Source organism: Aythya fuligula, chromosome 7, assembly GCF_009819795.1.
Source record: "Aythya fuligula isolate bAytFul2 chromosome 7, bAytFul2.pri, whole genome shotgun sequence".
Taxonomy (NCBI): Eukaryota; Metazoa; Chordata; class Aves; order Anseriformes; family Anatidae; genus Aythya; species Aythya fuligula.
In genome coordinates this window covers 21,773,527-21,834,474 of record NC_045565.1, presented here as the reverse complement: position 1 = coordinate 21,834,474, position 60,948 = coordinate 21,773,527, and the positions used below count along the sequence as shown (strand labels likewise).

The following is a 60,948-nucleotide window of genomic DNA, read 5'->3' as shown; positions in this document are numbered from 1 at the left end:
TAGGGTGAGGGGAGGGGGGCGGCGGGAGGGAGGGAGGGAGGCAGGGGGGCGGCAGCAGCGCCGCCGGCCTTTGTTGGGGGCGCGATCGCCCGGCGCCGTGCCCGCCTTAACGAGCCGCAGTTGTTACCCGCATGCCGGCCAGCTGGGCCGGGGGGCCGCGGGGCCCCGCGGCGGGAGCGGCAGCGGCGGCCGATTGCGTTTAATTAGGGGCCAGCGCGGAAAGGGCGAGGGTGGCGCCGCCCGCCCCGCTCCCGTCGCCGTCCCGTCCCGTCCCCAGCGAGCGCCGCTTCCTCCCCTCCCCTCCGCCCAGGCCCCGGCCGCCGCCCCCCGATGGAGCTGGAGGCGCAGTGGTGGACAGGACAGCTGGCGGCCGACATCCACCAGGCGCTGCGCTACAAGGTACCGGGGGCTGGGGGGCTCCGGGGGTGGGGGCTGCCCGGTCAGGGGCTCGCCGGGGTTTTGTTGGGGTCCGGCCGTGCCGTTGGAGGGGGCCGAAGGGCATCTCCCGGCCCGCTGCCCCCGTCCTGACAGCTCGGAGCAGCCCGGCCGTCCTCCCCCCGCGCTTTGAAAGGGGTCAGGGTGCGCTTGGCTCCTCCGCAAGGGTGCCCGGGCAGAGCCGCATTCAGGTAAAGTGTTGTGCTACGGGCGGGATGACAGCAAAACGCGCGGAGCGCAGCAGAACAGCAGAGTTTCAGGTTCTTTGAAGTTGCTTCAGCTCTGACTTGAAGTTGCTCGCGGGGGGTGGCTGGGTACCCAACACTGCCTCAGCTTGAAAGTTTGTTTGCAGCAACCGAGCCTGCTACAAACGTGCTCCCGCTGCCTTACAGCAGTGAGCGGATTGTCCTCCTTGAAGGTGTGTGACTGCCACAGCAACTCCTTTTTTTTTTTTTTGGAAGGGGGTGAGGAAGGAGGAACACAAGAAAAACAGGATGATCTGTGTGCTTCCAAGGGAACGATTACTAAAACTAAGTCAGTCCTTTGAGACGCAAATTCCGCAGTTTAGTAGGTACAGGTGGCTGTTTTGTCAGTTCTTTCCCCCACTTCAATAACATGCTCCAGACCCTTGCATTGATGTTAAAACTTCAAAAAATTTGAGGTAACTGACTTCTAACTGGATGTCACCAGCCTGTTCCGATGGAGATTTAATTGCACTCAAAATCCTGCTTAGTCCAAGCTCCACAACATAACTGATATGGTAAGAGGTGACAGCAGCGCTGCTTTGCTGGATGCAGGAGAGGAGAGTAGCTGCTAGGCAGGAGCCTGGGGAACGCTCTTTGTGCCAGACCAAGTTTTGTATTCAGAACAGATCATGCCAAAGACTTCTCATCTGTGGTGTTGGTAGGGCTTTTGTGTCTTTCAATTTGCAGACGGTGTGAGGTTTGTATAAGTTCAACTAAATGTCTGAGAGCACACAGCAATCAGCATCAGTGCAACACCGGTGAGATCAGATTGTCAGGGTTAGACATGTGCATGTTGCAAGCAATGACACCCCTGCACGCCCCTTTCCTCTTAATGTTTCTACCTTCAGCGAGCTGTTAGTGTCCTTCTCCTGGAGGCATCTGCAGGAGATTCAGCAGCACTGGGGCACGCAAACACTTCAGTACAAAGTCTGGTTGCTCAGATTAAACTGTAGCAGGAGGGGGCTGAGTTAAGCTGTTGGACTTTGCATTGAAGCATCTGAGGGGTACTTGGATACCGTTGCTGCTTCCCTGCTGGGAGGTACACGCGCTTTGCAGTAGAGGTGGTATAACAGGTGGTAAAAATGAAAGTCACTCTAACTGATTGCACGAAAGTCACTCTAATTGATTGCATAATGGAAAATATGTTAAGTTATACTGATGTTATGCAGAACCAAGTTATTTATCAGTTTTATACTACAATAAACAAGTTTTGCTCTGTAAAAGGAATGCTGAAACTATGGGAACAAAAAGAAGGGGAGGAGAAACTCTGAAAATTCCATGATAAGTGTGGGAATATCAGCTGTATTGGCTTGCTAGCAATACAAACTAAATGGTGGTTGTAATAAAATTACATGCTACTGTCCATCTAGGAGCTGAAGCTGCCCTCCTACAAAGGCCAATCTCCCCAGTTACATCTGAGAAGATACTTTGCAGATCTGATTGCCATCGTGAGCAATCGGTTCAGACTCTGTCCTGCTGCACGACATCTAGCTGTGTATCTGTTGGACCTCTTTATGGATCGTTATGACATATCTGTACAGCAGCTGCATGTGGTTGCTCTTTCCTGTTTACTTTTAGCAAGTAAGTATGTGGCACCATACTTTAACCAGAGCAATATAGGTTCTACTGCCAAATGCAAGGAGTGACTTGATGGGATACAGCAGGTAGAAGGGGAAGCATAGTGGCTACAAAAGGTAGACAGATTAGTGTACATAAATTTGGCCCACTTGGTAGGGCATTTCTTTTAGACTCTTGGTTTGATATCTGTTGGCACCTGATAAAACATTGAAGAAAAAATGAACTGCAATTAAAAAGATGTTTATGCTTGGAAACGTAAATTATTCTACGATGAAATTTAGCAGGAGACTAGAGGAATAGAAAGGCTGCCTTTCTAAGGACATGTCAAGATAGGCAGAACCAGTGCTGAAAGCAAGAAGTTAAGATACCTATGACAAAGGAAGAAACTAAATAAGCCGTAGGTAGACTGTACTGAACCCTGCTGATTGTCCTGGATGTGTCTGGCATACTTTAGATTTCATAAATTGAAGTGTTCTTTATGCAAGCTAAGGCTAATGTAAATCCTGTATTGTGTAAGATACAAAATGCAATCACCAGTGTATTCACCTGTGTTACATGGTATTCTGAAGAGGGAATTAATTACAAACATTCGTTATGAACTGTGCTGCTTATATTGACCTCAGCTAGGTTCCTGTGGTGTGTATCCACCTTTCTGTTTCTGGAGTCCTTTCAGAAATCCCCAAAGAGATTTGGATGTAGTTTGCAGCATACCTGCTGGTAATTGTTTTTAAACCTAGTGCCCAAGCTTTGTTCTGGTAGCAGAATTAACTGTTGGTTCAGTTTCTGCTAGTCCATTTCTCTGAATCTATTTTCATTTTCTCAAACAAGGTGAGATCATTGTGTTGTAGCTCTAGGCCTTCTCTGCCAGTCAACACCTCAGCACTCTGTTTTTCTATTTTTGGTATACAGCTTCCTTTCATTGCACTTTGTCTCCACCAATAACTGTTCTGTTGAATAGTTGTAAAGTAGAAGAGAGTTACTTTATATTCTTCTGGGAGGTAGATTTTGGCTGGATGTCACCAGACACCTTTCCCAAAGGATGGGGCTCTGGTTATAAAAAACAGACCTCAGAAACCAGTCTGATCCATTTAAGAAAGTGTATTGTCTTTGAAATAATGCCAGATTTTCAAGTGAAATTCATGTTTTGAAGAGTATTATTATTAAAAAAAAAAAAAATCAGATCTGCCATCTTTTGTAACAAGCAGCAAGTAGAGCTTATGAGAGCCTTGAGTCCTTGTCCTAAGAAGTAGCGTGTGAATTAGTTTAGAAAGCACAAACCAAAATGCTCACTTAAACTTTTGTCCTTTATGGCTCAAACAAGCAATTTAGTCAGCCATACAGTGAGTTAGATAAATCATATATCTATTTAGGTTGTAGAAATAAGAAGAGAAATGATTGTGACCCCTGAAACTTCTATTTCTGTAATTGCTACTAGAGTGTGGGAAACAGAAACTAACTCACTGGGGTTGGTGTTGGATTATGTCCTGATGTAAGTAGCTCCCAACACTGGGGTGGCGTGGGGGAAAGCAAATGATCAGTACGTTCAGTCCTGTGAAAGTCTCCAAAAACGTGCATTTACAACATATGTAGAACTGAATAGAGGGTGTAAGATGGAAAAAATTTGCAATGAAATTGAAATAGCACAAGCATATGGCAAACTGTATGGAAATGTGACACTTGTTTCCCTTATTAATGGGTTTTCTACATATACAATTTTGCTTCAGGCTCAAACCATACAGGCCTGACAAGTTAAAGTCCAGGGAAAGCTGAAGCTACTAGCAGTTGAAACAGTGTGTATAAGGCTCTGTGGGTTTTCAGATATACACTGCTGAAATCCACTTGTTTGAAATGCTGGAGCAACTTACCAGTTATATCCAAAAGCGTGCCTACCATAACAAGCAATAAAAGGAGCCGCACTGGCTAGAGATGGAGCTGTACTCTAAAAACAAAAAGGGTGTGCAGCAGTAGGAGGATGATTAAAGTCGCATGCTGTGGTGTTATGTATGCCAAGTCACATCACAGTGGTATTTCACTGATAATAGGGACACGTTATACAACAATTTGGTGACAAAAACTTAAACATATACTGTACCAGAGATAGCATAATACAGCCCACTTCTGCTCTTGGCAAACAGCATCTGTGTGCGTGGGCAGAAGAACCAACAGGAAATATGCCACTGCACAATATCCAACACAAAGTTTGACATTATCTGCTGAAATTTAGCCCGTTATAGTATGTGCTCCTTTTTGTCTCCAGTGAAGTCCTTGCACCTGTGGGAAAGTCTCAAACTTGTTTGACATAGTAGAATTGAAATATGACCAATGCAGACATCAGATGCAATCTGTTCACTCGTGCTGAACCTTTTTTTCCCTCCTCTTTCTGTTCATCTGAAGGTAAATTTGAAGAAAAGGAAGACAGTGTTCCCAAACTTGAGCAGTTGAACAGCTTGGGTTGTATGACTAACATGAATTTGGTACTAACAAAACAGAATTTGCTTCATATGGAGTTATTGTTGCTAGAAACATTTCAGTGGAATTTGTGCCTCCCAACTGCTGCTCATTTCATCGACTATTATCTTTCTATTGCTGTCCATGAAACTGATCTTCATGATGGCTGGCCAATGGTTTGCTTAGAGAAGACTAAGTTATATATGGCAAAATATGCTGATTACTTTCTGGAAGTATCACTGCAAGGTGAGTTACAAATTTCAGGTAACAATTCCTTTGTTCTTTTAGCTGACCACGTCCAACTTACACAAATCTTTTTCTCTTCCCTTCATTTTAGATCACGCATTTTTAAATTATGCCCCTTCTTTAGTTGCTACTGCATGCGTAGCTTCTTCAAGGATTATCTTGCGTCTCTCTCCAACGTGGCCTACTCGACTGCATCATCTCACTGCATATTCCTGGGACTTCCTGGTGCCATGTATTGAACGACTATTAATGTAAGTTAATAGCTGCTTTTTTTTTTTTTTTTTTAAGCCTGTGTACTGATCTATTGGTATGCTTAATTGCTGTAAACTGCTTGCAATGTTAATTTTTATTTCAATTTGTCTATATGCAGGTATTAGGTAATAACTTTTTTTTCTTGGAAAGAACAAACTAAACACCACCCTCTGATCTAACCTCTGTTCTATTCCTTCAACAAACCCCAGGCTTGCAGCTGATGTATGTAATGAAAGGCATAGTACCTAAAGCATGCCCATGCTGTTGTAGAAGTGTTTTCAGTATCACACTGGCACACTTTGATGTGGGAGGGCAGGGAAGCCTTACAGTCATCTTATAGTGCAACGTAAAAAGTTAGCAGTCCCTTTGGGGGAAAAAAAAAAAAAACTGGTGATGGTTGACCTGTGTTCCAGAGATCAGCCCCATATGGTACCAGAACTGTAGCTGATTTTAGGCCTGTGCAGCTGGCACCTGCTTGACCTCAGCATAAAAGCAAATGAAAGAGTATGTCTAGATACATCTGAGGCAGGTATAAATCAAAGGGAATTGGGGTGAATTAGACTATTTTAAGCTAAACATGGAATAAGCCAAAATATCATGTCTTTTGAAAACCATATACCCAATTTAAATGAGGCAAAAGCAGCAAGCAAGCTTAAAGTTCAGGTTCTGGTAATCAGTGCAATGAAGCGCCAGATATTTTTAGATACTGCTGTATTGCTTGTATTGCACTTAGCTTTAAATGAGTTTTTGTATTGCTACAAAATTCAGTGAAATCCTGAAAAGAAACAAGTTCTAAAACTATATGAGTTTAAAGGGTATGCTAAAATGGTTTTCTGTTTTTTAAATTGTTTTTTTAAATGTTTTTTAAAGTGTTTGGATGCTTTCATATAACTGCACCATTTGTTAGTGCTCTTAAATTAATCCAAAGGAATTTAAAATGACTTTCATATCCATTTTAATGTATTCTGTCTTCTCATTTTGTTTCAGTGCGCATGATAACGATGTGAAAGAAGCAAACAAGCAAAAAGGACAACATGCTCAGTCTGCTCAACATACTGTATTTCAGTCCCCAGCTCCAACTCCCCAGCAGGCCAGCGTTCAGCAGCACATACCCCAGTATCTCCAAGCTCATCAGCCTTCATTACAGTATCACCATCAGACATCGCAACAGCAGAACTGTCAACAGATACTATCAGCTAATCACACAGCATCTTACCCACTTCAGACTTGCCCTGCTGCCTTACAGTCTAGTGTTCAGGCTAGAGGCCATGGACAGACTGGTGCTGCTATGTCACTAGCTGTTCCGCTAGAAGTGAAGCCATGTGTAAGCGTCTCCTACAACCGGAGTTACCAGGTGAATGGACGATATTCCTGTGTTACTCCCTGCTTTGAGAGGTGATAAGTACAAAACTTATTTTGTGCTTCTTTATTTGGGGCAGGAAGTTGCATTGTGGGGAATTGTTTTTTTCATTTTTTTGTTGTTGTTTTTGTTTAACCTCAAATAAGTTTGAGGGCAACAAATTGAATTTAAAAAAGTGTCTTTCCAGAGAAAAAGCAACTGGATTGGCAATCAGTACCATAGCTCAAGTAGAGACTGCAAAAAATAAGCACACAGAACATCTGAAAGAATGCACATAACTGGGAGTAATAACTTCTTCCTCAGGCACTCGGAATACTGTGTGCTTCGAATGCACATTTTGAAATATCAGCCAAAAGAAAAATGGCTGTGGACTAACTACATACTTAAGTTTTAATGAAGGAGATATGCAGTATTACTTTGAAGACGTTTGTATAATACCACCATACAGTATTAACATTTACATTAAATTTACTGAAATTTAAGAATATATAGAATGCCAGACTTCTCCAGATACATGGGGACCACAGGAAGAAACAAACTTAATTTACATAACTCCATAACTCTTGCCCCTTTTTCAGCACTTGTATTGGACATTTGCTTTAGACTAAGGCATTTGAGTTAAGTGGTATTTTGATAGTTTCTAAAGTTTTGTACCTCACAGGATAGACACTATGTTTTTCCTTTTCTTCTTCCCTATCCTTTTTATGTTTAAAGTAATTCTTTCATACTAACTCAGGGAATTTTCTACTCATTACTTTGTGCTGCTGGTTTATACACTTAATTGGGTATAGCCTGAGGGAGAAGGGTAGAAAGGGAAGAGCCTATAGCAAATAGAGGGGCTTTTCTTCAGGGCGTCTGTATCCAGAGTACCAAAGGGCTGTGTTAGGGTTCACAGAATGTAGATGTGAACTACTGCCCAGCAGTGTGGTAGTGAGTAATTGAAGTAAAGAGAAAGTTTCAGCTGAACTTGTACTGTACCAGAACTACTACAGTGGCTGTGATTTTTCCATGTAAGTGCACACACAATAATAACCAACACAAAGCATCCTCCAGTTGTACTGTCAACATGTATTGTGCAAAAAAAAAAAAAAGTAAATGCTTCTACAAATCCAGCTCTGTGTCAGGCTTACAATGGAGGAAAATTCTCAGGTAATACAGGGGCAACTTCTTATTCTACTATTTGGGAGTTCCAGAAGAAAATGCAGAGATTTACTCTTTTAAATGGGTGGATCAAAATATATTGCAGAGTGAACTGCTTTATCACAATTAAGGTGCTAATTATGTAACTTAATGAAATTACACTATCTCCTGTGGAGTGGATAGTCTGAGGGTAGAAAGCTTCACTCATCCAACTCTTTGATGAAAATGGTGGTGAAGATATTACTGGAGATTTTTTTTTTTTTCTTTAAACACCTGCCTCTCCTGTAGTAAAATATGGGAGGAGATATGGATGACAGAATTTCTACTACTTCAAAATTTCTTTATAGTAGGTGGGCTTAAGGCTTTTTTGTTATTTTGTCTTTTACCACCTTCTCACCTGTCTTAGTGTGTACCACCTAATGAAACCGAAGTATTGTGAATCTTACTGCTTTCAAAGTAGGGGCAATTAAGATATGTTACCAGCGTTAAGATGAATGCTCTATCACAGGAGAGGGGGCCTTACCATAATGTTCAGAATGGAGGAAGGATGGCTGTGCTCTTTCTTCCTGGAGCTGAGTGATGAAGTGCTACAAACCCTATTTATCGTGGAGGAGAAGAAATCCTGTTTCACTTTTTTTTTCATAAATCCCAGTTTTTGTTGTGGGCTTTTGTAGCATACATGTGCAAGTCAAGAGGGGATAGGTGGGTGAATAAAAGAGATAATCCTCTCTGTTTTATTCTAGAGAATCAACTTTGAAATAGGCATAGTGTGTTCAATTCTTACTTCCTTTAAGTGCAAATTTTTTTTCCTCACCTCTCTGTCTCTTAATGAATATTTCCCCAGGTCTGCGAGTAGTGTTAAGTAGAGATTTTCCACCTCATAAGATGCCATGCTTTTTATTCAGAATTGTTACCCATTTGAGAGAGAAATAGACTTCCTTCTGCAGGTTTCATTTTGTTTCAGTGCTATATATCAAAGTCCTCAGTGCTCTAACTACCTCTGATAACTATGAATGTACAGTCTTGTAATAGACCATGACTTGAAATAACAGCAGATGCCTGTAGCAAACTTTTCTGTAAAATCTTTGTCAGCTAACTTGTCATCTTTATTTGTAATGCAGCAGTATAGGCTTTTCTTTTTTGGAGTATTACTAAAGTTATCCCATAGGCATTTGATATATAAAAGTTTAACTAATACTTAACACTGGAATTATAATGGGCAGGGGGATTATTCAGTTAGTTAATACTGCAAATTTACATTTATTAGGGTATTTTTGACTATTTTTAAGACATTAGATCAACTGTAAAAAGATCCACTACATGCTGTCTGTTTTTAATTTATTACTTAGTCTGAGTTTTTTTCTTACACTACAGCTTCACCATGACTACAGAAAATGTACACTGAACAGTTTCAATGTATTATTTAAAAGGGCTTTAGCAGTGTACATTAAAAATACTGTTCTTACTATTAGAACCAAAATGTGTTTTTTATGGCATAAAGAAAAATGGTGCTCCTAAATGCAAAATGTCCAAAACAATGGAATCTTTGTGAGTGCTATGCATTCAATTTATTTTTAAAAAATAAACTAGTTTTGAGTAAGAAGACTACGTGGTGTATTATTTAAAAAACTGTTCCTAATCTGTCTTCCACCATCCCTGTGTAGGGGCTGGAGACGTAAGAACTCCTCTGCTCCCTCACGCCCCTATTTCTGTGATGCTATAATAACCTTCAGGAACTCTGACTCTACCACAAAAATGGGGGGGGAGGAAATCATGCAGGAAGGCACTGTAGAACTCAGTGCACCCACAGCAAATGCTCAACATTGTACATTTCAGCAGCCTTGTATCTAGTGCACAGCTCTAAAAACTATACTGAATTCATTCTATTCTCATTCAAAAAAAGTGATACGTGTAATCCTTTCAATGCTAGAAATCAATAAGGACACCACTGGGCTTGTGGCAAAAGGCTATTGCCATGAGCTCTCAGGCTATTATGATAGCCATGAGAGCAGAAGGTAATATAATTTTTAATTGATAATTAATTTACTAATACTGTACACACTTGAAACAAGACACAGACCTCCAGAAATTAAGTAGGCCACTCCATCTCATTCCTATAAAATTAGGAAGTTAGGTAGCATATATACTACATCAGTGCTTCAATCCACAAAGTTTTGTCCTTAACCTTAAAATGGCAAAAATAAATTCTATCTAGATCTTTTTTCCTTGAAATCTCAATTTTTCTCCATGCAATTACAAAACAGTAACTACCACCTGACCTTTATAAAGCTCTAACAACTCTAAGGACTGCCAGCTACATTTTGCTTAGGTTTTTCAGGAGATTCTAAATAGCAGTTCTGGGGATTTGTTTGTATATAAAATGAAGTTTTGTCTTTGCTTCCCATGATCCAGATTCATTATCTGCATCAAATAGTCCTCCTTCCTGAACTAAATTTTGCATTGCTGGCAGAAGTTGATGTTGTTTTCATTAAAGTTTTAGTGACTAGCACATCCCCCAGAAATATTTGTTTTGCAACTGTAACACCACTGTCAAGTATGTATAAGCCAGAAAGTAATGTGGCATCCTTCCTCAATAATTTCTTAGTTCTACATTCTGAATGCTCAGAGGAGCATTAGCTTCTTGAGCTGATAAGTCCTTATCTGACCGGACACAAGAGCCCAGTTAGCAGTCTTCTATTTCAATCAGCAGCAGCATTTTTTTTAAACATCAAGTTAAGGAGCAATAACAAAATATTGCTATTTTTAATTTCTATTCCAGTGATATTTTAGGAGGCACAGCCCAAGCACATACATTGGCTAGTTTACATTTACACATTTTGATCTTTCCCTGCAATTAGATGTATACAACTTCAATAAACAAGACATATATTCTGACAAGGAAAGCCACTTTCCACTACACATCAAAAAAAATTTCCTCTGCTTACAACTGAATAATTACAAACTATCTATATAGATATCTATATAGAAAATAGCTCCAGGTTTTAAAAAATTCTCAGTGCAACAATAGATGCAGACTCCTGCCCCCAGCCTCCTACCAAGAGGAAGGAGGCTTAAGCAAGACTTACAGGTACTGAAACTGCAAGCTTGAGATTCAGTATGAGTACTCATACGTAACGGTTGTATTTACCATGCAAGTTGATTGAATAATTATTTTATGTGCTAGCTAGTACATGCTTTCTACAGTTGTTTGAAAATGCTGCTTCCTGTTCTTGAAACACCTGAATTTACTCTCCTGAAACAGCAAGATAACACTTTCATAGAACAACCTGTTAAAGCTCTCATGAAAGTAAAGATGCATTTTCTATATTCTACAAATCATTTAAACGACCGCTCTCAGCACTGACTGTACGTTCTGTAGGAAAATTGTAACCTTGTAATTAATTACCATAACCAGTAATTAATTACAAGAAGATTAACAGCCATTAGAATGCCAATTTGTAGTATAATCATAGGAAAGACCAGGTTGGAAAGGACCTCAGATATTACTGGGTCCAGCCATTCACAGTAAAAGCAGGGCCTAGACAAGACTGTCCAACATCTTATCTAGCCAAACCCTGAAAGTCTGAAGTGGTGGAGTCAGTGGAAAACGTACAGTTCTAATCTTCCTACAATAAAGTTTAACAACATATAACCCTGACTTATTTCTTGTGGTACTGAAAAGACACATTACACGGTGACTACAGCCCATCAGACCAGTATTTGAAGACTTGTCCTCCTTTCAACCTCCAGATCCTCAGATGTATTAACGGAACTCCACTAGAGTAGAGGGCAAACTGTGAATCTGCCTATGGTCAGCACAGCATAGTGAAAGCTTTTGCTGGATGGTGTTCTACTTCAACTTTTTTTTTTTTTTTTTTCCACAAAGGTCATCCATACGCACATCTGGATTTCAAGCCCTTACCAATTATGTTGCTTAGAAGAGAGCTTTGTAGGCTCCTTTGTTTTTATAACAGCAACTACAGCAATGTTTTGTTAAGTGTAACTGCTGAAACTGTACGTTTAGACACATAAATCTTGTGGAAGGGTAAACAGTACTCTGGATGGCCTCTTTGCAGACCTTGGGAGATACAGAATTTCTTCAGAAATGCCACAGAGACAGTTTCCAGGGAAAGCGCCCATATCATGGAGAGTGGCTCCATGCTTCTGGTACTGCATTACATCTTGGTGCTCACATCATATCTTAATGCATGTTCACTGTGCAGCAATAAGAACAATCATCTGTAAAGACTTGGCTGTTCCATACCCTTCTAGCAAAGATTATGAATACCAAGAAGACTATCTTCATCGACAGATGAAGAAGTGGGTGTGTATCCACACATCCAAAAGATTGTCCAATGACAGATGTGAAAATAGGATAAGATCCTACTGGGCAACAGGTTCTCTACTAGGAAAGAAGTCCTTATCAGACTTCTGTACCTGGCTTCAGGGATGTTCTCTTTAGAGCCATAATCTCAACACTGAGATCGTTGTAAATCAGTTCTAGGAATCTCACGTTAAGTCTCCTAAGACACAGGCAAACTAGTTGGTAAAAAGGTAACAAGCATGCAACACTACTACGAGGACAGACCACAAAGGCTAAAGATACATCAAGAATTTTTTTTCACTTCTTGGATCAACCACATTGCCGGAGCACAGAGGTAGCATAGAGGAACTTTCATTGCCACTTTCTCTGTTTTGTTTGTTTCTGTAAGCCATTCCCTGCTTATATATTCCTGTTTATATTTTAGTACATTGATTTGTTTATATTTAATGGGAAGCCATCCTATCTCCCTATTGATTTCACCTTGCTTTCTCATATTCTCCTCATTGATGAAGCAGCCAACGTTCTGGAAGGGACAAAATATATTGAACTGCTTGCATTGTATTCCCTTGCAATATAGCCCCAGTAAGAGACTCCAAAAAAAATAGACAGCATTTTCCAGAGCTGGTACAAATAGCATTTTCCCCCATATAGCGATACAAAATAGGTAATCAGCAAGGATATACATTTCAAGTGAAAAAAAAATATATATATATATATATTTTAAGCTTTCTCACATATTTGCAGTAAGAATATAAAACATTAATTTAAAGTTGTGTTTCCTTCTGCAACCTTTTATAAACTACTCTATGTTCATTCTATTCTGTGTTCTATATTCAATTGAAAAAGGTCTTTCATATGTCAAAAGAATAGTTACAGCACAAATTATTCAGATATACTGGTATGTTAGTAGAAAAACAGGATTAAACACAAACTTCCATAAGTATTTAATTTTACCTTACATACAGTTGCAGTGACTGCAGCTGTAAAAAAAAATGTAAAAAAACTGTAAAAAAAAATAATGGTATGGCTTAAAGAAGAAACTAGTAGGAGCAAACAGCAGAAAGCTGTAAAATAACATGACAGAAGGGATCAAATTAGTATTTATTCATCTCTCCATTATTAAAAAGGAAAAACAAGGAACATTTAGTGGAACCAAAAGGTAATATATTTAAATACAAAATTAACTACAACAAATTATCAGAGCTTTCAGCGAAGGCAAGAGTTTAGCAGGATTTTCAAGAGATTAAGCATTTACTTAGATAATGAAATCATTCAGGATTTAAGCCAATATTAGCAGAGGTAAAAAAGAAATGCCTCTTAATGCAAATCAGTCAAAAAAAAGATTTCTTCTACCTTCCACTTAGCAAATGGGTCTGACTAAATGCGGAAAACAAAGGACTTTTCTAGATTTGACACAATAAAGCAGTTACTTTTAATTATTTTTATTTTTTATTTTTTGGTGACACAGACGTATATTTGATTCTGTTAAGCATTTAATGTGCTGTATGTTTTTGTTAGGTAAATAGGAAAAAAAATCTTATTTTGTGTCAGTAGTTCATAACTCATTTTTAATGTTTGTGTCAGTTGTTTATATCAGCGATTAATAACACAGGCTTCATTTCCATTTGAATTTACTGTATGATTCAGGAGTCCACACCTTTTTTTTCCTGACTCTCAGGGCAACAGTAAAGAAAAATATATGTGCTGTCAGGAGGCTCTCCAGAAAGTCACCATAAAAATGGACTACAAAAAGCTAGTAATTCCTAAATTACACCCATCTTCAGTATAAAAGTTTAGTAACTGAGAAATTCACCACTGATCTCGGCATAAAGAAAAAGTACAATGAAAATACTTAATGTATTACAAAAATGTCTCTAATTTATGAATCTAAGGAATATAAAAGATTCAAAAAGTTGCAAGAAACATTATAAAGACAGACTGAAGAAACTCAATTTAACTTCATAAAGAACTGTTACCAACAGTGTCTGCACAAGAACATAACTAAAATAGGGTCTTAAGCAAGCAGATATGGGCATTAAAAACAACAATTCCAGGAAGTTGAATCTCGATAAATTTAAACTGGATATACATAGCAGAAACAAAGCACAGAGTAAATAATTATTGGGACAACTCCTGTAGGGTTGTGATACATATTCCATCATGATATCTCATTTTTAAAATGACTTTATCTGAAAGACATATATATTTTATATATACATATTTTATGAAGGAAGAGACAAGTTCATATCTGATGTCTTATTAAAAGATAGTCAACCCAGATTTTCAACACCAAAAGTATTTACACAAGGTCAGGTTTCTTTGTAAACTTCTAATAGCAGCTGAAAAGCTGAATACTTAGAAGAACCCAGATTTTTTCCTAAACCAGAACTATTTAAATGGAATAAAGTCAGTACTTCCCTAGTGGGTGCTACTGCCTATGCTGACTCTTGCTCTGCCTCAGAATTTCATCTTTCACGACAAATTTTGAGAGTTCAGCATGAGGACTCGCAATGTTTCATATAGTCTGATCCATAAATAATATGTGAGATAAGTCTTCTAGTCTACAAAAATCAGCATACCATATGCAGTTTTTAATATAAATCTTACCTTTTAACTGCACTGTAAAGTTTTATCCTATAGCTTCACTTTGAGGACAAAAGAAGCAGAAAACAGCTTTATTTTGCTTAAACTATGATAATATCTAGCCCTAATACCTTTGAGTAAAATTTCAAAAGGCAGAATAAGTTCTTAAAGTATTTGGATCACATCATTTCTAGATACGAAATAGCTAGCGTCAGTTCAAACAGCTTTCAAAATTATACCTTTGGGTGCCTTTAGTTAGCTCATATGAAAATCTCCCTCTTCATTAACAGCAGACTTACACTATTGGGGTGCAAAACAAGGACTAAAGCTCTTACTGTAAATCCACAGCCTAGGCACAGGTGACTCAAGACCTAATGAAGTAATACCACCTGAGTACCTTGGAAAATTTGACTCATACATGATTGAACTGGAATTTAAGAAATTTGGATTTTAAGTTACATTATTTGCTTTTCCTTATTCGGGCTTAGAAAACTGAGGGCTGATCAAACTGGAATTCCACCTGAGTCCTGCTTAAGCCTGTGATGTAGGCTGAGGGTTGAAGGCAGGTCAGAGAAAAGTTCAGTGAGCATTTTGAACTGAGATCTCCCATCACTCTAAGGTCACATTTCAGCTTCAATCAAACTATCAAGTCTGTGGATTAAAGAGAAAAAAGTAGCACAAAACTTAAGAAACAACTGATTATAGAAGACACCAAATGTCCGTCCCCCCCCCAAAAAAAAAAAAAAAAAAAGGGCAGGCAATGTGAGAGTCAAGCTTTCTAGGAGGTGCACTGCTCATTGCCCTCTCTGACTGTACCCAAAATCCAGAAGACATACAGGGAACCAAAGGATTCACTCCAGTGAAGTTACTCTGCTTGCAAATGTGAGCAGACAGGCAATCAGGAGAAGGACCCAGAACTGTCAGGATCCCTCTTCCCCCTCACTGAGTTTCTTCTTCCTGCTGGTATGGATGGTAAGAGCCAGGAGGACTGCAACTTGGTAGGGCCTCAGAGAAGGAAGGATTAAATGAAGAAGCATAGGAAGAAGTACATCCAGAAACTCAGAAGAAGGTTCAGAAGGAGCCATGAATGGGACCACTATGTGGTGCACTCAGTGAAAACATACACTGGGGTCTCTGTCTCACCCACAAAACAGGGCAAGAAACAGGGAGCCCCAGGATCAGTGCCAGGAGTATGTTGTGTCCAGCACTCCATATGTTACCATAAAAAAGAAAAAAAATCCAACTGTTTCTTTTTGGAGCCAGATATAGCAAGTGAGGCTGATCTGTCTCGACTGGTTGCAACAACCAGCTTCAAAACAATTCCCTGCATATAAGGGTGTTCCTTTATTTGCTGAGATGATTTTAATCCCTTATCTGATCCATGATGTGACCATATGACCAGAAGTGACAGCATGAGGGAGTGTGAGGTATGGTGAAATTAGCAGCTGAGAAGCCACTTCTTTCAGCAGCAGTGCCATTTTATACAAACTTAACATAACCACAAAATTACAGCAGGATAGCTAAAATTAAGACACTGTTAATACCATCCATCTCCAACTCTTTAGCAGCATAAATATGGCTGATAACAGATGCTTTTTAAAGTTTATGTCACTACCTGAATTTCAAGCACTAGTGTATACAGACTGAAAATCAGCACTCGTCAAATAAATACGAAGCATCCGTGAAACTAGCAGCTAGTTTACTTTCTCACTGATTTGCTCTTTAAAATCTCAAATTACAAAGTTAAAAATCAAGGGCTAAATCGTCACATAATATATTATTACCTTTCTCATTAAGCTGGCTGAACTCATTCTCTTTGCTGTAATAGAATCCACCTCTATCATTGATAGCTCCTTTTCTAATTGACTTTCATACTGCTGGAGAAAACAAAAACAAAAAACAAACAAAACAAACAAACAAAACTAAAAATCAGTACATAAGTCACGCAAATATTTACTTTTATTTTTTTTCCCCAGAAAAAAACACAGCTATTTCACTAACTCGTAAAAAGTTAGGCACTTCTACATGAATATTAAAATTGATTGGACAAGTAGAGAAATTTGAAAGGAATGATATGTACTTGATGCAGATGAGAAAATGAAGAGCAGCATATATCTGGAGAGCCTTAATTTGAGGCCATAAGGAATAGAAAACGTAAAAGCATCCAAAAAGTATATCAACAGAAATTATTTTTATGGTGTTACTTTAATTTAGTTTGATTACCGAGTTTGTCCCTAGATTGAATCTCCTGTGTAAGAGGAAGGAGAGCCTGCAGAATCAAAAAAAAAAAAAAAAAAAAGTATTAAAAAATTAGATAAATGGGATATCTGCATGTGGAAGGAAAACAGAACACACAGAGACACTTGAGGATTTTTCTCAGAAGTATTTCAGCTGGAGACAATACAAGTGAAGCCATAAGTTTAGTGTAATTTAACAAAAGTGAAAACCGGGGGCAGGGGGGAAACATTGGAGATGCAGATAAATACAACAACATTTATTAGGAAACAATGTTCATTGAAACACTTTAGAGCTTTCTACAGACAACTTCCCTTCATAGTACTCTTACTGTCTCCTCATGCTAACTTTATCTTTGCAATAGTCCTGCAGAGACCTCACAGCTTCTTATCTTGAGGCTCATGTCTTCAGTATTTTTCCCTCTCTATGTTATGCTTAATTTCAAATGAATTTAAACAATAACAAAAAGACTAAAAATCAAAACTAGGAAACGAAATGAAGACACTAGGTACTATTAAAGGAAAACACAAACACTATGTTGTGATCAAGTGCAAAGAGAAAAATAATCAGAAGAACGTTTCCTGGGGTTGAAGCAATATTTTAAGACATCAGTAGCAATGCTGTCCAAAACATTACAAACTTCTGCTTCACTTAAGGGAAATTCATTTCCTTTGCTAGAACTACATAAGCAATAAGGTACTCTTTTGAATCAGCCAGGGCATCTGCCTGGCTTTCAGTATTATCTTGTGATAATGAACTAGATTCTGTTACATAAGCATATGAAGGAACAGGAAAGTTGGACTCAGACACTGAAAAAAAATAGTTACAGATTAAAGTTAATACAATTTGTCACACACAAGTTAAAACAAAGATTGTATCTGAAATATCAAATGTGTGAAATATTGTATGTGGTATCTTCTAACAAATGCAGGTACTTGTTGAAAACAGAAGTTTAACTACCTAATACTCCTAAATCACAACAGCTGGAAGCGTTTATACAGTTTTTAATCTTTTCTTCAGAAACAAAGATAAATCCTACTTGCAAGCATTTCAAGACAGAAGTATTTTAGAATTGTTTGTTCCTTGAACCCTGCATACCAATTTCAAAATACCTTTTTTATTTTTTTTTTTTAATTAACTTCTAGAACCTTTACATAATCAGAAATCTTGAGGGAATTTGTGTATCTTCCTGACTAGCACCAATAGCATAAGCCTATGCTAAGTTTGTGGCTTATCTGAACATAGATTACTTATCAGGCCAAATTATAATGGTTTCTAGTTGTAAACAAATCCATACTTTTTTACTGGAATGAATTTTTAAAACTAAAAGGATACATTAACGCTTGTTCTACTTCCTTTCTTCTTGCTTATTTTCTAAAATTTATATAAATATTTTTTTCTGCATCACATTAATTCAACTGCACTTTCCTGAGTAGTATCATAAATTGAAGATGATTCTTGCAAAAAGTATTTTCTTATTTTTTCCCCCTTTTCACTGGATTATCAGATATCTACTGACCCAGTTGGAATTACTAGATGCATCGGACGTGTGGAGCACAGCTAATGAACCCTGCAGGATACATTGCACAAGACCAACACATCTCTCACATATCAGAATTCCAGCCAGTATTCTTGGGAGTTAATCTGCATGCAGCAATGAAGCAAATGTGTCCACATCATCCCAGAGTTAGAGCATGCATGAGCCATCTGTGCATCCTGGAAAGGAAGGGATCTTTATTCCAGTCACAGAAGTGACCTTTATACAACCACAGAAAAAGATACAGCTTGCTTCTTTTCATTTTAGGTCTCGTACCAGAATAATGATCTCAGACAACAGTTTGGCATTAGGATTTTAAATAACTATGATAACTATTTAAGTTTTATTCTCATGCTTTGCTCTTATCTATTTTTTAAAACATAATTAGCCTTAACTCTGTTGCTGTTATTTATAACCTTGAAGCCAAAGAACTTAAAAATAACTTAAGAAGAACTTAAAAATACTAAAATATTAAAACTATACTATTAAACAGTATAATATTAATATTATTAATATAACATAAACTTAAAATATAAATAATTATAAATTAAAATACAACTAATATTAATAATAGTATAATATCAATATACTATTAAATATTAATACTATTAAAAATACTAATACTATTAAAATATTAATAGTATCGACAAGTATCCTGTCTCCTAACACTGTGCAGACAGCGTATATTTTCTTCTAGAAAACATGTCAAAATGCTCTGTCAAAAAATGCTAGATATTACCATAATCAATCCCATCATACATGAATATTCAGGATATTTGGGATCAAGATGAATTTCTTTGGCCCATTCAGTAAGTCTGGGCGTCACTGAACCATCCAACTCCAGTAGCTATTTCTGCATTTATATTTCTCAGCACGCTAAAATAAAACCATCTAGCATTAACTGCAGAGCATTTAAGGAAACAGATGTTTATTGTATCAGAAATCTCAGAAAGTGTATACAATATTCAGAATGAATTTCTAATTCTGACAGATAAACCAGATTGTCTGATTTAATCTTATAGCTGTAAAAAATAACTAGAAAGCACCAAAAAACATTAAGTTATCACGCTGTTTCCCACAGTTCTGAACATGAAATGCTAACCGATGAGAATTCTGATAAACTTAAAAAATATATGATTCATTACCACCTGCATCAAGCAGAATTTACTGGCTGAGAAACAGGTGCAACAGGAAAATGCTTCCTTCATCAGCTGCCCAGAATAAAGCATGCATGAGTTTGCCTAACATCAAAGGATAGAAGTTTCTCCTTTTCATCAAGGAAGAAAGGTCCATGTAAGTCAAAATTTGTTGATGGAAGAGAAAAAGCCATTCAATCTTGTTTTGAAACATATTTGAAAGTTTAAGATTTGAAACGTCAGCTCCCCCTTTATCCCCAGCCCCCCCCCCAAAAAAAAAAAAAAACAAAAAACACAGCCATGCATCCACTTAATTTTAATTGGCCAAGGCAACTACACATCTTTCAAACAAAATTTATACTTCTCTACCTCACAAGCACCTCACCCATATTCTAACATCTGAACGGCTGATAAGCATGTGCCTAAGTATCTTCCTGAAGGAGGGTGCTTTCTTGAATTACAGGTAGCAGAGGAGAAACATTCAGTTCTCCAAAACCTTCTGAAAATATACATGTAATTCAAGTAAAAAAAATCACCAGACAAGGACATGTACATATCAGTATCAACAGCCTGTCCCTTCACTCCAGCAAATCAGTTTGTCTTTTGTTTTGTTTTCCCTAGAAAAGAGACATATCCCTTGTTATCAATTGGTGTTCAGATCCCAAAGCAGACTTCACCCACTTCTTTTAAGCTATCACCTGCTGTAACTTACTATATGACGTATTACTTATGACTTACTTCAAAAATAGTACCTTCAGGACTTGGACACCTCTACTACAAAATTATGTTGCTTTCACTCCAAATAATTCTCTTTAAAATGTTAAGGAAAAAAAAAATCAGCGATCTCAATCCATAGAGGTCTCTGGAAGAACCCCTAGAGGAAAAAACAGATTTAACTACCGCAGACTACTGCAGAACTCCATGAACCAAGGAAAATGACTTGGATCGAAATCTTTAAAAAAAATTTCAAAGAACTTCCTCATAGATGAAAGCTTTCATAAAAGACATTAGGCTGGAGGAGATATCCAGGTCATTAAATCCAATACCTTATTATCAAAGGCAAATATGTCACAAACCCTTTCATTATATTACTCTGAAACCTTCTGAGTTCTGAGATTTTAAGCTCACAGAAGTCATGTTTGTCAGCTTTAACACATTTGTGGACATTTGTTCTTGCACCAGTGTTGTCTTAATTTAAATTAGTCTTTCCTTCTCTGGGTTTCTCTTCCTGTTGCACTTAAATTAAGCAACTGTGGAAGAGCTGCATAGCTATGCCCCCATCACATGTTAGGAGCATGTGCTTCAATAAGCGATGCTAAAGAAGGGAAGGGGAAATCACAGCCATCTCAACCCCTTCAGTAAAATGTTCTCTCAACACAAATGCTCTCAGATTTTAGATTCTCATAGATGAAGATAAAAAAATAAATAAATTTTCAAGCAAAAGCCTTACACTACGAAAAATTAGTCATCCAACAAAATAACTGTTACTAACACAGGGCTGGATAACATTTAATATTGCTTTGGATTCCTAAGTTTTCAATAAGTAAATCAAAGGAGGTTGCACACATCTTAGAAACCAATCAACTTGTTCCAGGCTACAAATTTCTTCACAGCTTTGGATTGCTTTTTAAGAATACAGGCAAACTGATGTTGTGTAACACCATTGGACACTTTCAAAAGTGTAGTCCTATTAACTTCAGCATGTATCCTTCAGCACAACCTGTAAAAGCATGAAGTGACCTAGTAACTACTAAGGCAGGTAATATCCATGGGATTCTATACTACAAGGGCTCTTGCTTGCAATACTGGGGCTACAGAGTTCAAAACGTGTTTAATAGGCCAAAGCTACAGATCATATCTCCAGATTACAACATAAACACAATGAATTCAGACAACATGCATGTCAGGAACTTCATACTGCCTGTTTCAACATTTAACTTGCAAGTAAAAGCGAAACTATGCCTCTTTCAATACATCTTTGCTGTTAACATCCTTACAGGGAAGGGCTAAGAATTTTGAACAGTTTATCTGGTGACAATTTTCATAGCATCTGGACACTTCACAACCTTACATGTGATTATTCCAATAATAGCCCAGAAGCACTACGAAGTCATTTCAGTACCAGAGAACAGAAAAAGGAAGTACCATTAACAGCATTAGCCACTTCTACTGTCACGTTCAAGTTGGAACTCATGTTAATTTGATCTCCAAATTCATTTCAAAATACCTGCAAAAGTTACATTTTGTAAATGCACCCCCTATATTTTTTTAAGCATTAATGAATGTTTTTAATTGCAGTAAATGCACATTTTCATAACTAAGTCATGAAAAGATCTACATCATTATGTACAGGTGCTGTTATCCAGCAGCAGATGCTCTCAGCAATGATTATATATTGCTTTCAAATCCCTGAGGAGAAATTTAAGATTAAATTTAACATTACCAAAAAATATTCAGGATTATTGATTTCACTGAAAATGTTTCTATATGGTAATGTTCTATCTACTTTCTGACAGTTTTTTCAAGTCTAAATTTTATCCAAATATTAATATATTTAATGTATGGTTACTGATACTGTAACACTGTTTTTTTCTGAGCTGTTATCTGATATTGATGTATTAGTACTCTGAAAATATGTTTAATGGATCTTATCAACCAAGTTTGTGATTCAAGTGATTTTTTTCAAGCCACAATTCTATCATTTGAACCAGTCACATTCCTCTCCTTCAGTTATTCACTGAATTTGTTATGCTTAAAAATTGGGGATTGATCCAATTTTTCTGAACCTTACAGAGTTATAACAGGGCCATGCATAGCAGAGAGATTCACAGTGGAAATAAACTAGATTATTTCAATCATCCTTCAATCACCTTCAATCTAAAAGATTCATTTTGGTACCCCAATGCGGATAGTATCTGAAATTTGTATCAGGTACTACTTTAAAACCTAGCTATTAGAAAGACATCAATGTGCTGGAGACTTGCTTTTTATTTTAAATTATCTTTGTAAAAATACTTCTTCCTTCTGTACTTTATTACTTCTCTTTTCACATCTCTTGTTGTAGATAACAAAAGGCAAAAGGCAGAAAAACTAACAAGAACAAGTACAGGAATCCTTTGCCACGGTATTTCCTTTTGCCCACAAATTTCTGTGCAATAAACCTAATCAGAATCACACACTTTAGGATGGCTCTGGGATGAATCCAAACATTCCTTTTGCTTTTCATTCATAATTTGATGGACATAATTAATTTGATGGACAAATTAACCCTTTCTCTAACATGAGAGCTAGTTAAATTAACTTACACATGGTTTTACTTCCTTTTCATAAAAATGAACAAAGACATGATACTTTACATTGATTGCCAAGAGAACCTGAGAAGGCGTTTTCCTGAATTATTTGTTAATCCCTGTGACATTAAGATTCTCTGGTTTGTCACATGTAAACGTAAAGTACGCAAAGTCAAGACTAAATTCTACTCTGAAGGATTTGGGGCTGCCTAGTAACCATAATATCAGATGATTACTTTGTTTACTGCTACATATTAATTCCAGACAGAGTAAACATGCAGAAAAACGAACAAGAAGGTAACTACAACGGTCCTCTTCACCAATACAGAAAGAACAAGGCATAAGACAAACTGTGGAGTTCATTTCCAGTTATTCTGTGCTCAAGCACAGGGTTTATAATCCACAGGAGCTAGAGAGGAAGCAAGAGGAAGAGCTTTAGTCAGGAAACAGAAACAAATAGCTGCAGAATGGATGGAAACCTCTGAGCAGTGGGGGAAAGTCAACCAGAAGTTGCTGAAGATTAAACTTAAAAAAGCTTATCTGAGCCGCTATTTATTACTGGTCCCTGCTTCTAGGTAAAACAGTGGCAAGTATCTGTATCTAGCTTGACCCAAGATTAAAAACAAAACAAACAAACAAAAAAAGAAAGAAAAAGCACAGAGTTGCTGTAGGGGGCACTGTAATCCTTGACTTGCTCTAAGAGTAGAGGAATTGTGAAGACGGATCAACTCGTGTGTGAATGTGCAGTTGGAGAAACTAAAATGAGGTCACATTGCAGCTACAACAGAACCAGGTCACCTAGTTGTCTAACTGACATCCACTACTGACAATACAAGTAACTAACTACTCATATACTTCCCCAGCCCTCCCCAATTATATATCTAATAATATTCTTAAATATATAAACAATTTATTTTACTGAGATCAGTTAGGAAACAAATTATATATTCTAAAGAAACTTTAGTTTTTCCATGTTAGTCAAAAGCTTACAGCAATGTATAGAAATCTCACTACATGCAAATCATAAACACTAGACTGGCTTTTCCAGTTAACAGAAGACCAATTTGTCTTATGATACAGCATAAGGGGCAGATGAGCCACACACACACACAAAAAAAAATAATAAAACCCATAATGGGTCAGACTACAGGTCTAAGTTCTAGGTACTATTCTATTTCTGATATAACCAACAAAATAGATCTGTAAAGCAAATAAATAAAACTTTCCCTGAGTACTCTTTCAGCATTAGTCTATTTCTCACACCTGTTATAAGTTAGTACCTTTATGTGTAACAGTTTATAACAGACTTGTTCCATTCATTAATTCAGTCCCTTTTTGAACCTGTGCAAGTTTTTAGTCCTAACCCTTCTTCGTCTCAACAATGTGCCCTGGGAGGGACTGACTCCTTTTGGTCAGTACAAACTTGGCCCTGACAGTTCCTGTAACAAAGTCTGCACAACCTTTCTGTCTGAAGAGGACGCGAACAATTGGGCACTGTTCATCTTGTGCATTCAGCTGAAGTTTAATAGACATCCATTGTGTTCCTTCCCCTCCTAAGCCATCTCCTTTCCAGGTTAGTGTGTACTGGGCACAATCAAGGGTAATTCCTCATACATGAGCATGCCCTTCAGTTCATCTTACTGCCCTTCTCTGTACATTGCTTAGTTTTGAAGAAAATTTTCCATTGATGAGATGGGGTAGAGGACAGAACTGCAACACTTTAAAAAAGTGGAGCAGTCCAGGTTTATAAAGTGGCATAACAAATTATTCTTCTGTTCCATATTCCTTTCCTAGTTATTCATAGCACTCGTTCTTTTCTGATCACCACTGAGCAGATGCTGTAACATCTAATGTAGTTGCAAAGTTTCAAAACCTGAGAAACTTTCACTAGCTCATGGACTAACACGGTGTACAAGGAGCTAGAATTATCATTTCCCTACTTGCACTTGTCCACACCATCAGCCATTTTCTTTCTTAGACACAAAAACCTTCTACATGTAATGTTCACATTGGATCTTTGACTTCTATCCCTCTGCACCAGTTAGGCTGGTGAGCAAACGTTGCCTCATGTTCCCCAATCACTGGCTCACCAGTAACTGCTCCCTAGCTCACTCTCTCGAGCTGTTATAATAATGATGGGAACTGAGCTTCCTGCTTTTTCTGAGTTTCCTATTCATCCAAGGAAAGGAAGTGCCAAGGAAGAGAAACATTTCTAGTCAATACACATCAACTACATTTACTAAAATGACACATTATTTTGAGTAATATAAACTCAGGCACCTGAAACTGTATCTGAACAAGTGATAACACCTCACAGAAGTCCATTTGTAGAGATGTTGTGTCTGATCTCACAATCACAAGCATCTGCAGAGACTTCATGCTAACGATTGTTTGAATAACTGCATATTTTACAGTGAATTTGTATTCCATAGAAGAGTTGTGCTTCAAGCATGTATTTCTGAGATACATACTTGAGATTGCTTCCATGTGAACACTTCTCTGCAAGCTTGCATGAATACCTATTGCACGGCTGTATATTCAAGTCACACCACATGATCACTTAAGAAATTACTCTTCTTGGGTAGATGAGTATATTGTCCAGTTTCATATTAAGCAAACTATCATCAATTGTCAAAGTTAAAACAATTACCTCATGACCCTAAGAGGTACAACATCCAATAGTCAGACTAGCATAGGAGTTGTTACTTCTTCGCATTTTTCTTTATTAGGTAAAAAAAATTATACTGTACATACAGCAAGTGCTTATAAAATGAAAGGATACATGGGTAATGTCACACAAAATTTAGGAATTTCATTATTAATTCTCATTATTTTTCATTTTAAATTAAGCCAAGAAAACCTACAATCTTTTATAACCTCTGTATTTTTAGTCATAAGTACTTATATGAAAACAAATAATGTCTTACAAGAAAAATCAAAGCAGAAAGCAATATTTTCTAGATATAGTAAACTTGATTATTTTCAAAGTTATGCTACCTGATGTGCCACTCTTCTACAGTTTTTCTTCTTACTTGGGTTGTTTCGAAGTTTTCTCCTATTTTTTGTAGCATTCAGTGTTTTGTTAGAACATTCACTTCTAAAAACGACTTTCACTTAAGACAGTTGTAAGACAACTGAGCATGTCTACCATATAAATTTGTCAAAAAAAAAAATCAGGTACATTTAAATGCAGTCATAACAAGGGTTAGACTTCTAGCATGAACACATCTTTATCGGTTTTAAATGGGCAAAAGACAAGTCTAAGTACAACAGCATGGAAATCAGTGCAGTGGAAGATGTTCTCAACTCCTCTTACTCAGATATAACTTTGGCAGACATCGTTTGAAAAACAACTGTATGAAAAGGATGGGAACAACTCTTCCTCACTATATTGACTCAAAATTCAATGCAACATCAGAAAGTTTTAGAGAAGTTACCTCAGCTGGATTTTGACTTGAGTTCAAATGATTTTAAATTTTTCTTTACAAACCAGGGAGTCTAAAAACTACCCTCTCCAACACATCATCAATTATTGTCTATTATTATACTCCTAACAAAAAACACTCGCCTGGGAAATAGCTGCAGGAACAATCAGTTTCAGGCATTAGCTGAAAAGATGTATGTACTGTAAACCTTGCCCTGCTTTTATCATAACCTGCTAGTTCCCTATCTAAACAATGATATACTATTTAAAGAGGCTAAACTAGCAGATGACTTTCACGCATCTGAAGTAACCATTCACTTAAAACATAAATCAAGATTTGTATCACTGAAACATGTCTACGCTTTAGATTGTATATGGTCAACTTCAGAGTCAAGTACTATATTAACAGCCCTTTCCCCACAACAACAATGAAACCAAATCAACACACCCTTGAAACAGTACTTGGGTTTACATTCTAAACTAACTACTGGCCCCTGTACTTAGGTGCTTAAGTATTGCTGGGAGCAGGGTACAGAAATACATCATTCTTAGCCTGTCTGCAACAGTTGCATTTGTGATACACAAACCACTTCAAAGCGGCATGTCTATGCAACTCAATCCTACTTGAACCTCACCAATTCGGTAAGTTTCTCCAAAAGCCACTTCTGCCACATCATGCTTCATGGCAGTTTCTTTCTGTAGACAGCAACAGACCTTGTGTCCAGCCAGTAATCCCCAGTTACTGAACTGACACTGCTTAGGAAGGTGCAGAACTGAGGCTGAGGTGATGGGGACAGGAAGAGCAGCATGGCCTTATGTAAGGGCGTGAAAGTATTTACAGAGGTTTGGGGGCATCCCTCCTCACACACAAGACCTCATATATCATCTGGCACTGGTATCACGGCCAGTAAGTGAATACAAGGAAATTAAATGCAGGAACCTCTACCTTAAACCATGGGAACTGCCACAGAGTTCAATGGGACTATTCAATGTAAGCATGTAAAAATACAAATTAACAGACTTCTAGCTGACTGCTTAAGTTTTGCTGCACAATAGCAGGAAGTATGTAAATAAGTATTTTTATTGTACTACCTTCCTGTAGGATCTGATTTACAAGTTCTTCTATTTGTGGTCTACCAACACATGCAATGTCTTCAGTAAACTATGAAAAACAATTCAGGAAAGCCTTTTAATGTTTTAAAATGAAAAGTAAATCCTGCTCCTCCCCCGTATGTTAACTGGTTGACCGACTGCTGTCACATTTTTGTATTATGAAATACAAATACTAAAAAGCTAAAGTGAAGTAAATATATGAATTTTCTAATATCCGAGATATAACATTGATCATTCATTCCCAGACAGACTCTTTCCTAATGCAAAAAGAAAAAAAAAAAAAAAGTAAATGCAAATCAATCTGTTAGTAGTCTCTAGTCCATCATTTTTGTCAAAGACATTTTTAGTGAAGTCCTGACCATACAATTTGCTCCCCCTGGTGGTTACAGGTCAAGTTCATGCTTCACAGCATACATACGATAAAGCCTGTTTCTCAGTTCTTTCTTTCCAAATAGAGACTAGCACCTTATAAAATTAAATTAATATTTTAGTTGTTCCACACTATTTCAGATTCACGATTACATTTTAAAAAATACTGAAGATCAGAAGAACGAATAACATCAGACTAAAGCATAAGCTTGTAGGTTTATTGAAATAACAGTACCTGAAAGGAAGAGAGATTTATAATCACTAAACTTCTGTAAAAAATACAACACATTCAAATCAGTATTTAACATTACATAAAACAGGGATATTGGATAGTAGCACACTGTACCATTAAAAAGAGAACACAGCTGTTGCTCAGAGGTCTGTTTCCAACTTGTTCCAAATGTCAAAGCTACCTGTTGAAAATTTACAGCATGCCTTAGCTGTTGGTTATTTGATTTTCCTTCAGTCTTAGCAATAAATAAAATTGCATAGAAACATCCCACAAAAATACATAAATATTCCTTTGAAAAAATCCAGGCCAAATCACAGGATGCAAATTTTCTCTTTTCAAGAGAGAATAAATTTTGACTGCTCTCATCACCTATGCTGATGCAAATCCACACTACTTACATTCAAAAACAAAGCACTAACTATTCCAGATTTGTATCACCATAGCTATTAACAGAATTATTAATAGAATGTATTCATAGTACATTTTGTATGATACATTTTTCAATTCTTTTTCGTGCTTGATTAAGAATAAAGCCTCCACAACTTCGAAGAATGATTCAGTTGAAAATTTAAGGACCCAACTGAGGTTTAATAATTATGAATGAAATCAAGTAAGCTATAGTAACAGAAATATATAACAGAATTAGCAGGCACTGTTTTTAATAATAAAATTGATTAGCAGATTGTATTGAAATCCAAGAATAATTCAATATAAAATGCATTTGACAGTAAACAAGACGTGTAGTTTTACATTTCATAAACGAGGCATCTCAAAACTGCAGCAAGAAAGCACTTACTAGGACAAGAATGAAGAACATCTCTGAGGAAAGAAAATCTGACAACACAAACAGCAAACTCAAAATATTTGCTTAAAATATTTAAAGTACATGCTCCATGATCAATGCTATACAATACAGCATCAATTGAATATCAAAATATATTAATAAGAAGATTATAAAGACCAACATTACAACAGCTGTTTCAGTGTAAATCACAGTTTAAATTTTCAGAACACACTTCTAGCAGCAACAGCCATTCTGGCTGTCATCCACTGACTACAACTCATAGTAGTGTGGGGTAGCACACAGGAATAATTAAGTAAACCAAACAGCACCACCCAATGAAATTTCAAAAACATTAAGAACAACAACAACAAAATTGGCTTCAGCAAGCAAGATGATTAGCTGATTTTTAGATCTGTGTTACTCACACATCCTTGATTAAGCAAGTGGTCTATTTTGAAATAGCTAGTTAGAGCTAATGCCAAATTCATTCCTAACTGTGAAGGAGATATTCTATTTAATCTATGCTGCTATTGCATCTGACACTGTAACTCAAGTGACGGCAAAGAAAAGCACAAGCTTTGGGAATGCACCATAATTTCGAAGTCTATTTAGTGCTACTACCAGAAAACTGCATCTGAATAGGGCTGTAATAACAAGAATTTGATCTGAACTGCGTGACCTACACATAAAAAAGGCTTACTGCACAGACTAATGCCTTTTACTTTTTTTTTTTTTTGAATTAAGGACAGAAAATATGAAATCTCAAAGAAAATTGTACAGATAACAGAACAAAACTGAAGCCAGAAAGGTAATACCTAGCAGAAAAAAAAGTAATACATATTTTACAAACCACGTATGCTGTTATAAGATATGCTTTAATAAAGCTGCACTATGCAAGGAATATATGTCATACCTACAAAAGTTATCCTGAAAAAATAATCACTGAAACAATCATTGTAAAAAAAAAAAAAATTATCAAGAAGTTAACAAAAATGAGACTGCAAATGAAATTCCACGTAAATGTACAACAAGAAGAGCAGGCATAATCTGTGGTTGTATTAACAGTGACAACATAAGCTTGCAGAGGGACTGTAGATCTATACAGTACTGACCTGGCCAACATTGTAACACATTTTGGGTGTCCATATTCTAAAACATCACAAAGAAAACCAAGAAACAGTACATTATAAAGCTCCACGGTAATTATTACAAGGTTGGAGAGTTTCTTAGAAAGGGATCTGAGAACTGTAATAAATTATGCCACATTTCAATTTTCTTTGGTACACTGAAAGGATTTACCATGTCCAGAATGACTCTTCCGGTAGAGAAAAATAAAAAGAGCCAAGAAACTGAATAAAAACTACATGTGAAATACGCTAAGGTAGTAGTAATTAAATATGGGTATAAACGGTAAGAGGAAGATGTGCATTCTCTATCTCCTGAGAGATGCAAATAGAGACTATAAGACTCAAAACTGAAAATTTCGTACGAACGATTAAACAAAGTTTGTTTACAACAAGAATACGACTTTCACTTTTGATAAGTTATTTCTAAAAGCGTCCAAAAGTATTTTCTTGTGGCACGTAATTTCTAATCTTCAGTTCCTTAAGAGGACAGTTCTGCTAACAGTCATAATTTCTACTTTTAGCACACATTTCTACACTTTGTTGAGAAACTGGCAACATTATGATGTTTCTGGTAAATTTTAACTGACAGTTCAAAACTTGGTATAAAACCACCATGATTAAATTTTATACAAATGTATTAAAGTTGCATAGCTACTAGAGAAGAGCATTGCTGCTTATTAGTACTGTTTATGTAACCGCTGTCATTCACACTGATGTGTAAGGCTTTCTGAAACTACATATATGAAACACAGCATCTTAATTACCTGAGGAATGCAAAAAAAAAAAAAAAAAAGTATTTTTGCCTTTTCACACAGCAAAATTCTGCTATACCATATTAAAAAGTAACCATAGCAGAACACCTTTCTAACTGTCCCAAAGATTTTTTTTTCCCCAAGATTCTTTATTCTTTCTAGCTAATTAGTTTTGCAGAGATGCAGATATGCTTACTGTCTATAGGATGCACACCAATATTAGAAGACTACAGTAAAGTTGTTACCACACTGCCATAACACACAAGCATATGAGCTTAGAAGTCCCCACAAACCTACCAGTGCCTTGACGCACTCTCTCAGAACTGTGTAGCTGAGTGCTCATTACTGTCTTTGCTGTTCCTTGGTTGCACAGCCTGGCTGAATGACTGCTAATTAGTTTGCCTCCTGGATTTGCTCTCTAATTTCAAGTGGCAACCCCTGGAAGCATCCTATGCAAAATATTCAGAAGGGCCAGAAACTAGAACAGAAATTTCTTTGTTAAAAATTACTTGCTAGACCAAATACATCAGCCTTTTTATTCTATGGCTCTGAAGATTATCTCTCTTAAAATTTAACTATACGTTGTCAATCTTTTTCCTTTCATCTTGGCTTTGCAACCTATTAGGCAATGAACTGATTGCATTCACTAAGTCAGGCCTTGCTTATGAGTGAGGCATTCGCATCTTACTGAGGAGCGTATTTGTTTTCTAGTAAATTAAAGAGGACGCTAAACAACTGATATAAATTATCATTTAAAGCACTAGGTTTAAGCAGAACGCTTGATACTAAAGTGTAAAAATTTCAAAATTCAACTGTTTCTCAACGATGAAGCATGAAAATTTCATGAATTCATGGCTTTCTCAACAAAAGCACCTTGTGATTCCACACGATTCTTTTAAACAACTGTGACTTGCACAACGGTCTTAGGATTTGCCTCAAATTAAAAAATTTTAGGACTATAAGTTGTATGTTTCCTTTATTGAAGACATGGGATTTTTTCTCCCTATTTCTGGGACTAAAAGAGACAACACAGTACTATCCAGAGTTGCAACAACTCTTGATAATGTTGCCATGAAACCTGGATGGCTACAGGCCATTTGATGGCTAAAATGTGAGCTGCATTTATAACACTCACAAACCTGAAGAAAATCCAAAATATAACCTGCATTCTACTATTCTCAGGACATAAATAAAAGTTTTGTACTAAAAATTAAAAACAATAATTTATGAAGAAAACCTTTTGTACTCCCACTACAATAAACATTTCTACAATCATGTTATGGTAAGCATGTAAATCATCATAATGGTCTCTGAGAAACATATGCTTTACACAACCCATCAATGATCCAACTAATTAAAAGATACAATGCCAATTTAGTTTCCTAAAAACAATTTTCCTCTCAGCAGATACAACTTCTTCTTGTTTTCTTGCAATGTAGTTGCAACTCAAATGACTTCATAAAAACAGTTCGACCCATTTCCCTATATCCTTTCCTCTAAAAGAAAAAAAAGGCCCCCTATAGCCCGCTCCACTCTGTACAGAAAATTTCTGTTAGCTTAGGAGCCAAATGCTAAGACAGCATTACACAGCAGTGCAGAAAACTGCCTCAGTGGTAGTGAAGAATTATTTCCCTGCATACATAAGTTAGATTTAGTTAAGACTAACCATTCAATAGGGGATAATGCCACAGCCTCTCAGTTCCATATTGAATTTTAGGGAGTTGGAGGTGGGACTGCTTCTGGTTTCAAAAATATGAAACCATTTCTATTCTTGTGTGTAACAAGAAGATTACTGCCATGTTTCTAACCTGAACTCTTATTTCTAAAGCATTAACTGGAGACTTTCTCCACTAATTTAGCAAAATCTGAAGTGAAACCTTTCCTGTGTGCATTTAGAAAAAAGTGAGAAAGTTAAAATGCCTTGCAAAACAAAACACCTGTGGAACTCATGGTTTCCTATATACTCTTCTAGTTCTTATTTATACTAGTACAAACAAAAATATGGAATCGGAGAGTTTCTTTTCAAGTTACTCCACTTAATTATTTTACCCCATAACTTTTCATTTTTCTGATCACAAGCCATTGTTTTAGGCGTCTGCATTAAAAAACAAAGTTAGTTTAACACGTGCAGTCTGAAAAGGGCCATTGCTTATGAGCAGATTCAATCCAGCTGCGTAAGCAAACCAGAAGCTATATAAGCAATGCTTTAGTATCTGCAATAAAGGAGTTAAAGTGACAATAAGAAACTAACATGTACGTTTCAGAAAGAAAGATGGCTTTTTCTTCAGTACACTAACCTTTTACAAGAAGACTGCTAACATACACCATGTACCAGCCTTAAAAATATTGTACTGTCTTGATTAACTCAGCGCAATGATTTGCAATGATTTCATTCAACATTGCGACTCTGCAATTAAATGGGCTCATCAAACGAATGGTAAGGAACTCCACGAGGAGACTTAACTTCTCTTATTAAGAAGCAAACAGAAAGCGCACGAAACCCTGAAATCGCTTCGCAGCACTTGTACGCTAACAGCCCCAGGCTACCAAGCACCTACGCGTTTTAAACCAGGCATTTGGAGGGAGCTGAAGAGCTGCAAGGCTGCAGGCTGCCTGCAAGGTGGACGGTCCTGCAGGGGGTCACTGGAAAAACGAGGGGAGAACGAACAGGAGACGAAGCAGTCACTGTAGGAGCGAAGACCACAGCCCCGCGTTCCCTCAGAGTCCCCACGCAGCTGCGACACCCCCGACACACGACTCCCCGGGACCCCACACCCACCTCCCCTCAGCCGCGCCCCCTCTACGCGGCGCGCATGCGTCCCGCGGCTCCCCCCGTGTGCCGCCGCGCACGCGCAGCAGCTCGCGATTGGCCGCCCCGGCTGCGGCGGAGCCGGCGCCATTTTCCTCCTCCCCGCGCCGAAGCCGGGCCGGGCGGCGCGCAGGCGCAGTGGCGCCCCGTTGGGGAAGGTGCGGCGCGGCCCGGCTCGGCCCAGCCTTCGTGCGCCGGGGGGATCCTGTCAGGGTACGGGCCGCCCGCAGCCCCGCTCCTCCCCGGCGCCCGGGCCCTCCCCGGCAGCGAGTCGTACCCCTCTCCTCACAGCCCACCCCCTGGCCACAGCCTGTCCCCCCCACCCCCCCGCCGGGCCGCGACCTCCCCTTTGCCCTCGTCTCGCTTTTTTTTAAAATTTTTTTCTTTCTTTCTTTTCCCTTCCCCTCGACTCAGCCGTCTCCGAACTGTCCCAAGCCGGGGCTCCCCGCCTCGCTGGCGGCTCTGAGGAGGGAGCCGCGGCCGCCCTGGAGCGGCGGGCATGGGCCCCTCTGCCGCAGGGGGGGCTCCTGGCGCCGGCGGGTGCTGGCGGTGCCCAGGACCCGGCGGTGCCGGACCCGCAGGGGTTAGAGCGGGGCAGGCGCCCGCCCTTCTCTCGCTGAGGTGCTGGCCTCGCCTCTTGCAGCTGCCCGGAGTTTCTGCTCGTTGAGGCGAGAGGTCTCGCTCCGGGAGCGCAGGGGCAGAGCGGGCTGCTCCGAGCCGCCGCAGCGGGGCTGCCAGCAAGATCTCCGTCCCTGCAGCGCTGCTGCTAGAGTTAGCAACCCGCCGCCTCTCCTCTCCGGTTCTTTTGGGCTCCTGGAGAGGAGAGGTGAGTTGTTGTCTTTCCCTCTTGTTGTACCGTAACAGTGGAGAAAGTAGGCTAGCTTGCAGGCGGCAGAACTCGTTCAGGATGGCTTCGAGCTGACAGCTGCGTTTATTTTACCTTGAGAGTCAGCTCTGTGAAAAGGCCCATTGATGCAGAAAGAGATTAGCACCGTGTTAACTGCGCGGTTCTCTCTCCTTTGCTGCAGTGCGCACTTTCACCGTTGTCTCCTGCTCTGCCTGCTCCTGCTTTCAGCATGGTAAAGAAGAATACTATCCCCGATGGGTAAGTATCCCTCACACTAAGAGAGGCAGGAGTGGGCATAGTCCTGCCCACAAAGAAGGGGCACTCGCTGCCCCAGGCGCTTGCTTGCCACAAGCATCTTCACCACTTACTGCCAGGTAAGGTAGGAACCTTCTCCAAGACAGCCCAGCCCTTCATCCCCTAGGTGAGTATAATGCTCAAACCTGTCTGTGAGCACATCTCCTTCATCAGCCAGAGTCCCTTCTTCCTAACCTTAACCTCAGGTGCATACTTCTCTGGGGTACTGGAGTGTGGTCCATCCTTACTCACATTTGCTACGAAGAGTTGGGGAAGAACAAATAAGATGGGAGCAGGTGATTGCATGCACGTGAAGAGCATTCAGGTCCAGAAAGACGATCCAGTAGTTGTGTTTTGTTATGCAAGAAGACAACCAAAACGTTTTATCAATGAAAATAACAATAAAAAAAGCACTATTCTACTGGCTTTCTGATGACTTGAATGGGAGTGCATATGGGGACCACAAACTAGTCTCAGTTAAAATAAACACAGTTCTATTCTTCAATTCTATTAAGAAAATGTCCAGGTTCTATTAAAAAGAAGTCCAAGTTTAAGAGTTGAACCCGTGTGTTACTGCATTACAAACTTATTGGGTAAAAGTATGTGCAGAGATAGAAAGGCACATTGTAATGGAAAAATAACTTAAAATTAATATTTCCTTTTTTTTTTTTTTTTCTCTAAGGAAAGGTGGACATTATCCGGGTTTCAGGGAAAGTTTATTAATATGCTTAGGAGGAGCAATAAAATACAAAAAGCATAATTTCCTCTAAAACACGGTGGTCTAAAACCAACGAATAGAAACAAAAGTTATGCAAAATTAAAAAAAAAAAAAAGAAAAAAAAGCAAAGCTTCAAGAAACTGATTTTTTTCGTAGCAGGCAAACTCAGGGATTAAAATTAGAATAAAATTTAAGGAAGTGCTACTTAAGCTTCTATGAAAATTCAGTTAGAAAATGGACACAAAAGATTGAACTCTGGAGTGGGTTAGGCTTGCAAGCAGTAACAGAGAAAGCCTGAATAATAACTGTCAGGCTTGTTTTCTTCATACACAGAAATTATTATGAAAACATTTCTCATGCATCAGGTGCTTATTTATCCCTTATTTTTCCCCCATTGTTTTTGAGCTGGAGCTGCTTTTAGGCTGTATGCATTTCATCTGTAAGTATGGAAGAAGCAATGGACTCTTCTTTTGGCTTCTGTGCTTAGAAACTAACACCTGTGCCTCTTTCAAGGAGAGGAACATCTGCTGTAGAGTAATTGGTTGTAAAACTAGAATTAACTGATGATACTCCTGTTAGTCATGATACTGAAGTGTTTTCAACTTACTCAGATACTTATTTTTTGATACTATTAACAAATCAGGCCAGACTTCCTGTACTCCTTCATAGTAAAAATTATTTCTCCCTTTTCCCAATAAAGTCTCGGAGCAGAGATAAGGTGTGCAGTATCCATTGCAGTCTTAGTCCTATAAAGTCACACTAGGGAGATAATTTTATAACATAAGAGAGTACTATAAGAGAGGGATTCAAGTGGTCTGTTCAGCTGCAGTTTCCACCAGGGTGTCTGAAACAGTGTTGTCCATAAGTAGTTGTGTATGATGGTGTTTTAGGGGAGAGCTAGCCAGTAGAGGGAGTTCAAGCTATCTAAAGAGCTACCACAGTGCTGTGATGGTTTTACTGCTTTATATATGTGTGCGCATCAGCATCCCAAGTCCTACTGTGAGTATAATTGAATAAAGTCAGATTTCAGTTTTGAAAAGCATCTGCAGAAATACCACCTTATTGTGTGTTTTCCTTAAAGGGTCTAAATAAAATCCCAGGAGTGGGGTCTTTTTATTATAAAGACAAAACTGAATTATTTTTACCTATACACTGTGAACATACTTTTTTATTCTAGTGCAGACTTCAAAACATCAGCATTTCATTTACAACAGTGTTAAAGACTGGCATAACTGATTCTGTATTTTGGTCTATGAAATGCATGTTCAAGGGTGGATGGAAGATAAAGATTACAGTAATGCGAGAGTTTAATTGTAAAGTAAAAGTGCTTCATACTGTCAGGCATAGAATGTTTTCATTTAAAAAATGTGGTATCAGAAGAAACTACTTATAATACCTGAGTAATGATTGTATCATTGCCATACAGCTCTTAAGGCACGGCTTTAGTGTTTCAATACACCACCACAAGTGCAAAGCTATGCAATTACTTATCGATATGGGAAGGAGACTTTTTCTCCTGTGCTTTACACATTCACTGTTTTTTTTGCAAGCTATGACACAGGCTGAAGTAAAGGAAAGGGAGAGATCTGTTTTAACAGATGATTAACAGCTCTCTATATTCTCTTCCATCTGCTTTTGACCAGTGCATTGTGTTCTATCTTGAAAACATGTATAGACCTTTTAGGGGTGTCTTTTCTTCAACAATTATCAGTTATGGTATCTACAGAAGCTACTTGGAAAATAGAGCTGTGTGTATATCATGTAGTAGCAGTAGCCAAAAAGGAAGAGAGATTGCAACTAGTATTTTCTAAATGGTCTTGCTGCAGCTCCCAGTATTTCATACTCAAGTTTCTCTACAGCTACTATATTATCCTTTTTGAATGATTGGGAATTCACTTTCCAAGGTAGGTTCATAACCATAAGATGTTCATAATAGGCTTCAGAATTGTAGAAACACCTGAATTGTTAAGCAAACAATTGTATGGGCAAAATTCTGCCTCAGTTCTGTGATAGTTGATGGTAGTTGGGAAGTGACAAAGACAAAACATGATCCTGAACTGGGAAAGGCAAATAATTAAATAATTTACATTTTGTTGCCTTTCAGATCTTGATCTGCAAGTAGTCCATGGATTGTTTACCTATTTGAAAACATAGAGAAATAATACTCTAATTAGAAGTGCATTGTATGTGTACAGTATGTAACTGTTATGTGATTCCATCTTAGACTCTTATCACAACATCTTTATAATGTGAATACCATCAGTTCTATGGTATTCACTATAGAGGGCATAGCTCTGCCCTCTATAATGGCAAACGCCTAGATCTGTTTCAAGACACATCTATTTCTGTGTCTGCATCTCAGTGAGACACCACTGCCTTGTTCAGGAAACTCTTACTGCCATGTTTCAGCTACTTCATGTCCAGCTTGTTTTTTAACTCAAGCCTCTGTTACTTTTTAATAACTGCTACAGGAATGATGATTGTGTCAAGTCTTCTGAATAACACCTTTGACTCACAGGTTTCTTTCCATCCAAGCAGGACACAAATTGTGTGTCATGATTCTCATTTGTACTTGTTAAAATACTATTTGTCTTTGTTTCTGTAACTGCTGTTTCAAAGATATGTAACTCATCCATCTTTTGTCCTTTCAGCCTTTATCCAGACTTCAGGAGTTTTACTTAAGCCCTGCCACCTTTACTTCCCAACTATATTCCTTCATCAACCACAAAAATAATTGAGTTGATTTCCTTAGGCATTTTTTGCTTAATTTTGATCTGCTTCTTTTTTTTTTTTTTTTTGATGATTTTTAGTTCTGCATCAGTATGCTGAATTTTATTATTATTATTTTAAAGGTAACATGCAACATATACCCTTTACATTTTCTGATAAAGAATGTTTTCTGCTTATTTTCTACTATAGAGCTGCCAGGTTTTGCTGATTTTTGCAGAAGTCTTGAGAGGATTGATGAAAAGTTCAGAATTTTCCAAAGTCTTTGTTACATTGCTAATGACAGCAAATAAGATTTTTAAGCAATCTTTAATAACTTCTTGCTGGCTTCTAGTTGCTTGGAATTTACAATAATCATGGTAGATTTCCATTCATAGTTTTCCAAGAGAAAGCTGATTAAAGAAGACCTGATTTTCTAACCTATGATATCCAGCTGTCTTCCTGCATAGGCTGATTGGTCTTCTGTGGCTGGAATGCTTAACTTCTACCTTCCTTCAGAATGCTTTTAAACATGGATATGTGAATATGGCCTCTAGCTGCTTGTCCAGTTAAATCCTACTTTTGTAAAGTATGTTGTACATTTTAGTGTTATTGGCACTAGTTTCTATGTCCCTAGACACAGCCCATCTTCTAATTTTATTTGGAAATGGGCAAAAGTTTTAAATAAAGAAATGTAATTTCCAGAGTTATTTTAAAATAGCAAGAGGCTGGAGTTGTTAAGCCTGATTTTCTCATTAATTTTAACAGTAGTTCAGATTAAATATACATCTGAACATGTAGTATCTTTTGATACATGAACAATTAGTATCTTTTTTAGACAATCACAGAATCATGGAGTGGTTTATAACGTGAATTAGATAAAATTTTATCACCAGGATACTTCATTATGTTGTGGTTTTTGTTAGATTCAGTAATATTTTCTGTATATTAACACTTTTTGCGATCTTGATTCATGTACAATTTATCTGTCTTAAACTAAGAGAAGTGAAACAGTTTCAGAAGTTGTTTTTCTCATTTTACAACTAAATTTAGTAATTCACCTCAATGAAGGTAAAATCGATCTGCTAATTGACTTTTCACATAAAGTTTTTCATATGCTTTAAATATACTGGCATCTCTGAAAAGCGGTATGTCCAGGGTTTCTTCAAGCACACTGTAGAATTTGTGAACACCAGTTCTTTGGGGTTTTGGAATTACTAGCATTTCAAGTGTTGTAACATAAGTCTTCATACTAAAGTGATTTTTGCTAAATTTTTGTGTGATGGAATATTCTTCATATTTTGCAAAGTGCCAAGAGGAAGTGAAGCAAAGGCTGTTGTTTTGAAAAAGAAGCATATTACAAAGTGAACACATTTGCGAAATCTACCTTTGTATTTTTTAATGAATGTAAACTTAGCGTTTCATTGTTATTTAAGTAATCAAGAATAGTAACTGATATTGTTATTTAGGCAACTAACAATAGTAATTGACATTTTTTTTTAAGTAACTTTTTAAAGGTGTTTGATTCAGCCAAATTGAAAAACTTCTGCCAACTATAATACAAACAGACTTATTTTTACCTGTTGAACCATACCCTTTACGTAATATTGGCACTACTTGTTTGTAAGTACTGCCCTAACATTTTGAGGGGATGAAGGTTTCTGGAAGTTGAAAAAAGAAGGAAAGAAAAAGACTGTTTTCAAATGTACTGACAATATCTCAGTACCACTTTGTGGAATAAGTGCAGATTTGGGGACACACCTCTATTGTGTGATAACAGCAATTGTGCACAATGTATGTTAGAAGTATTTTCTTTATAACAGTGCTTTATGGACAGTAAAGATTCCTTTTGTTATGGATCCTGATTTTAGATTTGCAAACAATAGGAGTGTCTTTACATAAATTGTGTGGCATGCTAAATAAGCTGATCAATCCAGTAGTAACACTGTTGATATTCTTCTGGCATCTTCTAGGCAACTCTCTTTCATTTATCCCAGAAGAATGTGGATCCATTAATTTTATTCAAATATGTAATACCATAAGAAAAAAATATTTATTATAGTGATACTAAAAAGATCTTAAGTTTCTTGGTTAAACAGGTTATTATTTGATGATGGATTTAAAAAAATAAAAACTTTATCTATAAGGATTAAAGTGGTCATTTTTTTTAAACACTTGTGCACATCAGTTACAACTGCTTGATTATGTGGTCAAAGAATTTAAGAACTATTGGATCCTGTTGTTTGTAAATCTAAAGCTTAATATATTATGCTAGTGGGCTGCATGGCTTATCATAGGAAAAAAAGACAGCTACCATTTATGATTGGAGAAACGTTAAATAACTATTATATTTAACACAGCTTTAATGTGACAAGGTTTCTTGCTATGTAAGATACACATAGTTTGGAATAACTATGATAATTTTAAAGAGGTGTTATTTTTATGTATTATTTTACCAAAGTTTTAATCCTAAGAGGCAATATCTTTATTTTAGAAGTTTTATATGGAGCTACGCGTCTTCTGTTGAATCATGTTGTTTGAAAATACTTATAATAAATGTTTATTTCATTGCAGATGGCGGAGCTTGACACCAGTTGGACAGCCTATACCAGGAACTAGATTTATTGCATTTAAAGTACCTTTAAAAGGGGTATGTATAAACAGTAATTACAGAATGTCTCTGCTAAATACAATGCAAAAGTAATGAATAGCATTAATATTCATGCAAGCTTCTGGAAAGTTTTATGAAAAAATATTTTGTGGTATTTAAAATATCAGTCCAGTCATCTACCAATGGCTTTATGTACATAATATATTTTTTTTCTTTCTCTTTTAAAGTTTGTATTTGATGTTACTCTTTTATTCTTCTGAAAATCATACAGTCTCATTTCTAACCAATCAGGAAAACTGATTTGATCACTTTCTGATTTGAGTTGACACTCCTAATTTCATGATCTTATTTAACATCTTTTCTTGACTGTTATGAGAAAAGTCCAATTATCACTATGGAGGGGCTTATAATACAACTAACAATCCAGGCGATATAAGCCCAAATACAAGTTTACAGAAATCAGGCTACTAAAAGATTCCAGCTACTGCAGTACTTTTAAAAATTAGGGATCCAGACTACCAGTTCTGTAAGCAAAAACTTTTATAGTGATATGGAGAAATGCAGTATTCGTAGATTTATTTGATTAATGTGTTAGTAACTCCATTAGATTCTTACTAAGATGGAGTAATGTCTTAATCTATTAAATACACTGAGCCAGTTCTCCACGTTTTTTGTGACAGGACAAAATGTGGAGACTGTCTTTTTTTCAATTCATCAGTTCTTTGATGGATTGAGGGATAGGACTGCAAATTTGCCCTTCGATATAAATTAACACTTAATTTGCACACCACTTTTATAAGTCCCTGCTTCAGATACACAGGAAAGACGTTTCTAAACTCTCTTTACATTCAACAGCTAGACATAATCTTAGCAGTTAGTAGTAAATATTCTGTCTAAGCTATTGTCTGCAGTTTTCCCACACACAAAAAAATATTATTATTATGGCATATTAGTGCCCATTATGTTTTCAGTCACAATTCTGTTAACAGTGACTGAAGTGCAATGCTCACAGTGTTCGCTTCCTTAGCTGCTTTCACACAGTTTTAGTATGATGTTTCTATTGCTTTGACACCAAAGATCTCAGACCTGATATGGGTCATATTCTCCATGGTACTGATGGATTGCACAACAGCCGCATGTCTTCCACCAGAGGCTGTCAGAGGGTAGATCTATCCACTGGTGGATATAAGGTTCAGTAGATTTATAATTAGCTTCTTTGCTGTTTAAGTAGGAGAGATTTTTGCATTAGCAGCTCCTGTAATTCCACTTGATCCAGCACCATTTTTTTGCATAGATACACTGCTCTATGCAGGATTTTTTCACTGCATATTTTTCAAGTTCCTTGTCTCTCTAGATTCAGAGAAAGATACTCACCAACTTCCCCTGTAGCTCACTTGTATCTCTCACAAGATACAAAATACTCCTTGTATCTTCTGTGATAGCCTCTAAGGAGCTCATAAGCCAGTGATCGTAAAAGGATAGACATTTTTGCAGAATTCTTGATGAGTTTTTCAGAAAATCTCAAAGTCTTTCAATACATAGTCTTTCTTTCATAACACATGTGACTGTTTACTCAGCCAAGCAATATGTTTACAGATGTCATATTTTTTAAAATTGTATTTCCCCTCAATGTTAATTGTGGGTTCACATAGTAAAAGAAAAAATTCTTTTAAGTTTTGTCACAGACTTTTGCAGACTCTTGTTTTGTCACCTAGAAGTTAGTAAATTTAGCTGCAAATTTTATTAAAAAACACTGCTGAGTAGCTGAGAGATAACTGACTACTCTTCATTTTGTTTGAACTTAGACAACCTCGACTGTTTTTTCAGCAGTATACCAATTTTTGAAATACTTAGGACAGAATACTTCTATGTGCTTTCTATGCTATTTTTTTTAGCTCAAGCTTCCTAATAATATATTAGCTTGGGAATGTCCTGCTGTTTATTCTTTAATTCGAATTCCTGCCTCTGTTTCTCAAGTTGATTCAAATTACTTGCTAGCATCGTAAATTAGAATCTGTACTGTCAAAAGATGGAGTAGTTAGTTACCCTATAGCATCTGTGGTTCTGAGAGGTGTGTGGTCTGTGGCTGCCTTCCTTTCCATTAGTTCTGAGTACAGTCTACTTGAATTTCTTATTGACAAAGGAACTGAGAGGTGGTTGAGGCTGCTGCGTCTGTTTTGCCACTGTCTTTATGGGTTGTAACAGAGCCTGTGTCAAAAGGCTCTCACAGTGAACAGCACACTATTCAGAGAAAATCCAGTTTTGCGCATGAGGCATTTTCATACCTAGAATGGAGAACACGTTTCAAAAACCACAGCTACAATAGGGTGAGTAAACAATTTTTCCACTGTGTCTGTCAAAATGAAATCAATTATTCATTGTTCACCAACATGCAGCTTTTTTAGCCACTGTATTTTACTCTTATTTAATATTTCCAGTGCTACACATGCAGTAATTTTCTAGTTCTATACATTCTGCCAAGAGATGAAGCAAGGATAAAAATGCCTGCATAACATTTCTGGGGAGAAAGTTAAAACCTTTAGAATAAGTGAACTCTGATATCACAACTTGTCACAATGTTTTTTTGTGAAATACACAGTTAATTTTATGCTATTGTACAGTTTGTTTTGTACAGTATGTTTTAGGGGAAAAGGGTTGGGGTGCTTTGCTTTTTCCTGTTTAGTTACTTAATCTGTGTATATATATATATATATGCAGCATTTTGTAGGATTTTTTACTGTCAAATCAGTACTTACGCAAATAATGTTTGCTAATGTGCAAATGGAAGTTACTCTGCATTTTGTTGCCTTTTCATCTGAATAGGAACAAATTATTGATTTCTTGTTATTTGGTTCCTTTTCATTTATTAATCTGTATAAAACATGGGTATGGTTTTGATAGTGTAAACATTCACTTTTATAAACTGATGTTTTCTTGTTTAACATGGCTGAATATTACAAATGTTCTGTTATTAGAAGTTAAGCAAATTTTTCTTTTCCATTTTCATTGTAGGCAATTAACCAGAGGCTTACCCCAACCCAGAAATTTACACCAAAAGACTTAATTGCTGCAATGAAAGCCCTAAATGTGGAGCTTGGATTAATTATTGATTTAACATATACTACACGATACTATGAAGTTAAGGTAATGCAAGAATATAAAAAATAAAATAGTTGCTGCTGTATTTGTTTTAAAGTATTTATGTATTTGCTCATCTTGACTAGATAAGTTGAGCCATCTAAACTTACTTTGTGGCTCTAATAGAAACCAAATGTTTTATCACAGAGGAAATAACTCTCTCCCCTAGATAGTTACATTAGTGGCTTATTTGTATTATGGTTGCTTAGAATAATGGATAAAGACTTCAGCACTAAGCACGCAGAAAAGATGCTGAAGACTTGCAGCCTGTATCCTGAAGACATTCTCATTTATGCCTAAGGTGGGCTTTTTTAGTAGTTTCTTTACTCATCTTCAGTGGTAACCACTAAAAAGTATGCATTTTAAAAATTACTTTATTTCAAATTTGTTACCTGTATAGTCCAAACAATTTTGATTGCTTCCTATTGAAAAGGAAAATAAATAGGATTGTTAAAACTGAACGTTAATCTTTGAATGTACATTGACTTGACATGCTTAGCATGCAGATGTGTGTATATATGATTGTTGTTGGGAAGGGTAACTATTGCTAATAGTTGTTAAATGTGTTAGAATGGAATTACAAGAATCTGCTCTCTTTAGTTAATGGTCTGCCTTATTGTTAGGGATAAGAAAGTCCTGTGTAGAAACAAACTCTTCTTTGAGATCAGGTGTTTACAACAGAAACGCAAATGGTAGTTTCTGAGAGCATGTCTCTATACAGTCATGTCAAGATCATTTTCAGTTTCTATGCAGCATTTGAGCTACTGTTTTTCATGGGCATTATTATAGATACTGCTTCAGGGTTTTCCCTTGATGCAAGATTTCAATAATGTTCACCATTTTTTTCTTTTTGTTGATAGGACTTACCTAAAAGTGTGCAGTACAAGAAACTTTACACTGTTGGACTTGAAGTCCCTGATAATGCTACTATCCTACAGTTCAAAAAGTGGGTCAGAAAATTCCTGTGGGAAAATGCAGGAAACGGTAAATATCAACATCTTAAGCTGTAAAAGACCAAAATTTTTTATTTCAGTGTTAACTGCATCTTATATTAATTACAGTAGATTCTTTAAGACATCTGGGATCTCAGGTTGGTCCTTTTTGTACTCCTTGATGCTGCTGTATTTATGCTTTTTTATTTTACTTGTCTGATTGTGCTAGGGAAGTCTTCCCTGTTCAGTGCTTGTTGAATGCCTTCACCTGAAATCCACCTTCTAAGTACCTGTTTCACAAGGTTTAAATCAGTTGCCTCCACCTAGCTGACATAGTACTCAATAGAAATAAGACTTTTATCTGTTTCACTCAAATTGTCCTCCATCAGTTCAGTGTCACAACTGCTGGCCCTTTATAGATGTTTTAAATAGCACAGAGTTTCTCTGATGGCACTGGGCACTGATATTTGTGGGCGACCTAATGGAGACCGTTTAGTCTCACATAGCAGTTTTCTGAATTATAAACCCATTATTGCCCTCATATCCTAGCAATTCTTAAAAATCATTTTGCAGACACAACATCAGTGTTTCCACAATGTGGATCTGTTGCCATTTTAGTGTTTTTGCATTAGTACAATTCTCCCTGGAATGATACAAGTGCTTTTCAGGGAAATAAATTTGCAGGCGCTTTGCCACAGCCTGTTTGCAGCTTTTACCTTCTCGCTTTATTTGCTACAGATTTTAACTGTTCATCTATCTGATATTGAAGAGCCATTCCCTCAGACTTTTTTCATGCTAATTGCTATGGTTACTCTGGCATTTTCTGTGAGAAAATACAGTTTAAATTTCCAAGTCCATACAGTTTTTGCTGCAGAATGTAACTGTTGTTTTGCAGTGGAAGGTCAGCTCTGTTGAATGAAAGAGCTCTGGCTTAAATCTCAGGTATAAGAACCTAACCTGGAAGTAGTGGGAAAATTAAAAAGTGTAAGAAGATGGTTTTGTCCTTATTCAGAAAGTTAATGTGCAAGTTCTTTCTTTGCTCTTTTTTTGGCCTTAGGGAACTTACTTGGAAATAATTGTTTTTCCTTCTTGTTTTGATCCAATGGTTCTTTTAATGGGACAAAGCATAGGCTGTATTTAAATCTAATTATTTATTATTCTCAGAATCAAGAGATTCAATTCCTAATTTGTTACTGTTCCAGCTAGTAAGACTGTTTTGGCAGTGTTTATATAAATTCAGAGGTGTGAGAACTTCCATTTTTATGTTACCTTGTGCATTGTAACTTGCCCTCTGTTCCAGATTACCCCCTAATATTTCTCAAGATTCTTCTTAAAAATAATTTTTAGTAAATTCTGAAGGGTTAGGACACCAACCTAGAATAAACTTATGTAATAGCATGAATGTCCTATTCATCATTCCTCTTTATTGTTTGCTATGGTCTGCAGAGTTAATTTCAGTCTTCACAGGTTTAGAAGCAGTTAGTGAGCTAACTGCTGCTAGAGGTCCATCAGACTGTCTCAGTGTGTCTGTTATTTTACAGGAGTGATAGTATCAATTTGAAAATAGCAAGCATTATTTATCATTGCTTTACTAGAAAAGTACAATACTTCTTTTTATCTTCTTTTAATTTCATAGTAAATTTATTTTCTGAACTATTAAAGCCTGTGTTTTCCTTTTTGACAGAGAAACTCATTGGTGTCCACTGTACTAATGGAATTAATAGAACTGGCTACCTTATATGTAGGTAAGGGTTGTATAAAAGCAAAAATCAGTGTTCAGAAAGATAGTGGCTTTATACTAGTCTGTAAGCCCTTTGGGACAATGATCTAACCATGTTTTTCTTCAGATATCTTATAGATGTTGAAGGTTGGGATCCAGAGGCAGCCATCCAAGGTATTTCACACACTTTGAACTAAGGCAAATGTGAAGTTGTAATTCACAATTAACTACAATTGTATTCACAAATACTATAATTCTATTTTACTATCCTTAGAATTATCTCATGTGCTGACCTCCATAGAAGATTTCTCTGACTGTTGATTCTGTTCCAAACAAGTTTTGAGCTTAGCAAATTGCACCATAGGAGGATGTTTCAGCTGCTTAACATTTTTTTTTCTTTTGCTTTGAAGGGGTTTTCAGTCATAGGTTGCTGCCACTACTAGTTTTGGTTGTTTAAAATAATAATAAAAATAAAATAAAAGCTACAATGATCACAGCTTGCTACACTATTAAATACTTCAGCATTAGTATGACTGTGGATTACTTTTTTCAAATTCAGAATCTCGTGGTCAACAGAAACCTGCCTTTTCATATTTTCGTGGATCAGTTTGCTTGCGTTTCATTAGACTCGCATCTCTTTTTCTTTAGCTTTTGGTGATGCCAGAGGTCATCGAATAGATGGTCTTGTGTATCTCACAGATCTCAGAACGCAACCAATGAGAAGGTAAGCTAAAGCTTTTAGTTGCATGCTTAAGATTTTCCTGTATGTTTGCTGGTATTTTGAAGAATTCACTTACATTCATAAGCCAGAATTAACCCCCTCTTAAACATTTAATATACAACCACACATACTTTGCAAGACTTCTGATATGAATAACATGAAATACAATGTACTTCCTTTGTTTATCTTTTGAGGTTCAAAATAGTTTTGAACTAGTTTGTACTATTGAGCATTGTTGTAGCTGTATCGTACTATTCCAGCTATACCGAGTCTGTATTCTATCATTATAAATTGAAAAAGAGCCACTGCATAGATTTCACTACAAGCGCTGATCTGCCTGCTGTTGTTGGTAGAATCAGGTATTTAAAAAATAATATAACAGTTCTAAGGGGAAAATACAGCATGGGAAAAACTACTCAGAGTGGCAGATTGTTCTCAGCTCTGTTGCTCATAGTAGACTATCCTGATGCATAAGAAATATTTAATTTTTATCATATCCACACCCTACTGTACATAAGAACAGCTAACCTTTACATCTTACTAAGTTACTTGTACCAATGATATCTTGTAGCATTAAATTGATTTTAAAATAATATGTGAGTGATCTGGGTTGTCCTAGTTTGATTTGAATGCCCTTTGTTCCTGTTTTAATGCTATCATTCCTTTATAGACTTAAATCATAAAGTTAGTCCCGTATCATATTTTTGAATATGTATGGTGCTTGTCTCATATTTTGGATGTTGTTCCAAATGTATGAAGTTTAGGTATTCTTTTTGCTTTCTCTGCAGCCCTCCCCCAACTAGTTTTACAAGATTGAAGTTCTGTAAGAAATTCATGGATACCTGTAGCTTTAATTTAACCAAAAATTGCTGTAATTCTCAGATGAATAATCTTTGTTTGTTTTTTTTTTTTCTTCTCTCTCAGTAGTATGTTTAAATAAATAAATAATAATAATAATAATAAAAAGCTTATATGAGCTATTTTTATTCTTCCTAGTAACCTTGGAATGGATGTATGGGATTCAGATGAGGATATTGTGCCTCCTCCACATGCCATGGAAGGACCTGTGGAACGATTCCCAAATGAAGATTTTCAGGGGTAATAGGCTGAAATGTGAAATTAAAAGCCAAAACTCCCCAGAGTGGGAAAGATAATTATTTATTACTATGTGTTGTTTTTAAAGTAGCAATTCATTACAATATTACAAGAAGGTCAGCTGATTTTAACAACTAGGTATGGTGTTTTGAAACATTGGAAGTACTATAAATATTCTAATTTAAAAGACATTTTATGAATATAGCCTACTCACGCACATTATATTTACGGAATAAGAAAAAAATTGAAAAGATAAAGGGAAGACAGGGAATGTGTTATTAGAAGTTGCTGAATAATCAGTTTACTTGGGAAAATTTTAGAGTTCCTTCTTTATTATTCTGCAGTTGTCTGCAATTATTTTTAATTAATTTGGAATCACTGGTTTTGCCTGTTGAACAAGCACTATAGAATTAAAATTGAATGCTTGTCACAGCTTCTACTATGACATTGTTTTAAAGTTTTATAATCTTTTTCTTACTGTTTAGATTCTTAGTAGCTGTGATACATATATATATATATATATTACTTGCAATGTCTTTCATATCAATTCTTAGTTAAAAAAGCTTACTGTCATTAATAACTTGTACTTAGGAGTATAGATGTTCTATTTAAGAAAGAAATTCTTTACAGGTCTGGGAAAAGATTAAGAGCTTATGATGAGCACTCTCAGAATGATTTGCAAGGACAGATACAATTGAGAGATTTTGATTTCATTAATAAAGGAGCTGGACAAAGACGAAGATCATTTAATGGCCATCAGACTCAAGATGATTTAAGAGCACCAATGCAGATGAGAAACTGGGACTACAATAGGGAACCAGGACAGCGGCGAAGGCCCTTTCCTGATCACCAGTTCTATGACGATTACCAAGAAGATACGCAGCTGAAGGACCTAGACTTCAGTAACAAGGGAGCTGGACAACAGCTGAAACCTTTTCATGGACACCAGTTCCATGATGATTTACAGGCAGAGAGACATTCAAGGGACTTTGAATTTAACAGAGGCCGTGGACAAAGGCAGAGATCTTTCCCTGACCATCCATCCCACAACAATTTGCAGGAAGATATACAGTCAAAGGAGTTTGATTTTGGTAGCAGAGGCCGTGGCCAGAGACGAAGGCAGTTCAGTGACCACCAATCTCCTGACGAATTTCAGACTCCAATGCAGTTAAAAGAGTTAGATTGTGTCAACAAAGGTCCTGGCCAAAGACCGAGACCTTTCCGTGACTATCAGTCCCATGATGCCTTACAGCCACAGGTGCAACTGGGAGATTTTGAATTTGTTAATCGTGCTCATGGACAGAGGTTGAGACATTTCCATGATAACCAACCGCACAATGACTTGCAAACAGAGACGCAACTAGAAGACTATGATAATAAAGGTCCTGGACAAAGGCGTGGGCCTTTTCATGACTATCAGCCTTATGATGACTTACAGGAACAGCCTCAGTTAAAAGATTTTGATTATGTTAATAAAGGGCAAGGACAAAGGCCAAGACCTTTCCATGATCATCCTGGTCATGATGACTTGCCACGTGGATGGTGTTCAGACAGGTAAATCACACTTTAGTTGTAAGGCCAGGATTAGAGAGAAAAAGTGTAGAGCTCAGCACTTTTAAAATAAATTTCAAATTAGTTCTTTGATATATAAATATTAAGAAAATAATAATTTGAAACAATAATCCTTCTAAAATCATATATGAATGATCAGTTAATTACCTCTTTACATTTTGATTTATGGAAGGATCTGATTTAAGCTGGAGTGTTGTAATTTCGAAAGCCAATGTTTCCTAAACTAGAAGATTGTATTTCTTTAAATTAAAGCTTATGTTTTACCTTTTTCGACTTAGCTTGAAACAAAACTTTGTCCCACTTTGTTTTGTATAGAAACTTAGATTTAAACAGCAATTCTCAAGACAGAAGAGGACACAAAATTTTATTTATGTCCTCAGTCAAACTGAGATAAGCACTAATACTAAAAGGAAGTCTTTCACTTATTTCATGAGTTAATAATTTCCTAGAAATCCTTTTGCTTATGAACTTGCATCATATTCTCCCAAATACATATACCACTTACTACTAAACCTGCTGGATTCAGTAGTTAAGTTTCTGACATAATACTTAAAAATACTTTTTTATCTTTCAGAACATAGTTCAGATATTTGCCAGTAAAGCCTGATTTAATCATTTTCATTGTACTGGTGAAACAGAGGACAGTGTATCATTACCAAGAAATATTTTGACATGGTGAACTAATAAAGTTAAGATACTTCTATTAAAATTTCATTAGAAGTAATTTTAATTAATACTTTTCAAAGGCCTGAAATCATTTGTATTCCTCTTAATGTGCAATTCTTGCAATTATTTTCAGAAGTCAATCTTTTTCTTCCCATGAAAATGTACTGGAACCTCATTTTTCCTCATCTCCTTCACTTCATAGAGATTACGGGTCTGATAATGATGACTTTAACAGAAGCTATAGGTAAATAATGGATTTCATATGTTGTTTTCTGACTTACCTTTATACTCGAATCCCTTCAGAATCCAACCCCCCAAAAAATAACTGTACAGTGTAAAAATTGGTTTTTTTTTTTTTTTTTTTTTGCTCAAATGCAATTTAAACTATTGAATCTGAACACTGAGCAAATGACGTGACTAAATTGTGGTCCATCCATATCATGCTTGAATGTCATTATGAAACAGTTTGAGAATCCCTAATCTGAGTCATTAGCATGAAAAGCACATCTCAAACTGACTTACTATAAAATACAAAAAAACTATTTGCAGTAAGCACGAAAGTCAAAGTACAGATGCTGTATTTAACTCTTAAGTGCTGTCTACCACACAATACTACCACAATATACTCTACCATAATGAGAGTATAAAATGAACTGTTTTATTTGTAAAGACTTCATTGTGCATGTTTGCTCTTCTTACAGTAATCGAACAAATTGTCCAGAAGACAATAGGAGAGTGCATCCTTCGGATGAATTTAACAGAGGAAAAAACAGATTTGCACCATATTCTTCACGTACAATGCATCCATCTTCATCTGTACACCAGGAAGGTAGTTCAATAGACTATGAAAGAAAAACTTTTCAAGGTGAACCTACCAGAGAGATTGAACAAGGCAAAAGATTACCCGTTTTAACAGTTGATTACAATTATGGTCTGCCATTAGATTATGGACCTGAAGAGGAAGAGAGAAATTATGATTTACCTCCAAAAGACTGCTACAACTGGCACTGAATACAAAGGACAATGTTTGCTCAGCTTAGACTTACATTTACCTATTTTGCTTTGTATGTGGACTTTTTTTTTTTTAAGTTAGGAAAATGCAAATTTCAGTAGTAGAGAACTGGTCTCTGTTGTAAGATCAATTTCTACTGATGTTTGGTTCTTTATATTTATTAGAGTGTATTTGTTCACTGTGTTTTTAGACAAGGTCTCAGTACACATGGAATGAAAGTAGTCATTCCTTTAAGCAAAGTTGGAGCCTTGTACCTTAAACCATACAACTTTGAGTGATTGTAATTGTCTTTTGTGTTTTTTTTTTTTTCTTTAAAATGTATGTAATTTCAGGATGCAAGAGGCATAATAAAATACTGCACCATCAGGTAGACTAGCACTGAGATTACAAAAAAAAAAAACAACTATGAAATGAATGAAACAAATTTATGTCAACTTCATCCTTTAATAATAGCAGTTTGTTATTGTTGCTAACGATTACTGCTAACCTTTGTGACACTGCAGTTTAATTCCATTTTTTTGTACCATCAACTGACGTAGGTGTGCTCTTTTCCATAGCAGATTTCTTCCCAGATTGCTAATAACTTGGAAGTAACTGGAGTTTGAATAGTCTAAATGTAAAACTTGCTTTTCATCATTCTGAATATCTCATACTAATTGTGTATTTTTTCCTGATCCCACAGATTATAAATGCTTCAGAATAGCCCAGTGCAGGTGAATTTCACAATTTTCTCAGCAACACATCCAAATGAGGCAGGTCATGTATCAACAAGTTGCCTGTCTCAACTGGCCAAGATTGCCTGTGCCTTTGTGTTCACACCTTCCTGTTTGTCAGTCAAATGTTTCACTCTCCACTTCTGTTTTCTACTGGCTTCTTTTTTACAGCACAGCAGAGTAATCAGAATGGAAGAATAACCTCTTTAGGTAAGTTACTTTTAGAGTCGTGCATTGGAACAGTCTCCTCTGAATTGCCATTTCTTTGGGTGTCAGGAAGGTAGCGCAACAAACAGTAACTGAATTCATGCCAGCTGCTGCACAGTAGCAGCAACAGCTCCTACTTTTGTTAAGCACATCTTAGTTCATAGGACAGAAAACAGTATTAATGTAATGCTTAAGTGAACCAAAATTTTTACATTTTTCAATATTACTCCACTTTAATAACTCAGATGTTTCTAAAATGCTACAGGGAAAGCAGTCTAGGTTCATCCTATGACATTAAGATAACTGAAATGAATGCTAAATCCTCAAATTACACAGTTAAGAAACTGCCTCAAAAGCTATATAGCTGTGAAATGTAAAGCTGGAGGGTGGAAGTATACACTAGAAAATTCAAAAAGAACAGTGTTCAGAGCAAGAGCTCCACAGACCTTTTTTGCTTTTTAACTAGCACCATGAAACTCAGATTTCTGAATTCATGGGTCTATGGCTACTAAGTAAGGGCTAGACTTGAGAAGTGTGGAACATCTGGCAATTCCCATTGATTTGTAACACATGCAGAAAGTTCCAAAAATCAAAGGATTCTGTGGATATAAATTCAAAGTGCAGATACTTCATTGCCTTTGCAACTGGTACAGCAACTTTACTTTGTATAATGAACAAAGCCAAATTGTTCCCTCATTTTCACAGCAGCTAGTCAATAGTATTTCCCATTAAATCTAGGATTGTGAGCCTCATTAATATGCTCTCAGGAATGAAGTTCTCTATATGTAACCCAGTTTTGGAACTAAGCACTAAATGTTAAGAAAAAGGAACTTTTTTCCTTCATTTACTCTTTTTTAAAACGAGGGGTAAATAAAGTCTATGCTTCCTTATTTTGGGGCAAGGAAGATCTGCAACATGGGTTACTATATTGCCAGATTAAAAATAAACCAAAATCAACCAAAAACCTTCCTGTTTTTTTTTTTTTTTTTTTTTTTTTTCTGTGAGAGAACTGAGAATTAGGGACTGGTGTTACAAGCATTTGTTCTCTTTTTACACTATGTATGTTCATAATGTGAATAAAGAAGAGATACTTGCTCCTTATATTTTTGGCTTTGGATTTGAATTAAGTTTTTAGGATTGAAGTAACCCTACAGTCAATCTACACTTAATTCAGGCTGGGGCTGCTGGGACTCCCTGGATACCTGAAAAGCTGATGGACGCACTGGAAAGAAAGTTCATTGCAAAGAGAAATGTGGCAGGTCTACAAGGAATTAGGAGGGGTGTTAGCTATTACCAGTCCTTGGTCAGTTCCTGCAGGACTGAGAGTTTGCATGCTGCTCCAGTGTTTGGGAGCCTTTTAGCTATCTTCATCTAAAAGTTGAAGCTGCCTTCAGCTGTCCATCTGAAGAAAGCAAAGGGCTGTTTCAAGCCCAAAGCCAAATAAGCTTTCTCAATCTCCACTTATGTTACTACATTAAATATATCTGGAAATGCTCCCAGGCACTGAGGCCAATTGATGTGAGATGAGTAGCACCTCTGTGCTAGTTAGTTCTAAACCACAGGAAGATACTTGCAATTCAGGGATGGTCCCTGAAATGTGTCTTATCTCCTGAAATATCCCAGGAGTTGTTGGGGAGAGTGTTAGCGGCACAGACCAAAACCTTCCACCAGTTTGCTAGTACTGAGTGTTGTATTCCATTGCGAGGAAACATGCTGTGATTACTAATACAGCCAAGACATCTTCACCAATGGAGTCTCTGGGTGGTTCTTAATGTAATCAGTGCACATGTAGCTGCTTACTAGTGCTCTGGACACAGCACCTACAGCAAGTTACACCAGAACCACATGTTCTATGTGCACAGTGCTGTAATTCAGAAAGCCTCCCAGAGCACAGAGAAGTGATCTACCACAGACTACCTTCAGTTGAAGCTTACGATCTTGGCTGGAGTACAATTGACTACGTTATATGAAAAGAAGGTGCTAGGTGCTCCTAACGTTGGAAATTTATGTGCAGATGTACCTGAAGTGGCTCCCCTTGACAGGGCTCCATGCCACACGTGCTGCTTCCATCGCAGTATAACAGCTGGGTCCATGCTGCCCCAGGTAGCTGGATCTGCAACCAGATGTTGACAATAAAGATCATCTGTAAAAATCACATGATTGTGCATAATTAATAGTTTGGTGGCATGGTCTTCTTCAAACTAGGAGCCATTGGTACAGAAAGCATAGAAAGTTAACTAGGAAGGATATTCTCCTTCAGTACAATGATGTGTGTTCTCTTTTAGGATTTACAAAAACTTTTAGACTTATGTAGTAAGTAAAAGATGCTTGTTTAGCAGCCCATGTTTTTTCTATAGAGTATAGTTGCTAGTAGTAGTTCATTTAGTGTTTTTTGTGTCTAAAATTATTTCGCTATAATTATTACAAAAATCTGTGGTTCTATATTTCTGCAACTATACTTGATATTTCTCATTCCAGTTATTTTCCCTAAAGGGAAATAATGAAGACTTAGATACCCCTGCCAGCCCTAATAGTACAGGATGTTTTATAGAAGACAGCACACGGGATCCTGAGCAGCTTCTCTCTGAACTAAGAGAGCATCTAGCAAGTAGGTATAATTTCAGTATCCCTGTGGAGACATACTGGGCATTTCTGCATCCCTGGTGTACTTACTCAGAAATTCTGCCCAACACCCACGGCACAAATTGAGTTTACTGTAGCTTGAGCAGGACTCTGAAAAGCCATGCTAATAATAACAAACAGATGATGTTTGTACCACATGATTTTACAAATGATTGCCCCAGTAGTTACCCAGCCATGAATGAATTATAAGCCTGGTGGTTTCCCCAGATAGGTAGAAATGGAAATTTATACTTGAATAATTGTGCTTACTTTGAAAAATATGGAATCAATACTGGCTAAAATGCCCTTTCAAGACCAGCCATAAAGAGGGCAATGGATTTAAGACATCTCCCCTAAGACAATCTTTGAAAGTTAGCATGGTATGATAACAGAGCACTTGAGACCAACCCTATAGATCCAAGCAGTCAGATGGTGTAACTCCTGCTATTTGACAAAATAAGCATCACTTTAATAACTATGTTGGATTCCTCTTTTCAAGCAAAAATAAAAGATAAGATGTTTTCACAAATGGCTTTGAGATGACTACATGGAAATAACCAAAGGTGGTTTTATATATATATATTTTTTATAATTTAGGATAAGTCTTTTCTCCCCTATTGTTCCTAACAGAATGAGGCAGAGCTAAATCCACATACATTGCAAACTGTTACTGACATTTATCTCAAATTCCACAGTTGAGTCATCCCTGCGTATTAGCATCTGTAGTATTCAATTACTAATTGATCCACATGGTAGAAAATGAAATTAAATGAAATATTTTTTTAACTGAATATTGTTTTACATTGGCAGTCATTAAAAAAAAAAAAAAAAAAAAAAAAAAAAAAATTTTTTCTCTTCTATCTTACGTAGTCCTGTAGTACCATTATAAAATCTTGTTGGACTCTTTTATGTATGTTCTCAATGAACCTAGAAATACCTGTTGTACTATGATGTAGCAATAAAAAGTGGGACTTTGATGGACAGGGTCGGTTTCCCACAGCATCAAGTGTGAAATCTTGAAGAACACAACTACTCAAAAAATCCAGAGGTAGCAAACAATAATATGAAGGATTTGTAAGGGTTTTAGTATCTATAACTATTAAACTCTGACCTCACATAAAAACTCCTTTACTGTTACTGTCCTGAAATGAAGATTTAATTGACAGCCTGATTTGTATCAGGCAATGAAGCTAAGTAGAGTAGAGCTAGAAAGGCTTGCATGTGACTTTTTCTCTCAGCTGGAGCAAAAGGTAAATGACCTGCAAGTCACAAGAAGCCCCAAACGCAATTAGCATCCTTTCCTGTTTGTAAAGTAGCTGCTAGCAAGCTGCAGACTTTTTTTTAATGTGTGAAAGTGATCAGTGATGTGATAAGATTCAAATTTTGGGAGCACGGCTACAACCACTGTGCCAATACTAGCTGTTCAATGACCTGGGCACTCACTTCTGAAAATCAGGTCCTTCTGTTGAGGTGTGTCACATGAGGCATGCAGAAATGCAAACACTCAAAGAACGTTTGTGAGGAAAGAAGGAATGAATTCTCTCAAAGGGGCTCAGCAAGGGGACATGAAAACCTGGCTGTTGAATAGCAGCTTACTTAAAACATTTGTGCTTACTGAAAGAAATTGCTTTCATGCTGTTACCAACCAGTGGTGTGTGTTTCCCCTCCAGGCCAACTTGTGTTTGATCCAGTTGTCAATGGACCGCTCTTTACTGGTTCCAGTTGCTAGCAAGTACCAAACCTGCAGATCTCTTTCTTCTGCTCATGGAACCAGTCACCAGGAAGCAGGTGGGGAAGCAACCTGCTTGCAGGTCACAACATTTCCCTTTCTCCTGAGGTGAGAAGGCAGTAGGGGTGGGGCGTGAGGACAGGAAAAAAAAAAAAAAAAAAAAAAAGAAAAGAAAAAAAATGCAGAGGGAAAATGAAAATGTCAGGGAGTAGAGAGTTACTAGTGTGAGGGAAGAAATGTGCAAAAGGTGTAAAAAGCTCATGAAAGATTACTGAGTATAGAAAGAGGGTATGCACTAGAGAAGGAGTTCCTAGTAACTTCTTATCTGGGTCTTCTAGCCTGTGCCTTTTTATAAGTTCCGTACTGATGCAAGTAACAGCTATCAGAAACACACTGCAGCATTCAGACCTCTAATCCTGCAATAGAGTCATGTGGGAGATTAAAACTAATGAAGGCTTTCCTTTAAGCTTTAAATATAATCTAGGTGTAGTGTAATGGCCTGAAGATACACCCTGCAGAATCCAATGAGAATTTCAGACAATCAAATATGAAAGAGTGCCACAGATCTGTTTCACCCATTAAAAACAGTCAAAACCAGACTGTTTTCTGGATATCAAGAATCTGATCTGTTGAGAAATTTGAGACTCCTATCTGACTTGTTTATTACAAATGCATACCTGACATTTTGCACACTTCCAGGGTAGTATCGAAACACTATAAAGTTGCTATCATTGTACCCATCACATAAATCTTACACTTATGAATTAGTTAAAGTGTAACATACAAATTTGAAGTAACTGCTTGTACAAAAAGGCCAAGAAGGAAGCCAGTGCAGACTCATACCGGAAGCAGGAGTCATTTTCTTCCTTTATGAGCAATGTTGAAGCCTGAATGTTCCACAAAGGAAGATGAAAGAGCCCCCAAGATAAATATACTTAAAAGCTGACACAGACAATGATGATTTTCATGCAGTTCTTCAAACAAGCTCTTTTAACATAAACACAGAAGTTTTCACTTTGAAAGTTACACTGCCAAACAAAAGTCTATAAAGGAACATTAACTCCTTAAGGAGAAGATTAGAGAGCACAAGCTAATGCTGATATCTGTTAATCCCATCTCAGCTGGAGTGTTTTCTGCTTTATGTTGAAGCTACTTAATAGCAATGGTAAATTCTGATTTTCAATAGTTAAACACCAGAAATCTTTAATAGGCCTAAAATATATTCTGAGAAGTTGTTTTTACAAATTAAAAGAAAAACTTGAATTGATTCATATCATTTAATATAGTAGTTAGAATAAAATAGAGAGCAAAGAATATGTTCATATGTTCACCCAACTTGTTTTTAAATCTAATTTAAGCTCAGTAATTGTACAGAACTTGTGACAGTAGCCACAGATTAGCCTTCTTTTCTGTCTTTATAAAGCAACAGCTTTTGGAAAGAGCTGGACTAGATGTGAAACCTCTGTCCCTGTTTATTCAGCATTATAGTGTGGTTCTGCATCCTTATGTCCCTGATGACAGACGTGCTTTCCTATTTATGTTGTTTGTATTCAGTTTGTGCATGCTGGAATTATATGCACTCTTTTTTAAACTGCACAGGCTAGTGTCCCTCTTGCCTTAGCTCATGAAAAAAGAACAATTTGACTTCTGAAATTAAATAAAAGAAAAAAAATGTATAGCCACACAAGCATAAACAATGGAAGATCTAAATAAATGGTCACTTTGTAGTATTATTTGTTTCTACTCATGTTATTTTCATGCTGTGTAATTCCACACGCCTACATAGAAAGACCTGCAGATTTATAGAATTTGTCCTCATTTCAATTTCTTCTTGCTTCTGTGGCTTATTTTTGCCTGTTACCTTGATCAAAAAACAAAAACAAAATAAAACAAAAAACCACCACCCACCATTTAGATATTTGAGAAGAGCTTTTCTCCCCTTCAGTCTTCTTTCTGGGTATGAAATATTGTTATTTTTTATACATGTATGTGTGCATAAATGTATGCTTGAGTGTATATGTATTATAAATGTATATATTTATATATAGTGTATATATATAAATGTGTACATTTATGTATGCAAATGGAGATCTAGGCTCTCCTGAGTGTCCATAGTGAATTATTATTGTTAACCTTATAATACTTCAGAGCTCATAAGCCATGTTTAGTGAAGGTACATGTAGTTTAGTCACTTCAGTGACATAGGAAAAGGTGCAGTTACTAGTAACACTGTTCAGAGAGGGGTAAAGAGAGGGAAGATTTAAATGTAAACATAGAACATAAAAGTCTTTTTGGAAAAAAAAAAGAACAACTCTATGAAATGCATAGATTATTTCCTAGAAGCCATGCCACAGGAACAATAAACTACCCAAACTATTAAATATTCATTTAAATCAAGAGCATGGATAACATCTAGACAAAACTGAGGAATTTCCAATCTATATATATGAAGTGTGACCAAACAATATCAGTAATTTAAAGGATATGTATTCATCTATTATAAAATAGGGTGGAAAGTAGAGCTAATTTAGAAAATGAGAGGTTTGAGATCATGGAGCTAACTGCTGGAAAAAATTACAGACCTCGGTTATTAAAAATGAGGTTACAGTCACTTGTACAGAAAACTGTTTACAATGGACAAAGAGCACCACTTCTGAGCAAGTCTATACAATCTCACAAGATAAAATCAAGTAGCAATGACTTTGCCCTAATTTGTCTCTTGGAATACCTCTCAGATACCATTTCATTGATATCTCTGCGGTGTTTTTTGGACTGCAAGCGCTATCAGTCAGCATCCAGTCTCTTGTATGACACCACTGCTCTTTGTGAAGAACTTCAAACGAAGACCATGTGCAAGCTGCCACATATTAAGGAGGTTTTCAAGAAGGCTGTGCAGCTAGTCGAAAATTTCTATGGGGTAAAAAATGAAGCAATTTAAATCACAAGTGTTGGTATGGAAACTAATGAAGTTTAGATGGAAAATAAATAAATAAATAAATAAATTGCAACCCTAAAACAATAAGCACAATGTTAATAAAAAGTGTTAATTAGCAAGAAATAAGAGATTATTTAACAAAAGTAAATATCCTTCAGCAGTCAGAAATCCAATGTTAGCAACAGCAGTAAAAGTGGGTCTAACCTAAAACCTATAAACCTATAAAACATTTTTTTTTTTTTTAAAAAGGAATGCTTGAAACTGTTAGATATCTACAAATAAATAAGAATTTTAAAGAATTTTAGAAATAGCCAAGAGGATAACTGGTTAGTTTGCTGACCTCAGAACAGAAGACATGATTAAGGAATGCATGTTGCGAAGAACCTGCATAATTCACCTGCATCAGGCCATAATACATACATTTATCTTAGAACAACATTTTTCCAGATAATAAATTAACAGCAGTGATTAAGACACAAGCAAAGATGTCTCCACAAACTGCTAAGCTTCCAATACTGGCTTCTATTCAGACAAGATTTCCAAGGGAATTTAAAAATCAAATTGAGAGCCACTAAAATACATGCAAACAATTACTAAAATCTTCTGTTTTACCAGACTAGGAAGAATCAAATGTTATATCTACTGCTACAGAGAGGTAGGTGTGATTCTAAGCGATACAAATCTTCAGGACAAGAAAAATGAACTGGAAAAATTAAATCAGAAGACTAGAACATGGTATGTCAGGTCTAATCAGGAGGGATTCCACCAGTGACACTGTGCCTCTTTCATCTACTATTTGCGCAGCTAGAGCACTTGAAGACATGTAGGCATACATAGTAAATAAGGCAGTTTCAGTTGCTGTGGATGTGCAGACTAAGCAGAAAGAGTTCACAAGTCGACACAGTTGGCAGGAGGAGGAACACAAACTAAAAATAATTGAGATCAATGCAAGAAGTTATGATTGGAACCTGTGAACTGACTAGAACTGACTGAGTTTTATCTAATTTAGGAACTGGTTTTAGAGAGTAAACTGGCATACAGCAGATTTGCAGAGGGGATTCTTTTGTATATTCTTTTATGTATTCTCTATTATTTTATATATTCTCTATTATTCTCTACATATTTCATTTTTGTTTATATACAAAAACAAACAGGAGAGAATATGTGGCTACTTCAGAAAAATTGGTCAAAAGAAAACAAATGTGCAAAAAGAATTGGTATGGCTTATGGAGCAGGTAGTGGATAAAGAAGAATTGTTTTTCATAATTAAGTAAGAATCTGCTTTATACAA

General features: G+C 36.8%; 2 protein-coding genes across 2 annotated transcripts; both read left to right on the top strand.

Moving 5' to 3' along the window:
• The first annotated feature begins 330 nt into the window (after positions 1–330).
• Positions 331–7,655, top strand: CCNJ (cyclin J). Its single transcript, XM_032191666.1, has 5 exons — positions 331–399; positions 2,051–2,261; positions 4,653–4,952; positions 5,044–5,203; positions 6,192–7,655. The coding sequence occupies exons 1-5, from the start codon at positions 331–333 to the stop codon at positions 6,601–6,603; spliced, it is 1,152 nt and encodes a 383-aa protein (XP_032047557.1). The 3' UTR covers positions 6,604–7,655.
• Positions 7,656–34,098: 26,443 nt separating this feature from the next.
• LOC116491495 lies at positions 34,099–51,725 on the top strand. The gene is made up of 12 exons (XM_032191524.1): positions 34,099–34,245; positions 34,448–34,524; positions 40,559–40,634; positions 43,608–43,739; positions 44,594–44,717; positions 46,350–46,410; positions 46,513–46,559; positions 47,034–47,109; positions 48,103–48,204; positions 48,832–49,755; positions 50,573–50,683; positions 51,141–51,725. The coding sequence occupies exons 2-12, from the start codon at positions 34,496–34,498 to the stop codon at positions 51,448–51,450; spliced, it is 1,992 nt and encodes a 663-aa protein (XP_032047415.1). The 5' UTR covers positions 34,099–34,245; positions 34,448–34,495; the 3' UTR covers positions 51,451–51,725.
• The last annotated feature ends 9,223 nt before the right edge of the window (positions 51,726–60,948 follow it).

Coding starts and splice junctions, on each gene's coding strand:
- CCNJ (XM_032191666.1), top strand. CDS start 331: ATGGAGCTGGAGGCGCAGTGGTGGACAGGACAGCTGGCGGCCGACATC. Junction 2,262..4,652: donor TTCCTGTTTACTTTTAGCAA/GTAAGTATGTGG, acceptor GTTCATCTGAAG/GTAAATTTGAAGAAAAGGAA. Junction 5,204..6,191: donor TGTATTGAACGACTATTAAT/GTAAGTTAATAG, acceptor ATTTTGTTTCAG/TGCGCATGATAACGATGTGA.
- LOC116491495 (XM_032191524.1), top strand. CDS start 34,496: ATGGTAAAGAAGAATACTATCCCCGATGG. Junction 48,205..48,831: donor CCAAATGAAGATTTTCAGGG/GTAATAGGCTGA, acceptor AATTCTTTACAG/GTCTGGGAAAAGATTAAGAG. Junction 50,684..51,140: donor GACTTTAACAGAAGCTATAG/GTAAATAATGGA, acceptor CTCTTCTTACAG/TAATCGAACAAATTGTCCAG.